At 43.9% G+C, this 70,284-nt stretch overlaps 20 non-coding genes and 2 pseudogenes across 20 annotated transcripts; 2 read left to right on the plus strand and 20 right to left on the minus strand.

Annotated features, from left to right (window-relative positions):
• Positions 1-19,817: 19,817 nt before the first annotated feature.
• On the minus strand, positions 19,818-19,996 carry LOC135049653 (U1 spliceosomal RNA; annotated as a pseudogene).
• Positions 19,997-23,493: 3,497 nt separating this feature from the next.
• Positions 23,494-23,657, plus strand: LOC135049325 (U1 spliceosomal RNA). The gene has a single exon (XR_010241086.1). It is a non-coding gene; the product is annotated as a U1 spliceosomal RNA (small nuclear RNA).
• A 152-nt stretch (positions 23,658-23,809) lies between these two features.
• Positions 23,810-23,972, plus strand: LOC135049415 (U1 spliceosomal RNA). The gene has a single exon (XR_010241170.1). It is a non-coding gene; the product is annotated as a U1 spliceosomal RNA (small nuclear RNA).
• An 824-nt stretch (positions 23,973-24,796) lies between these two features.
• LOC135049617 (U1 spliceosomal RNA) lies at positions 24,797-24,957 on the minus strand. Its single transcript, XR_010241345.1, has one exon. It is a non-coding gene; the product is annotated as a U1 spliceosomal RNA (small nuclear RNA).
• A 152-nt stretch (positions 24,958-25,109) lies between these two features.
• LOC135049263 (U1 spliceosomal RNA) lies at positions 25,110-25,273 on the minus strand. Its single transcript, XR_010241028.1, has one exon. It is a non-coding gene; the product is annotated as a U1 spliceosomal RNA (small nuclear RNA).
• Positions 25,274-25,947: 674 nt separating this feature from the next.
• On the minus strand, positions 25,948-26,110 carry LOC135049473 (U1 spliceosomal RNA). Its single transcript, XR_010241226.1, has one exon. It is a non-coding gene; the product is annotated as a U1 spliceosomal RNA (small nuclear RNA).
• A 152-nt stretch (positions 26,111-26,262) lies between these two features.
• On the minus strand, positions 26,263-26,426 carry LOC135049302 (U1 spliceosomal RNA). The gene has a single exon (XR_010241064.1). It is a non-coding gene; the product is annotated as a U1 spliceosomal RNA (small nuclear RNA).
• A 674-nt stretch (positions 26,427-27,100) lies between these two features.
• Positions 27,101-27,263, minus strand: LOC135049488 (U1 spliceosomal RNA). Its single transcript, XR_010241236.1, has one exon. It is a non-coding gene; the product is annotated as a U1 spliceosomal RNA (small nuclear RNA).
• Positions 27,264-27,415: 152 nt separating this feature from the next.
• LOC135049303 (U1 spliceosomal RNA) lies at positions 27,416-27,579 on the minus strand. Its single transcript, XR_010241065.1, has one exon. It is a non-coding gene; the product is annotated as a U1 spliceosomal RNA (small nuclear RNA).
• Positions 27,580-28,253: 674 nt separating this feature from the next.
• Positions 28,254-28,416, minus strand: LOC135049416 (U1 spliceosomal RNA). The gene has a single exon (XR_010241171.1). It is a non-coding gene; the product is annotated as a U1 spliceosomal RNA (small nuclear RNA).
• Positions 28,417-28,568: 152 nt separating this feature from the next.
• On the minus strand, positions 28,569-28,732 carry LOC135049196 (U1 spliceosomal RNA). Its single transcript, XR_010240963.1, has one exon. It is a non-coding gene; the product is annotated as a U1 spliceosomal RNA (small nuclear RNA).
• Positions 28,733-29,406: 674 nt separating this feature from the next.
• On the minus strand, positions 29,407-29,569 carry LOC135049436 (U1 spliceosomal RNA). Its single transcript, XR_010241190.1, has one exon. It is a non-coding gene; the product is annotated as a U1 spliceosomal RNA (small nuclear RNA).
• Positions 29,570-29,721: 152 nt separating this feature from the next.
• Positions 29,722-29,886, minus strand: LOC135049587 (U1 spliceosomal RNA). Its single transcript, XR_010241322.1, has one exon. It is a non-coding gene; the product is annotated as a U1 spliceosomal RNA (small nuclear RNA).
• A 671-nt stretch (positions 29,887-30,557) lies between these two features.
• On the minus strand, positions 30,558-30,720 carry LOC135049528 (U1 spliceosomal RNA). The gene has a single exon (XR_010241274.1). It is a non-coding gene; the product is annotated as a U1 spliceosomal RNA (small nuclear RNA).
• Positions 30,721-30,872: 152 nt separating this feature from the next.
• Positions 30,873-31,036, minus strand: LOC135049172 (U1 spliceosomal RNA). The gene has a single exon (XR_010240939.1). It is a non-coding gene; the product is annotated as a U1 spliceosomal RNA (small nuclear RNA).
• Positions 31,037-31,707: 671 nt separating this feature from the next.
• Positions 31,708-31,870, minus strand: LOC135049417 (U1 spliceosomal RNA). Its single transcript, XR_010241172.1, has one exon. It is a non-coding gene; the product is annotated as a U1 spliceosomal RNA (small nuclear RNA).
• A 152-nt stretch (positions 31,871-32,022) lies between these two features.
• Positions 32,023-32,188, minus strand: LOC135049411 (U1 spliceosomal RNA). The gene has a single exon (XR_010241168.1). It is a non-coding gene; the product is annotated as a U1 spliceosomal RNA (small nuclear RNA).
• Positions 32,189-33,160: 972 nt separating this feature from the next.
• Positions 33,161-33,324, minus strand: LOC135049173 (U1 spliceosomal RNA). The gene has a single exon (XR_010240940.1). It is a non-coding gene; the product is annotated as a U1 spliceosomal RNA (small nuclear RNA).
• A 674-nt stretch (positions 33,325-33,998) lies between these two features.
• On the minus strand, positions 33,999-34,161 carry LOC135049620 (U1 spliceosomal RNA). Its single transcript, XR_010241348.1, has one exon. It is a non-coding gene; the product is annotated as a U1 spliceosomal RNA (small nuclear RNA).
• A 152-nt stretch (positions 34,162-34,313) lies between these two features.
• Positions 34,314-34,477, minus strand: LOC135049211 (U1 spliceosomal RNA). The gene has a single exon (XR_010240978.1). It is a non-coding gene; the product is annotated as a U1 spliceosomal RNA (small nuclear RNA).
• A 692-nt stretch (positions 34,478-35,169) lies between these two features.
• Positions 35,170-35,311, minus strand: LOC135049380 (U1 spliceosomal RNA; annotated as a pseudogene).
• Positions 35,312-35,463: 152 nt separating this feature from the next.
• LOC135049241 (U1 spliceosomal RNA) lies at positions 35,464-35,627 on the minus strand. Its single transcript, XR_010241007.1, has one exon. It is a non-coding gene; the product is annotated as a U1 spliceosomal RNA (small nuclear RNA).
• Between the last annotated feature and the right edge of the window lie 34,657 nt (positions 35,628-70,284).

Here is a 70,284-nt window from a genome sequence, read left to right on the forward strand (position 1 = left end):
TGCATTGTACCTTTGCATTTTTCTCCCAAACGAAAGACACTAGAATGAAAATTGTAAAGCCTCCTGTTAGTGCTTCATCTACACGTTATAGCCCTGAATTTTCCAATGCCTATCTCTTTGCAAAAGAGAGATATCGGCAAGGAAAAGCTGTATTGTACCTTTGCATTTTTCTCCCAAACGAAAGACACTAGAATGAAAATTGTAAAGCCTCCTGTTAGTGCTTCATCTACACGTTATAGCCCTGAATTTTCCAATGCCTATCTCTTTGCAAAAGAGAGATATCGGCAAGGAAAAACTGTATTGTACCTTTGCATTTTTCTCCCAAACGAAAGACACTAGAATGAAAATTTTAAAGCCTCCTGTTAGTGCTTCATCTACACGTTATAGCCCTGAATTTTCCAATGCCTAGCTCTTTGCAAAAGAGAGATATTGGCAAGGAAAAGCTGTATTGTACCTTTGCATTTTTCTCCCAAACGAAGGACACTAGATTGAAAATTTTAAAGCCTCCTATTAGTGCTTCATCTACACGTTATAGCCCTGAATTTTCCAATGCCTATCTCTTTGCAAAAGAGAGATATCGGCACGGAAAAGCTGTATTGTACCTTTGCATTTTTCTCCCAAACGAAGGACACTAGAATGAAAATTTTAAAGCCTCCTGTTAGTGCTTCATCTACACGTTATAGCCCTGAATTTTCCAATGCCTATCTCTTTGCAAAAGAGAGATATCGGCAAGGAAAAGCTGTATTGTACCTTTGCATTTTTCTCCCAAACGAAAGACACTAGAATGAAAATTTTAAAGCCTCCTGTTAGTGCTTCATCTACACGTTATAGCCCTGCATTTTCCAATGGCTATCTCTTTGCAAAAGAGAGATATCGGCAAGGAAAAGCTGCATTGTACCTTTGCATTTTTCTCCCAAACGAAAGACACTAGAATGAAAATTGTAAAGCCTCCTGTTAGTGCTTCATCTACACGTTATAGCCCTGAATTTTCCAATGCCTATCTCTTTGCAAAAGAGAGATATCGGCAAGGATAAGCTGCATTGTACTTTTGCATTTTTCTCCCAAACGAAAGACACTAGAATGAAAATTTTAAAGCCTCCTTTTAGTGCTTCATCTACACGTAATAGTCCTGAATTTTCCAATGCCTATCTCTTTGCAAAAGAGAGATATCGGCAAGGAAATGCTGTATTGTACCTTTGCATTTTTCTCCCAAACGAAAGACACTAGAATGAAAATTTTAAAGCCTCCTGTTAGTGCTTCATCTACACGTTATAGCCCTGCATTTTCCAATGCCTATCTCTTTGCAAAAGAGAGATATCGGCAAGGAAAAGCTGTATTGTACCTTTGCATTTTTCTCCCAAACGAAGGACACTAGAATGAAAATTTTAAAGCCTCCTGTTAGTGCTTCATCTACACGTTATAGCCCTGCATTTTCCAATGCCTATCTCTTTGCAAAAGAGAGATATTGGCAAGGAAAAGCTGTATTGTACCTTTGCATTTTTCTCCCAAACGAAAGACACTAGAATGAAAATTTTAAAGCCTACTGTTAGTGCTTCATCTACACGTTATAGCTCTGAATTTTCCAATGCCTAGCTCTTTGCAAAAGAGAGATATCGGCAAGGAAAAGCTGTATTGTACCTTTGCATTTTTCTCCCAAACGAAAGACACTAGAATGAAAATTTTAAAGCCTCCTGTTAGTGCTTCGTCTACACGTTATAGCCCTGAATTTTCCAATGCCTATCTCTTTGCAAAAGAGAGATATCGGCAAGGAAAAGCTGTATTCTACCTTTGCATTTTTCTCCCAAACGAAGGACACTAGAATGAAAATTTTAAAGCCTCCTGTTAGTGCTTCATCTACACGTAATAGCCCTGAATTTTCCAATGCCTATCTCTTTGCAAAAGAGAGATATCGGCAAGGAAATGCTGTATTGTACCTTTGCATTTTTCTCCCAAACGAAAGACACTAGAATGAAAATTTTAAAGCCTCCTGTTAGTGCTTCATCTACACGTTATAGCCCTGCATTTTCCAATGCCTATCTCTTTGCAAAAGAGAGATATCGGCAAGGAAAAGCTGCATTGTACTTTTGCATTTTTCTCCCAAAAGAAAGACACTAGAATGAAAATTTTAAAGCATCCTGTTAGTGCTTCATCTACACGTTATAGCCCTGAATTTTCCAATTCCTATCTCTTTGCAAAAGAGAGATATCGGCAAGGAAAAGCTGTATTGTACCTTTGCATTTTTCTCCCAAACGAAGGACACTAGAATGAAAATTTTAAAGCCTCCTATTAGTGCTTCATCTACACGTTATAGCCCTGAATTTTCCAATGCCTATCTCTTTGCAAAAGAGAGATATCGGCAAGGAAAAGCTGTATTGTACCTTTGCATTTTTCTCCCAAACGAAGGACACTAGAATGAAAATTTTAAAGCCTCCTATTAGTGCTTCAACTACACGTTATAGCCCTGAATTTTCCAATGCCTACTATCTCTTTGCAAAAGAGAGATATCGGCAAGGAAAAGCTGTATTGCACCTTTGCATTTTTCTCCCAAACGAAGGACACTAGAATGAAAATTTTAAAGCCTCCTGTTAGTGCTTAATCTACACGTTATAGCCCTGAATTTTCCAATGCCTATCTCTTTGCAAAAGAGAGATATCGGCAAGGAAATGCTGTATTGTACCTTTGCATTTTTCTCCCAAACGAAAGACACTAGAATGAAAATTTTAAAGCCTCCTGTTAGTGCTTCATCTACACGTTATAGCCCTGCATTTTCCAATGCCTATCTCTTTGCAAAAGAGAGATATCGGCAAGGAAAAGCTGCATTGTACTTTTGCATTTTTCTCCCAAACGAAAGACACTAGAATGAAAATTTTAAAGCCTCCTGTTAGTGCTTCATCTACACGTAATAGCCCTGAATTTTCCAATGCCTATCTCTTTGCAAAAGAGAGATATCGGCAAGGAAATGCTGTATTGTACCTTTGCATTTTTCTCCCAAACGAAAGACACTAGAATGAAAATTTTAAAGCCTCCTGTTAGTGCTTCATCTACACGTTATAGCCCTGCATTTTCCAATGCCTATCTCTTTGCAAAAGAGAGATATCGGCAAGGAAAAGCTGCATTGTACTTTTGCATTTTTCTCCCAAACGAAAGACACTAGAATGAAAATTTTAAAGCCTCCTGTTAGTGCTTCATCTACACGTTATAGCCCTGAATTTTCCAATGCCTATCTCTTTGCAAAAGAGAGATATCGGCAAGGAAAAGCTGTATTGTACCTTTGCATTTTTCTCCCAAACGAAGGACACTAGAATAAAAATTTTAAAGCCTCCTGTTAGTGCTTCATCTACACGTTATAGCCCTGAATTTTCCAATGCCTATCTCTTTGCAAAAGAGAGATATCGGCAAGGAAAAGCTGTATTGTACCTTTGCATTTTTCTCCCAAACGAAGGACACTAGAATGAAAATTTTAAAGCCTCCTGTTAATGCTTCATCTACACGTTATAGCCCTGAATTTTCCAATGCCTATCTCTTTGCAAAAGAGAGATATCGGCAAGGAAAAGCTGTATTGTACCTTTGCATTTTTCTCCCAAACGAAAGACACTAGAATGAAAATTTTAAAGCCTCCTGTTAGTGCTTCATCTACTTGTTATAGCCCTGAATTTTCCAATGCCTATCTCTTTGTTATCATGCTGTTAACTGGGTTCAGATCACAAGTTGTACGGTGTGATTGGTGTGGCTGGTATGAGTCTTACCCGGGATTCAAAATCCTTCCTTATTGTGTACGCTCGTCCGGGCACAGTATCCTAACTGAGGCTTGGAGGAGGGTCATAGGGGGAGGAGCCAGTGCACACCAGCTAGTCCTAAAGCTTTTACTTTGTGCCCAGTCTCCTGCGGAGCCGCTATTCCCCATGGTCCTTTCGGAGTCCCCAGCATCCACTACGGACTATGAGAAATAGAATTATCGGTAAGTAAATTCTTATTTTCTGGACTGTGTCCAGGATCATCCTTAGGAATAGAAGACGTGTCGTCGGGATCAGCTGCGATTTTGGAATATTAAGAATCCAACCGTGCTGCCGCAACACTACCTGAGATAGTGCTACCCCGACTACCAACTGTTCCCTGGATCTTGCCCTTATCCGGAGATCGTCCAAGTAAGGGATAATTAAAACTCCCTTCCTTCGAAGGAGTATCATCATTTCGGCCATTACTTTGGTAAAGACCCGGGGTGCCGTGGACAAACCAAACGGCAGCGTCTGAAACTGATAGTGACAGTTCTGTACCACAAACCTGAGGTACCCTTGGTGAGAAGGGTAATTTGGGACATGGAGATAAGCATCCTTGATGTCCAGAGACACCATATAATCCCCTTCTTCCCGGTTTGCCATCACCGCTCTGAGTAACTCCATCTTGAATTTGAACCTTTGTATGTAAGTGTTCAAGGATTTCAGATTTAAATTAGGTCTCACCGAGCCGTCCGGCTTCGGTACCACAAACAGCGTGGAATAATACCCCTTTCCCTGTTGTAGGAGGGGTACCTTGATTATCACCTGCTGGGAATACAGCTTGTGAATGGCTTCCCATACCGCCTCCCTGTCGGAGGGAGACGTCGGTAAAGCAGACTTTAGGAAAACGGCGAAGGGGAGACGTCTCGAATTCCAATTTGTACCCCTGAGATACCACCTGAAGGATCCAGGGGTCCACCTGTGAGTGAGCCCACTGCACGCTGAAATTTATGAGACGGGCCCACACCGTTTCTGTTCCTGGGAACTGGCTGTTTGCTGCAGCCTTTTTCCTCTCCCTCTGCCACGGGGCAGAAATGAGGAGCCTTTTGCCTGCTTGCCCTTATGGGGCCCAAAGGACTGCGCCTGATAATACGGCGTCTTCTTATGTTGAGAGGCTACCTGGGGTAAAAATGTGGATTTCCCAGCCGTTGCCGTGGCCACCAGGTCTGTTAGACCTACCCCAAATAACTCCTCCCTTTTATAAGGCGATACTTCCATATGCCTTTTGGAATCAGCATCACCTGACCACTGTCTTGTCCATAACCCTCTTCTGGCAGAAATGGACAGCGCACTTACTCTTGATGCCAGTCGGCAAATATCCCTCTGTGCATCACGCATATATAGAAAGCATATTTTAAATGCTCTATAGTCAGTAATATACTGTCCCTATCTAGGGTATCAATATTGTCAGTCAGGGAATCCGACCAAGCCACCCCAGCACTGCACATCTAGACTGAGGCGATTGCTGGTCGCAGTATCACACCCGTGTGAGTGTATATACATTTTAGGATATTTTACTGCTTTCTGTCAGCAGGTTCCTTAAGGGCGGCCGTATCCGGGGACGGTAGTGCCACCTGTTTAGACAAGCGTGTGAGCGCTTTATTCACCCTAGGGGGTGTTTCCCAATGTGCCCTATCCTCTGGCGGGAAGGGGTATGATGCTAATAACTTTTTAGGAATTAACAGTTTTTATCGGGGGAAACCCACGCATCATCACACACTTCATTTAATTCCTCAGATGCAGGAAAAACTACAGGCAGTTTTTTCTCACCCAACATAATACCCTTTTTAGTGGTACTGGTATTATCAGAAATGTGTAAAAACATTTTCCATAGCCTCAATCATGTAACGTGTGGCCCTACTGGAAGTCACATTCGTCTCTTAATCGTCGACACCGGAATCAGTATCCGTGTCGGCGTCTGTATCTGCCATCTGCGGTAACGGGCGTTTTAGAGCCCCTGATGGCTTTTGAGACACCTGGACAGGCACAGGCTGAGTAGCCGGCTGTCTCATGTCATCAATCTTTTGTAAAGAGCTGACACTGTCACGTAATTCCTTCCATAAGCTCAGCCACTCAGGTGTTGACTCCCTAGGGGGTGACAACTCCATTACAGGCAATTGCTCCGCCTCCACACCATTTTCCTCCTCATACATGTCGACACAATCGTACCGACACACAGCACACACACAGGGAATGCTCTGATAGAGGACAGGACCCCACTAGCCCTTTGGGGAGACAGAGGGAGAGTATGCCAGCACACACCAGAGCGCTAATAATATATATACAGGGATAACCTTATATAAGTGTTTTTCCCCTTATAGCTGCTGTATTGTTATACTACGCCTAATTAGTGCCCCCCTCTCTTTTTTAACCCCTTTCTGTAGTGTAGTAACTGCAGGGGAGAGCCAGGGAGCTTCCCTCCAACGGAGCTGTGAGAGAAAATGGCGCCAGTGTGCTGAGGAGATAGGCTCCGCCCCCTTCTCGGCGGCCTTTTCTCCCGTTTTTCTGTGGAATCTGGCAGGGGTTAAAATTCATCCATATAGCCCTGGGGGCTATATGTGATGTATTTTCGCCAGCCAAGGTGTTTCTATTGCTGCTCAGGGCGCCCCCCCCTAGCGCCCTGCACCCTCAGTGACCGAAGTGTGAAGTGTGCTGAGGAGCAATGGCGCACAGCTGCAGTGCTGTGCGCTACCTTGGTGAAGACAGGATGTCTTCTGCCGCCGATTTTCCGGACCTCTTCTTGCTTCTGGCTCTGTAAGGGGGCCGGCGGCGCGGCTCTGGGACCGAGCTCCGAGGCTGGGCCTGTGTTCGGTCCCTCTGGAGCTAATGGTGTCCAGTAGCCTAAGAAGCCCAATCCACTCTGCACGCAGGTGAGTTCGCTTCTTCTCCCCTTAGTCCCTCGATGCAGTGAGCCTGTTGCCAGCAGGTCTCACTGAAAATAAAAAACCTAAAACTAAACTTTCACTAAGAAGCTCAGGAGAGCCCCTAGTGTGCACCCTTCTCGGCCGGGCACAAAAATCTAACTGAGGCTTGGAGGATTGTCATAGGGGGAGGAGCCAGTGCACACCAGGTAGTCCTAAAGCTTTACTTTTGTGCCCAGTCTCCAGCGGAGCCGCTAATCCCCATGGTCCTTATGGAGTTCCCAGCATCCACTAGGACGTCAGAGAAACACTGATAGAGTACATTATATTTATGAATTAATTGCTTCCAGATTCTGCAGCAGCATCATCAGCACCACCAGTGTTACTCACAGTCACTTCACACTGACTGCTGCACAACACATCACTTAATTTCCGGGCCGCCCGCCACCTGGTGAAGAGACATGGGAGATGAAGGACCAGCAGTGCCACGTTGAGCGGAAGTATTGTGAATTAGTTACCCACACACTCCTTGTGACACCTGCTCCCCGTCTGCCCTCCCACCCGCCGCCTGCCGTCCGGAACCCGCACTGACAAGTAAGTCTCAGCAGAATGTGTCTGCCAGCAGCTCCCAGTCCCTCCTAGAGGAACACTGCCAGTGGTGTGGCGGCCGCGGCACACTAGGACTGAGAGACCGCAGCAGGAGGAAAGCACAGGTGGGCGGGAGGAGAGCATGGGCGGACATCACCATGTCACATTGCAAGGTGACGCCAGTCCCCCCAGTGAGGCCGCCGACGAATGCACTCAGCATAGTATTAGCAGCAGGCAGAGGGGGGTCGGGTGCAGCGGTGGTGGGAGGTACGGAAATGAGCTGCAGGCTAGGCTCCACCGATCACACACTCAGCGATCACTGTGCTACAGCAAGCGTGGCGTGCAGCGGTGCTGGACATTAGGGAGTGCCTGTGCGCACCAGGCACCCCCTGTACGCACGCCTATGCGCTACCACCACCCATATGCCACACTACATCACTATGCTACAGCCCTCCCATATGCTGCACTTCATAATTACACTATACCCCCCATACAACATACTACATCACCACACTACACTACTCACAATAAAATTAAAACATCCCAGTTCCTCATTCTTAATGAGCTCACGTGAGTTCTCTCCCCAACGGAGCTCCAGACCAAGTAACAATGAAGACACCAGCAGCGTGTAGGGGGCAGGCCTGGTCCACTTGTCAGGAGAGAGCAGTCACAGGAGGGTAAGAAGGGGGCGGGGCCTAGTCCTACAGACGGGAGAGAGCACAGACAGGAGAGAGCAAGGTACAGGGGTAGAAGGGGACGGAGCCTATTCTTACACGCTTTCAAAATTCGACTTTAAAATTCGACATTTGACAAATTCGACTTTTCTGCAATGGTACAAATGCGGCAATTCGACAAAAGTATATTCAATTGAAGTTTGTAAATTCGACAACAGTGCTTTTAAACAGTAAATTCGTCATTTTCAATCCGCCACACTTTGCTGGCGGAATCTAATAAAAAAAATTTAAAAACATGTTTTTTTTTTGCAGTTTTTTTTTTTTTGGTAATAGCATATCTATTTATATTAGAAGGGATTAGGTACTTGGTTTGTCTTTTTTGGAGGCACAAGTATTATTTATATATTTTTTAAAATATTATTTATTTTTTAAATGGAATGTGAAAAACCCGAAAAAAAATTGCGTGGGTCCCCCCTCCAAAGCATAACGAGCCTCGGGCTCTTCGAGCCGGTCCTGGTTCTAAAAATCTGGGGGAAAAACGGACAGGGGATCCCCCGTATTTTTAAAACCAGCACCGGGCTCTGCGCCTGGTGCTGGTGCAAAAAATACGGGGAACAAAAAGAGTAGGGGTCCCCCGTATTTTTTACACCAGCATCGGGCTCCACTAGCTGGACAGATAATGCCACAGCCGGGGGTCACTTTTATACAGTGCCCTGCGGCCGTGGCATTAAATATCCAACTAGTCACCCCTGGCCGGGGTACCCTTGGGGAGTGGGGACCCCTTCAATCAAGGGGTCCCCCCCAGCCACCTAAGGGCCAGGGGTGAAGCCCGAGGCTGTCCCCCCATCCAAGGGCTGCGGATGGGAGGCTGATAGCCTTGAGAAAATTTAAATAATATTGTTTTTTCTAGTAGTACTACAAGTCCCAGCAAGCCTCCCCCGCAAGCTGGTACTTGGAGAACCACAAGTACCAGCATGCAGGAGAAAAACGGGCCCGCTGGTACCTGTAGTTCTACTGGGGAAAAAATACCCAAATAAAAACAGGACACAGACACCGTAAAAATTTAACTTTATTTCCCACCTGCCGACACACCCATACTTACCTATGTTGACATGAAGCAGTCGGTCCTCTTCTCCAAGTAGAATCCACGGGTACCTGAAAATAAAAGATAATTATACTCACCTGATCCAGGTTCCAGATTAAATCCACGTACTTGGCAAAACAACAAACCGAACACCCGGACCAGACGGACTGAAAGGGGTCCCATGTTTACACATGGGATCCCTTTCCACGAATGCAGACATCCGAATCTCGCGAGAATCCGACAGCGGGATGATGACGTTCGTGCGCGCTCGGGCTAGCCGAGCAAGGCGGGAAGGTTCGAACCTGCCTCAGACCCGTGTAAAATGGGTGAAGTTCGGGGGGTTCGGATTCCGACGAACCGAACCCACTCATCACTAGTATGTACGTGAGTGTCAGGTGCCGTGCGCGTACATACGTGTCAGTGCCGTGCGTGTACGTACGTGTGTGTCAAGTGTCGTGCGTGTACGTGTGTGTGTGTGTGTCAGGTGGCGCGTACCTACATGTGTGTATGTCAGGTGCTGTGCATGTGTGTACGTACAGGCGTGTGTCAGGTGCCGCGCGTGTACGTACGTGTGTGTGTGTGCCAGGAGCCGCGCGTGTACATGCGTGTGGGTGTCAGGAGCCGTGCGTATACGTACATACGTGTAGGTGTCAGGTGCCGTGCGTATACGTATATACGTGTGTGTGTCAGGAGCCGCGCGTGTTCGTACATGTGTGTGTGTGTCAGGAGCCACGCGTGTGTGTGTGTCAGGAGCCGCGCGTGTTCGTACATGTGTGTCAGGTGCCGCACGTGTATGTGTGTGTGTGTGTGTTAAATTCCGCGTGTGTACGTACGTATGTGTGTGCCTGGAGCCGCGCGTGTACATACATGTGTGTGTGTGTCAGGTGCTGTACGTGTATGTGTGTGTCTCAGGTGCTGCACGTGTATATGTGTGTATCTCAGGTGCTGCATTTGTATGCGTCAGCTGCCACGTGGGTGTCAGGTGTTGAGCGTGTATGTGTTTGTGTCGCATCTGTATGTGTGTGACTGTCAGGTGCTGCACGTGTATGTGTGTGTCAGGTGCTGCATGTATATATGTGTGTGTTAGGTGCTGTTCATGTATGTGGGAGTGGCAGGTGCTACATGTGTATATATGTGTGAGTGGCAGGTGCTGCGTGTGTATACGAGTGTGTGTGAGGTGCTGCGAGTGTATGTGTGTGTTAGGTGCTCTGAGTGTATATGATTGTGTGTCAGGTGCTGTGCGTGTGTGCGTTAAATGCCACATGTATGTATGTATGTGTGTCAGGTGCTGCGTGTGTGTGTGGGTGTGTCAGGTGCTGCATGTCTGTGTGTGTGGGTGTGTCAGGTGCAGCATGTGTGTGTGTGTGTGTGTCTGTCAGGTGCTGCATGTGTGTGTCAGGTGCTGCATGTCTGCGTGTGTGTCAGGCGCTGCATGTCTGTGTCAGGTGCTGCGTGTGTGTGTGTGTGTCAGGTGCTGTGTGTGTGTGTGTGTGTGTGTGTGTCAGGTGCTGCGTGTCTGCGTGTGTGTGTCAGGTGCTGCGTGTCTGCGTGTGTGTGTCAGGTGCTGCGTGTGTGTGTGTGTGTGTGTGTGTGTGTCAGGTGCTGCGTGTCTGCGTGTGTGTGTCAGGTGCTGCATGTCTGCGTGTGTGTGTCAGGCGCTGCATGTCTGTGTGTCAGGTGCTGCGTGTGTGTGTGTCAGGTGCTGTGTGTGTGTGTCAGGTGCTGCGTGCCGTGTGCGTGTGTCAGGTGCGTGAGTGTGCGTGTGTCAGGTGCGTGTGTGTGTGTGTGTCAGGTGCGTGAGTGTGTGTGTGTGTGTCAGGTGCGTGAGTGTGTGTGTCAGGTGCGTGAGTGTGTGTGTGTCAGGCGCTGCGTGTCTGTGTGTGTCAGGCGCTGCGTGTCTGTGTGTGTAAGGCGCTGCGTGTGAGTGTGTGCGTGTGTGTCAGGTCCGTGTGAGTGTCAGGTGCTGCGTCTGTGTGTGTGTGTCAGGTGCTGCGTGTGTGCGTGTGTGTCAGGCGCTGCGTGTGCGTGTGTCAGGCGCTGCAGGGAGGGCGGGAAGGACGGACAGCAGGGAGGGCGGGGGGGGGACGGACACACAGCAGGGAGGGCGGGGGGAGAACGGACACACAGCAGAGAGGAGGAGGGGGGGTGGCCGGACACAGCGGGAGGAGGGGGGGTGGCCGGACACAGCGGGAGGAGGGGGGTGGCCGGACACAGCGGGAGGAGGGGGGGTGGCCGGACACAGCGGGAGGAGAGGGGGTGGCCGGACACAGCGGGAGGGGGGGGTGGCCGGACACAGCGGGAGGGGGGGGTGGCCGGACACAGCGGGAGGGGGGGGTGGACGGACACAGCGGGAGGGGGGGTGGCCGGACACAGCGGGAGGGGGGGGTGGCCGGACACAGCGGGAGGAGGGGAGGGTGGCCGGACACAGCGGGAGGGGGGGGTGGCCAGACACAGCGGGAGGGGGGGGTGGCCGGACACAGCGGGAGGGGGGGGTGGCCGGACACAGCGGGAGGGGGGGTGGACGGACACAGCGAGAGGGGGGGGTGGCCGGACACAGCGGGAGGGGGGGGTGGCCGGACACAGCGGGAGGAGGGGAGGGTGGCCGGACACAGCGGGAGGAGGGGAGGGTGGCCGGACACACAGCAGGGAGGGCGCGGTGGGGAACACACTGCAGGGAGGAGGGGGGGGGACACACAGCAGGGAGGGCAAGGGGGGGGCGACGGACACACAGCAGGGGGGGGGAGGGAGACGGACACACAGCAGGGAGGGCGAGAGGGGGAGGGGGGGGGTGACTGGTGACCATAGAGACCTTGATAAATACCGCATACTGCACGGAGGGAGGGCCGGACACAGCGGGAGGAGGAGGAGGGAGGAGTGGCCGGACACAGCTGCCCGAGGCGCCTCCTACTGCCAGCCGCACTACAGACGCGGGGAGGAGACGCAGGCAGCCACCAGGGAAGGTCCGGCGGGCGGCCGGGCACACAGCGGGCGAGCGGGCGGGCGGGCGGGCGGGCGGGAGGGGAGGGTGGCCGGGCGGGCGGGAGGGGAGGGTGGCCGGACACGCGGGGGAGAAGTGGAAGCTGGGTACACAGCGGTGGGCTGCCTGACAGAACTCACCCAGTGCTACGCAGCTCCGGCGATCTCCTCCCGCTTCATGGACCTCAATGAACTCACACGCCGGGAACCGCTGGCTGTCCTCCTGCAGCTCCACGTGACTCCTTCCCGCTCTGTCTCCTCGTGCCCAACTGCCAGAGCTACTCTCTGTACACCCCCTGCTGGCGGTCACTGCGCAGGCGCAACAAATTGAAATGCCCTATCTCTATAATGGGGCATATTTCTCTTAATTAAAAAAACCCTATAACTTTCTGAAAAACCACAACCCCAAAAGGCACTACACTGGGGCATACTCTATCTAGTAAAACAAACCCCAAGTCTTAATTCGTCCTCTATCCTGACTTATGCCTTCCCAAAAAAATCTTCATTCACTCTATGGGAAAACGTTGTCAAAAAGCCACAGAGGGAGTGGCAGAAAAAAACTGACAGTTGGAAATTTAGCTTACTCCCAATTCCTCATTTTTTATTATTTTGCCCTGAAATTTGTCCTGCAGCAGCGGGTGACGATTCTACGCGTCCATACCAAATTTCAGCTCAGTACGTCCAATCAGTTTTGAGGTGTAGCCCCTCAAACACCATGCCCCCATCTCAGAAGTTCCCTATGGGAGAATTCCGTTTGTTCGATTCAGCCTTAATATAAGGGCACGACCGTGCCCTTATAATTGACTGTATTGTTTTCTTTCAAAAATCCACTTAATTTTCTTTACCCGATTATTAAAATGGTAATTGACAAAAACAAACTACATTGTCACCAGAAGAGCAATACAAAATGTACAAGTGATATATTAAAATCATCTTTCCAGCTTGAATTTCAATCATGCATTGGGGCAACGATTTTGTGAGAAACATCTTCACCCTTAAATAAAGATTTTCTTAATTCCTTACCTGTGTGCTAATTAGATATCACCTTGTTTTCACATTAAACAGACTTCCACATGAGAAAACAGCAAAGATGCAGTGGCGTTAATGTTTCCTGGTGTCAACCTGTATTATTTCCGTAGATATTGAAATGAGGATGCATCTTGCTGCCTTTCCAATGAAGCAAGTTTAATTTAGTAATAGGTGAAAAACCATCCCTACAAAGATGTTAATCAGATACTTGGCTTTGTGGACACTTTTCAGAGAACAAATTTGTTATCATAAAAATAAAGCCAGAAAATGAAGAGCTGTTTAATCACTCAATTGGATTTTTCTGCCAGCATTTTTCTTTTTCTCTGCAACCCACTGCTAAATTGTGCTTCCTAGCTGTTTTTTTATAAAATCACTTAATCAAATCTAACTCTGATTACATCAGAGAAGGCCAGGTACCCTACACCATAAGAGGGGGTTTGCAATTTTGACTTGTCTACTTAAATATCACCAAAATCTGATCACAAGGTCAATTACGTCCCTGGGTGGGATTGAACCACCAACCTTTTGATTAATAGCTGAACACACTAACCGATTGCGCCACAGAGACACTTTGCAAAAACTATATAAAGACAAAGACTAATAAGCATTCATCTAGAACGTTTCCTAGAAAAACTTTAAAAAGTCAATAATCTGGAGAGTTTTTGTAAGATGTTTCTTCCAGCAACCAATGAAGAAACACATTGGTACTTTCGCATGATGAGTGAGTGCTTCAGGATCTCTTGCACTTACATGTGCAGCAGAGTACTGCAATGGAAGCATGCTGGGCCCATAACCCAGAGGTAGGCAGATTGAAACTATCCTTTGCTATATGCATTTTTTTTTGTTCATTAAAGTAATCCAAAACTGGGATTGATATTTTAGCTTTTATTTTTACTTAAAGTACAATAACTTTTACCATTTTAATTTGTTTTAATAGTATATTGACAGTATTGTTTTCTTTCAAAAATCCACTTAATTTTCTTTACCCTATTATTAAAATGGTAATTGACAAAAACAAACTACATTGTCACCAGAAGAGCAATACAAAATGTACAAGTGATATATTAAAATCATCTTTCCAGCTTGAATTTCAATGATGCATTGGGGCAACGATTTTGTGAGAAACATCTTCACCCTTAAATAAAGATTTTCTTAATTCCTTACCTGTGTGCTAATTAGATATCACCTTGTTTTCACATTAAACAGACTTCCACATGAGAAAGCAGCAAGGATGCAGTGGCGTTAATGTTTCCTGGTGTCAACCTGTATTATTTCAGTAGATATTGAAATGAGGATGCATCTTGCTGCCTTTCCAATGAAGCAAGTTTAATTTAGTAATAGGTGAAAAACCATCCCTACAAATATGTTAATCAGATACTTGGCTTTGTGGACACTTTTCAGAGAACAAATTAGTTAGCATAAAAATAAAGCCAGAAAATGAAGAGCTGTTTAATCACTCAATTGGATTTTTCTGCCAGCATATTTCTTTTTCTCTGCAACCCACTGCTAAATTGTGCTTCCTAGCTGTTTTTATAAAATCACTGAATCAAATCTAACTCTGATTACATCAGAGAAGGCCAGGTACCCTACACCATAACAGGGGGTTTGAAATTTTGACTTGTCTACTTAAAGATCACCAAAATCTGATAACAAGGTCAATTAAGTCCCTGGGTGGAATTGAACCACCAACCTTTTGGTTAATAGCCTTACACACTAACTGATTGCGCCACAGCAACACTTTGCAAAAGTATATACTGACAAAGGCTAATAAGCATTCATCTAGAACGATTCCTAGAAACATTTTAAAAAGTCAATAATGTGGAGAGTTTTTGTAAGATGTTTCTTCCATCAACCAATGAAGAAACACATTGGTACTTTCCCATGATGAGTGAGTGCTTCAGGATCTCTTGCACTTACATGTGCAGCAGAGTACTGTAATGGAAGCATGCTGGGTCCATAACCCAGAGGTAGGCAGATTGAAACTATCCTCTGCTATATGCATTTTTTTTTGTTAATTAAAGTAATCCAAAACTGGGATTGAAATTTTTGCTCTTTTATTTTTACTTAAAGTACAATAACTTTTACCATTTTAATTTGTTTTAATAGTATATTGACAGTATTGTTTTCTTTCAAAAATCCAATTAATTTTCTTTACCCGATTATTAAAATGGTAATTGACAAAAGCAAACTACATTGTCACCAGAAGAGCAATACAAAATGTACAAGTGATATATTAAAATCATCTTTCCAGCTTGAATTTCAATGATGCATTGGGGCAACGATTTTGTGAGAAACATCTTCACCCTTAAATAAAGATTTTCTTAATTCCTTACCTGTGTGCTAATTAGATATCTCCTTGTTTTCACATTAAACAGACTTCCACATGAGAAAGCAGCAAGGATGCAGTGGCGTTGATGTTTCCTGGTGTCAACCTGTATTATTTCAGTAGATATTGAAATGAGGATGCATCTTGCTGCCTTTCCAATGAAGCAAGTTTAATTTAGTAATAGGTGAAAAACCATCCCTACAAAGATGTTAATCAGATACTTGGCTTTGTGGACACTTTTCAGAGAACAAATTTGTTAGCATAAAAATAAAGCCAGAAAATGAAGAGCTGTTTAATCACTCAATTGGATTTTTTTGCAAGCATATTTCTTTTTCTCTGCAACCCACTGCTAAATTGTGCTTCCTAGCTGTTTTTATAAAATCACTGAATCAAATCTAATTCTGATTCCATCAGAGAAGGCCAGGTACCCTACACCATAACAGGGGTATTCGAAATTTTGACTTGTCTACTTAAAGATCAACAAAATCTGATAACAAGGTCAATTACGTCCCTGGGTGGGATTGAACCACCAACCTTTTGGTTAATTGCCGTACACACTAACTGATTGCGCCACAGCGATACTTTTCAAAAGTACATACTGACAAAGGCTAATAAGCATTCATCTAGAACGTTTCCTATAAAAACTTTAAATAGTCAATAATCTGGAGAGTTTTTGTAAGATGTTTCTTCCATCAACCAATGAAGAAACACATTGGTACTTTCCCATGATGAGTGAGTGCTTCAGGATCTCTTGCACTTACATGTGCAGCAGAGTACTGTAATGGAAGCATGCTGGGTCCATAACCCAGAGGTAGGCAGATTGAAACTATCCTCTGCTATATGCATTTTTTTTTGTTAATTAAAGTAATCCAAAACTGGGATTGACATTTTTGCTCTTTTATTTTTACTTAAAGTACAATAACTTTTACCATTTTAATTTGTTTTAATAGTATATTGACAGTATTGTTTTCTTTCAAAAATCCAATTAATTTTCTTTACCCGATTATTAAAATGGTAATTGACAAAAACAAACTACATTGTCACCAGAAGAGCAATACAAAATGTACAAGTGATATATTAAAATCATCTTTCCAGCTTGAATTTCAATGATGCATTGGGGCAACGATTTTGTGAGAAACATCTTCACCCTTAAATAAAGATTTTCTTAATTCCTTACCTGTGTGCTAATTAGATATCACCTTGTTTTCACATTAAACAGACTTCCACATGAGAAAACAGCAAAGATGCAGTGGCGTTAATGTTTCCTGGTGTCAACCTGTATTATTTCCGTAGATATTGAAATGAGGATGCATCTTGCTGCCTTTCCAATGAAGCATGTTTAATTTAGTAATAGGTGAAAAACCATCCCTACAAAGATGTTAATCAGATACTTGGCTTTGTGGACACTTTTCAGAGAACAAATTTGTTATAAAAATAAAGCCAGAAAATGAAGAGCTGTTTAATCACTCAATTGGATTTTTCTGCCAGCATTTTTCTTTTTCTCTGCAACCCACTGCTAAATTGTGCTTCCTAGCTGTTTTTTTATAAAATCACTTAATCAAATCTAACTCTGATTACATCAGAGAAGGCCAGGTACCCTACACCATAAGAGGGGGTTTGCAATTTTGACTTGTCTACTTAAATATCACCAAAATCTGATCACAAGGTCAATTACGTCCCTGGGTGGGATTGAACCACCAACCTTTTGATTAATAGCTGAACACACTAACCGATTGCGCCACAGAGACACTTTGCAAAAAGTACATACTGACAAAGACTAATAAGCATTCATCTAGAACGTTTCCTAGAAAAACTTTAAAAAGTCAATAATCTGGAGAGTTTTTGTAAGATGTTTCTTCCAGCAACCAATGAAGAAACACATTGGTACTTTCGCATGATGAGTGAGTGCTTCAGGATCTCTTGCACTTACATGTGTAGCAGAGTACTGCACTGGAAGCATGCTGGGCCCATAACCCAGAGGTAGGCAGATTGAAACTATCCTTTGCTATATGCATTTTTTTTTGTTCATTAAAGTAATCCAAAACTGGGATTGATATTTTAGCTTTTATTTTTACTTAAAGTACAATAACTTTTACCATTTTAATTTGTTTTAATAGTATATTGACAGTATTGTTTTCTTTCAAAAATCCAATTAATTTTCTTTACCCGATTATTAAAATGGTAATTGACAAAAACAAACTACATTGTCACCAGAAGAGCAATACAAAATGTACAAGTGATATATTAAAATCATCTTTCCAGCTTGAATTTCAATGATGCATTGGGGCAACGATTTTGTGAGAAACATCTTCACCCTTAAATAAAGATTTTCTTAATTCCTTACCTGTGTGCTAATTAGATATCACCTTGTTTTCACATTAAACAGACTTCCATATGAGAAAACAGCAAAGATGCAGTGGCTTGGATTTTTGAAAGAAAACAATACTGTCAATATACTATTAAAACAAATTAAAATGGTAAAAGTTATTGTACTTTAAGTAAAAATAAAAGCTAAAATATCAATCCCAGTTATGAATTACTTTAATGTACAAAAAAATAATGCATATAGCAAAGGATAGTTTCAATCTGCCTACCTCTGGGTTATGGGCCCAGCATGCTTCCATTGCAGTACTCTGCTGCACATGTAAGTGCAAGAGATCCTGAAGCACTCACTCATCATGCGAAAGTACCAATGTGTTTCTTCATTGGTTGCTGGAAGAAACATCTTACAAAAACTCTCCAGATTATTGACTTTTTAAAGTTTTTCTAGGAAACGTTCTAGATGAATGCTTATTAGTCTTTGCCAGTATGTATTTTCTGCAAAGTGTCTCTGTGGCGCAATCGGTTAGTGTGTTCAGCTATTTATCAAAAGGTTGGTGGTTCAATCCCACCCAGGGACGTAATTGACCTAGTGATCAGATTTTGGTGATATTTAAGTAGACAAGTCAAAATTGCAAACCCCCTCTTATGGTGTAGGGTACCTGGCCTTCTCTGATGTAATCAGAGTTAGATTTGATTAAGTGATTTTATAAAAAAAAACAGCTAGGAAGCACAATTTAGCAGTGGGTTGCAGAGAAAAAGAAAAATGCTGGCAGAAAAATCCAATTGAGTGATTAAACAGCTCTTCATTTTCTGGCTTTATTTTTATGATAACAAATTTGTTCTCAGAAAAGTGTCCACAAAGCCAAGTATCTGATTAACATCTTTGTAGGGATGGTTTTTCACCTATTACTAAATTAAACTTGCTTCATTGGAAAGGCAGCAAGATGCATCCTCATTTCAATATCTACGGAAATAATACAGGTTGACACCAGGAAACATTAACGCCACTGCATCTTTGCTGTTTTCTCATGTGGAAGTCTGTTTAATATGAAAACAAGGTGATATCTAATTAGCACACAGGTAAGGAATTAAGAAAATCTTTATTTAAGGGTGAAGATGTTTCTCACAAAATCATTGCCCCAATGCATCATTGAAATTCAAGCTGGAAAGATGATTTTAATATATCACTTGTACATTTTGTATTGCTCTTCTGGTGACAATGTAGTTTGTTTTTGTCAATTACCATTTTAATAATCGGGTAAAGAAAATTAATTGGATTTTTGAAAGAAAACAATACTGTCAATATACTATTAAAACAAATTAAAATGGTAAAAGTTATTGTACTTTAAGTAAAAATAAAAGAGCAAAAATATCAATCCCAGTTTTGGATTACTTTAATTAACAAAAAAAAATGCATATAGCAGAGGATAGTTTCAATCTGCCTACCTCTGGGTTATGGACCCAGCACTTCCATTACAGTACTCTGCTGCACATGTAAGTGCAAAAGATCCTGAAGCACTCACTCATCATGGGAAAGTACCAATGTGTTTCTTCATTGGTTGATGGAAGAAACATCTTACAAAAACTCTCCACATTATTGACTTTTTAAAATGTTTCTAGGAATCGTTCTAGATGAATGCTTATTAGCCTTTGTCAGTATGGACTTTTGCAAAGTGTTGCTGTGGCGCAATCAGTTAGTGTGTAAGGCTATTAACCAAAAGGTTGGTGGTTCAATCCCACCCAGAGACTTAATTGACCTTGTTATCAGATTTTGGTGATCTTTAAGTAGACAAGTCAAAATTTCAAACCCCCTGTTATGGTGTAGGGTACCTGGCCTTCTCTGATGTAATCAGAGTTAGATTTGATTCAGTGATTTTATAAAAACAGCTAGGAAGCACAATTTAGCAGTGGGTTGCAGAGAAAAAGAAATATGCTGGCAGAAAAATCCAATTGAGTGATTAAACAGCTCTTCATTTTCTGGCTTTATTTTATGCTAACAAATTTGTGCTCTGAAAAGTGTCCACAAAGCCAAGTATCTGATTAACACCTTTGTAGGGATGGTTTTTCACCTATTATTAAATTAAACTTGCTTCATTGGAAAGGCAGCAAGTGATGTCATCCAAGCAGTGGGTCAAAGTTGGCTTCAAACCTCGTCTGCTTATGAAAAGAGAAAAGGGGTATGCAGGGCATGGCGGCCTTTTGCGGTGCTTGGATGACCCCTAGTTCGCATTAAATAATGCAGTCGAGTTTCCCACATTTGGGGAAATCACAGGGGTCAGCATACCCAGAATGCAATGAATGAACCGCTCCCTGGGAGAACAGTCTTCATGACCATGGTATCTCCTATGCAAAATAAGTATGATTTGGGATAGGGCTGGGGAGGGCCGCTGCTCAGGCACATCTCTGTCAAGTAAAGGAGATTCAACTGAGGCAGCACAAGGGAACTCTCATCTGGGGACAACAACTGCAGGGAGAACACATATTTTCAGATGAACATGGGAGGGCAGAAGGCTGCCTAATACTGAAGCACCCCCAAACAACAAACCAAATGCAACAACTAGTGCAAGCATTCCTGGGGGAAGGCCTGCAGCAGATGGATTTGCATATGGCGATGTCATCCAAGCAGTGGGTCAAAGTTGGCTTCAACCCTCGTCTGCATATGAAAAGAGACAAGGGGCGTGCAGGGCATGGCGGCCTTTTGCGGCACTTGGATGACACCTAGTTCACATTTCTTGCAGCAGCTGGGCACTGTAACAGCTCCAGAGCTGCTCTGTAAGGCAAGTAAAAGGGTGTGGGCCCTGCAGCACTACCTGTAGTTCGCATTGTGCGAGACCCCTAGTTCGCATTAAACACCCCCACCCTCCTTCGGTGTGGGGCTCATGTTGGCCATGCCCCAGCCCCTGAAGCATTCACGCTGATTTCTTGCAGCAGCTGGGCACTGTAACAGCTCAAGAGCTGCTCTGTAAGGCAAGTAAAAGGGTGTGGGCCCTGCAGCACTACCTGTAGTTTGCATTGTGCTTTGGAAGGCACAAAGTAAGCAGACGGGAAGAGAAGTCAGGATAGTGCACAAGGGTATAGACGGGAGGGGCTCAAGAAAAAAGAAGTGGAAACAGACAGCAAACTAGGCTTCCAATGCACAATGCAAACTACAGGTAGTGCTGCAGGGCCCACACCCTTTTACTTGCCTTACAGAGCAGCTCTGGAGCTGTTTAATCACTCAATTGGATTTTTCTGCCAGCATAATTTTTCTCTTACGTCCTAGAGGATGCTGGGGACTCCGTAAGGACCATGGGGGATAGACGGGCTCCGCAGGAGACATGGGCACTTTAAGAAAGACTTTAGATCTGGGTGTGCACTGGCTCCTCCCTCTATGCCCCTCCTCCAGACCTCAGTTTACTACTGTGCCCAGAGGAGACTGGGTGCTTTTCAGGGAGCTCTCCTGAGTTTCCTGACAGAAAGTATATTTGTTAGATTTTTTTATTTTCAGGGAGCCTGCTGGCAACAGACTCCCTGCATCGAGGGGCGGAGGGGAGAGATGCACACCTACTTCTGTGAGTTGATAGGCTCTGCTTCTTAGGCTACTGTACAGCATTAGCTCCAGAGGGATCGGTACGCAGGTCTCACCCTCGCCGTCCGTCCCAGCGCCGCGCCGCCGTCCCCCTCGCAGAGCCGGAAGATAGAAGCCGGGTGAGTATGAGAAGAAAAGAAGACTTCAGAGGCGGCGGAAGACTTCATGATCTTCACTGAGGTAACGCACAGCAGTAAAGCTGTGCTCCATTGCTCCCATACACCTCTCACACGGCAGTCAGTGTAAGGGTGAAGGGCGCAGGGGGGACGCCCTGGGCAGCAATATAGACCTCTCTTTGGCAAAATAAATATATATGCAGCTAGGCACTGTATATATATATAAGAGCCCCCGCCTTTTTTTTACTATATTTGAGCGGGACAGAAGCCCGTCGCTGAGGGGGTGGGGCTTCTCCCTCAGCACTCACCAGCGCCATTTTCTCCACAGCACCGCTGAGGGGAAGCTCCACGGACTCTCCCCTGCTTATACCACGGTAGAAAGAGGGTCTTAAAGAAGAGGGGGGCACATAATTAGGCGCATATATATATGGAAATACAGCGCTACTGGGTAAACATAAAATTATTGTGTTTTTTTCCTGGGTCATATAGCGCTGGGGTGTGTGCTGGCATACTCTCTCTCTCTGTCTCTCCAAAGGGCCTTGTTGGGGAACTGTCCTCAGATAAGAGGATTCCCTGAGTGTATGGTGTGTCGGTACACGTGTGTCGACATGTCTGAGGTAGAAGGCTCTCCTAGAGAGGAGCAGGAGCAAATTAATGTGGTGTCTCCATCGACAACGCCGACACCTGACTGGATGGATATGTGGAATGTTTTAAGTGCTAATGTAAACTTATTACACAAGAGATTAGACAAAGCTGAAGCTAGGGAACAGTCAGGGAGTCAACCCATGCCTGTCCCTATGTCGCAGGGACCTTCGGGGTCTCAAAAGCGCCCACTATCCCAAATAGTTGACACAGATACCGACACGGATTCTGACTCCAGTGTCGACTACGATGATGCAAAGTTACAGCCAAAATTGGCTAAATGTATTCGATATATGATTATTGCACTAAAAGATGTTTTGCACATCACAGAGTCCCCTGTCCCTGACACGAGGGTACACATGTATAAGGGAAAGAAACCTGAGATAACCTTTCCCCCCTCACATGAGTTGAACGAATTATGTGAAAAAGCTTGGGAATCTCCAGACAAAAAGCTGCAGATTCCCAAAAGGATTCTTATGGCGTATCCTTTCCCGCCAATGGACAGGATACGGTGGGAATCCTCCCCTAGGGTGGATAAAGCATTGACACGCTTATCCAAAAAGGTAGCGCTGCCATCCCAGGATACGGCTACCATCAGGGACCCTGCTGACCGCAAGCAGGAGGTTACCCTAAAGTCCATTTACACACATTCTGGTACCTTACTCAGACCGGCAATTGCGTCGGCCGGGGTTGTAGCGCGGTGGCAGCGGAATTGCAGACCCGTCCTCAATTCCTGCTAAAAGTGGAATCATCCTTTCATATGAACCAACCTATTGTGATGCCTGTGGCTACGCGTGACTTGGAGGATTCCGAGTCCCTTGATGTGGTCAGGGCTTTGAAAATTTACGTGGCCAGAACGGCTAGAGTCAGAAAAACAGAAGCACTGTTTGTCCTGTATGCAGCCAACAAGATTGGCACCCCTGCTTCAAAGCAGACTATTGCTCTCTGGATCTGTAACACGATTCAGCAGGCGCATTCTATGGCAGCAAATCCATCTGCGAACTACAGGTAGTGCTGCAGGGCCCACACCCTTTTACTTGCCTTACAGAGCAGCTCTGGAGCTGTTACAGTGCCCAGCTGCTGCAAGAATTCAGCTTGAATGCTTCAGGGGCTGGGGCATAGCCAACATGAGCCCCACACCAAAGGAGGGTGGAGGTGTTTAATGCAAACTAGGGGTCAGCCAAGCGCCGCAAAAGGCCACCATGCCCTGCACGCCCCTTTTCTCTTTTCATATGCAGACGAGGGTTGAAGCCAACTTTGACCAACTGCTTGGATGACATCACCATATGCAAATCCATCTGCGGCAGGCCTTCCCCCAGGAATGCTTGCACTAGTTGTTGCATTTGGTTTGTTGTTTGGGGGTGCTTCAGTATTAGGCAGCCTTCTGCCCTCCCATGTTCATCTGAAAATATATGTTCTCCCTGCAGTTGTTGTCCCAAGATGAGAGTTCCCTTGTGCTGCCTCAGTTGAATCTCCTTTACTTGACAGAGATGTGCATGAGCAGCGGCCCTCCCCAGCCCTATTCCAAATCATACTTATTTTGCATAGGAGATACCATGGTCATGAAGATTTTTCTCCCAGGGTGAGGTTCATTCATTGCATTTTGGGTATGCTGACCCCTGTGATTTCCCCAAATGTGGGAAACTCGACTGCATTATTTGTGGTAGTGGGAGGCTGTGTTTGTGATTTCTTCTGGTCAGCTCTGGTAAAAGTCAGATTTCTTTGTTTCAGATTTTCCTTTAGCCTTGTTCTTCTTTCGAGAGTTCCCTTGTGCTGCCTCAGTTGGATCTCCTTCACTTAACAGGGGGGTGCCCGAGCAGCGACCCTCCCCAGCTCTAGCCCAACTCCTACTTACCTGCCAGGTGAGATACTATGATCATGAAGGTGCTTCTCCCAGGGCAAGGCTCACCCATTGCACTCTGGGTGTGCTGCCCCTGCGATTTCCCCAAATGTGGGAAACTTGACTGCATAATTTGTGTTTCCCCTGGTCGGCTCTCGTATAATTCAGATCTCTTTGTCTCAGATCTCTCTCCAGCCTAGTTTGCTGTCTGTTTCCACTTCTCTTTTCTTCAGCCGCTCCCTTCTATACCCTTGTGCACTATCCTGACTTCTCCTCCCGTCTGCTTACTTTGTGCCTTCCAATGCACAATGCAAACTACAGGTAGTGCTGCAGGGCCCACACCCTTTTACTTGCCTTACAGAGCGTCTCTGGAGCTGTTACAGTGCCCAGCTGCTGCAAGAAATCTGCTTGAATGCTTCAGGGGATGGGACATGGCCAACATGAGCCCCACACCAAAGGAGGGTGGAGCAGAAGGCTGCCTAATACTGAAGCACCCCCAAACAACAAACCAAATGCAACAACTAGTGCAAGCATTCCTGGGGGAAGGCCTGCCGCAGATGGATTTGTGGTGATGTCATCCAAGCAGTTGGTCAAAGGTGGCTTCAACCCTCGTCTGCATATGAAAACAGAAAAGGGGCGTGCAGGGCATGGTGGCCTTTTGCGGCGCTTGACTGACCCCTAGTTTGCATTAAACACCTCCACCCTCCTTCGGTGTGGGGCTCATGTTGGCTATGCCCCAGCCCCTGAAGCATTCAAGCTGATTTCTTGCAGCAGCTGGCCACTGTAACAGCTCCAGAGCTGCTCTGTAAGGCAAGTAAAAGGGTGTGGGCCCTGCAGCACTACCTGTAGTTTGCATTGTGCATTGGAAGGCACAAAGTAAGCAGACGGGAGGAGAAGTCAGGATAGTGCACAAGGGTATAGAAGGGAGCGGCTGAAGAAAAGAGAAGTGGAAACAGACAGCAAACTAGGCTGGAGAGAGACCTGAGACAAAGAGATCTGAATTATACGAGAGCCGACCAGGGGAAACACAAATTATGCAGTCAAGTTTCCCACATTTGGGGAAATCGCAGGAGCAGCACACCCAGAGCAATGGGTGAGCCTTGCCCTGGGAGAAGCACCTTCATGATCATAGTATCTCACCTGGCAGGTAAGTAGGAGTTGGGCTAGAGCTGGGGAGGGTCGCTGCTCGGGTACCCCCCTGTAAAGTGAAGGAGATCCAACTGAGGCAGCACAAGGGAACTCTCGAAAGAAGAACAAGGCTAGAGGAAAATCTGAGACAAAGAAATCTGACTTTTACCAGAGCTGACCAGAGGAAAGCACAAACACAGTCCCCCACTACCACAAATAATGCAGTCAAGTTTCCCACATTTGGGGAAATCACAGGGGTCAGCATACCCAAAATGCAATGAATGAACCTCACCCTGGGAGAAAAATCTTCATGACCATGGTATCTCCTATGCAAAATAAGCATGATTTGGAATAGGGCTGGGGAGGGCCGCTGCTCATGCACATCTCTGTCAAGTAAAGGAGATTCAACTGAGGCAGCACAAGGGAACTCTCATCTTGGGTCAACAACTGCAGGGAGAACACATATTTTCAGATGAACATGGGAGGGCAGAAGGCTGCCTAATACTGAAGCACCCTCAAACAACAAACCAAATGCAACAACTAGTGCAAGCATTCCTGGGGGAAGTTCTGCAGAAGACGGATTTGCATACGGTGATGTCATCCAAGCAGTGGGTCAAAGTTGGCTTCAACCCTCATCTGCATATGAAAAGAGAAAAGGGGCGTGCAGGGCATGGCGGCCTTTTGCGGTGCTTGGATGACCCGTAGTTCGCATTAAACACCTCCACCCTCCTTTGGTGTGGGGCTCATGTTGGCCATGCCCCATCCCCTGAAGCATTCAAGCTGATTTCTTGCAGCAGCTGGGCACTGTAACAGCTCCAGAGCTGCTCTGTAAGGCAAGTAAAAGGGTGTGGGCCCTGCAGCACTACCTGTAGTTTGCATTGTGCATTGGAAGGCACAAAGTAAGCAGACGGGAGGAGAAGTTAGGATAGTGCACAAGGGTATAGAAGGGAGCGGCTGAAGAAAAGAGAAGTGGAAACAGACAGCAAACTAGGCTGGAGAGAGACCTGAGACAAAGAGATCTGAATTATACGAGAGCCGACCAGGGGAAACACAAATTATGCAGTCAAGTTTCCCACATTTGGGGAAATTGCAGGAGCAGCACACCCAGAGTACAATGGGTGAGCCTTGCCCTGGGAGAAGCACCTTCATGATCATAGTATCTCACCTGGCAGGTAAGTAGGAGTTGGGCTAGAGCTGGGGAGGGTCGCTGCTCGGGTACCCCCCTGTAAAGTGAAGGAGATCCAACTGAGGCAGCACAAGGGAACTCTCGAAAGAAGAACAAGGCTAAAGGAAAATCTGAGACAAAGAAATCTGACTTTTACCAGAGCTGACCAGAGGAAAGCACAAACACAGTCTCCCACTACCACAAATAATGCAGTCAAGTTTCCCACATTTGGGGAAATCACAGGGGTCAGCATACCCAAAATGCAATGAATGAACCTCACCCTGGGAGAAAAATCTTCATGACCATGGTATCTCCTATGCAAAATAAGTATGATTTGGAATAGGGCTGGGGAGGGCCGCTGCTCATGCACATCTCTGTCAAGTAAAGCAGATTCAACTGAGGCAGCACAAGGGAACTCTCATCTTGGGACAACAACTGCAGGGAGAACACATATTTTCAGATGAACATGGGAGGGCAGAAGGCTGCCTAATACTGAAGCACCCCCAAACAACAAACCAAATGCAACAACTAGTGCAAGCATTCCTGGGGGAAGTTCTGCAGAAGACGGATTTGCATACGGTGATGTCATCCAAGCAGTGGGTCAAAGTTGGCTTCAACCCTCATCTGCATATGAAAAGAGAAAAGGGGCGTGCAGGGCATGGCGGCCTTTTGCGGTGCTTGGATGACCCCTAGTTCGCATTAAACACCTCAACCCTCCTTTGGTGTGGGGCTCATGTTGGCCATGCCCCATCCCCTGAAGCATTCAAGCTGATTTCTTGCAGCAGCTGGGCACTGTAACAGCTCCAGAGCTGCTCTGTAAGGCAAGTAAAAGGGTGTGGGCCCTGCAGCACTACCTGTAGTTTGCATTGTGCATTGGAAGGCACAAAGTAAGCAGACGGGAGGAGAAGTCAGGATAGTGCACAAGGGTATAGAAGGGAGCGGCTGAAGAAAAGAGAAGTGGAAACAGACAGCAAACTAGGCTGGAGAGAGACCTGTGACAAAGAGATCTGAATTATACGAGAGCCGACCAGGGGAAACACAAATTATGCAGTCAAGTTTCCCACATTTGGGGAAATCGCAGGAGCAGCACACCCAGAGTACAATGGGTGAGCCTTGCCCTGGGAGAAGCACCTTCATGATCATAGTATCTCACCTGGCAGGTAAGTAGGAGTTGGGCTAGAGCTGGGGAGGGTCGCTGCTCGGGTACCCCCCTGTAAAGTGAAGGAGATCCAACTGAGGCAGCACAAGGGAACTCTCGAAAGAAGAACAAGGCTAAAGGAAAATCTGAGACAAAGAAATCTGACTTTTACCAGAGCTGACCAGAGGAAAGCACAAACACAGTCTCCCACTACCACAAATAATGCAGTCAAGTTTCCCACATTTGGGGAAATCACAGGGGTCAGCATACCCAAAATGCAATGAATGAACCTCACCCTGGGAGAAAAATCTTCATGACCATGGTATCTCCTATGCAAAATAAGTATGATTTGGAATAGGGCTGGGGAGGGCCGCTGCTCATGCACATCTCTGTCAAGTAAAGGAGATTCAACTGAGGCAGCACAAGGGAACTTTCATCTGGGGACAACAACTGCAGGGAGAACACATATTTTCAGATGAACATGGGAGGGCAGAAGGCTGCCTAATACTGAAGCACCCCCAAACAACAAACCAAATGCAACAACTAGTCCAAGCATTCCTGGGGGAAGTTCTGCAGAAGACGGATTTGCATACGGTGATGTCATCCAAGCAGTGGGTCAAAGTTGGCTTCAACCCTCATCTGCATATGAAAAGAGAAAAGGGGCGTGCAGGGCATGGTGGCCTTTTGCGGTGCTTGGATGACCCCTAGTTCGCATTAAACACCTCCACCCTCCTTTGGTGTGGGGCTCATGTTGGCCATGCCCCATCCCCTGAAGCATTCAAGCTGATTTCTTGCAGCAGCTGGGCACTGTAACAGCTCCAGAGCTGCTCTGTAAGGCAAGTAAAAGGGTGTGGGCCCTGCAGCACTACCTGTAGTTTGCATTGTGCATTGGAAGGCACAAAGTAAGCAGATGGGAGGAGAAGTCAGGATAGTGCACAAGGGTATAGAAGGGAGCGGCTGAAGAAAAGAGAAGTGGAAACAGACAGCAAACTAGGCTGGAGAGAGACCTGAGACAAAGAGATCTGAATTATACGAGAGCCGACCAGGGGAAACACAAATTATGCAGTCAAGTTTCCCACATTTGGGGAAATCGCAGGGGCAGCACACCCAGAGTGCAATGGGTGAGCCTTGCCCTGGGAGAAGCACCTTCATGATCATAGTATCTCACCTGGCAGGTAAGTAGGAGTTGGGCTAGAGCTGGGGAAAGTCGCTGTTCGGGCACCCCCCTGTCAAGTGAAAGAGATCCAACTGAGGCAGCACAAGGGAACTCTCGAAAGAAGAACAAGGCTAGAGGAAGATCTGAAACAAAGAAATCTGACTTTTTCCAGAGCTGACCAGAGGAAAGCACAAACACAGTCCCCCACTACCACAAATAATGCAGTCGAGTTTCCCACATTTGGGGAAATCACAGGGGTCAGCATACCCAAAATGCAATGAATGAACCTCACCCTGGGAGAACAATCTTCATGACCATGGTATCTCCTATGCAAAATAAGTATGATTTGGGATAGGGCTGGGGAGGGCCGCTGCTCATGCACATCTCTGTCAAGTAAAGGAGATTCAACTGAGGCAGCACAAGGAAACTCTCATCTGGGGACAACAACTGCAGGGAGAACACATATTTTCAGATGAACATGGGAGGGCAGAAGGCTGCCTAATACTGAAGCACCCCCAAACAACAAACCAAATGCAACAACTAGTACAAGCATTCCTGGGGGAAGTTCTGCAGAAGACGGAATTGCATACGGTGATGTCATCCAAGCAGTGGGCCAAAGTTGGCTGGAACCCTCATCTGCATATGAAAAGAGAAAAGGGGTATGCAGGGCATGGCGGCCTTTTGCGGCGCTTGGATGACCCTTAGTTCGCATTAAACACCCCCACCCTCCTTCGGTGTGGGGCTCATGTTGGCCATGCCCCATCCCCTGAAGCATTCAAGCTGATTTCTTGCAGCAGCTTGGCACTGTAACAGCTCCAGAGCTGTTCTGTTAGGCAAGTAAAAGGGTGTGGGCCCTGCAGCACTACCTGTAGTTTGCATTGCGCATTGGAAGGCACAAAGTAAGCAGACAGGAGGAGAAGTCAGGATAGTGCACAAGGGTATAAAAGGGAGCGGCTCAAGAAAAGAGAAGTTGAAACAGACAGCAAACTAGGCTGGAGAGAGACCTGAGACAAAGAGATCTGAATTATACGAGACCTGACCAGGGGAAACACAAATTATGCAGTCAAGTTTCCCACATTTGGGGAAATCGCAGGGGCAGCACACCCAGAGTGCAATGGGTGAGCCTTGCCCTGGGAGAAGCACCTTCATGATCATAGTATCTCACCTGGCAGGTAAGTAGGAGTTGGGCTAGAGCTGGGGAGGGTCGCTGCTCGGGCACCCCCCTGTCAAGTGAAGGAGATCCAACTGAGGCAGCACAAGGAAACTCTCGAAAGAAGAACAAGGCTAGAGGAAGATCTGAGACAAAGAAATTTGACTTTTACCAGAGCTGACCAGAGGAAAACACAAACACAGTCCCCCACTACCAACAAATAAAGCAGTCGCGTTACCCACATTTGGGGAAATCACAGGGGTCAGCATACCCAGAATGCAATGAATGAACCTCACCCTGGAAGAGTAATCTTCATGACCATGGTATCTCCTATGCAAAATAAGTATGATTTGGGATAGGGCTGGGGAGGGCCGCTGCTCATGCACATCTCTGTCAAGTAAAGGAGATTCAACTGAGGCAGCACAAGGGAACTCTCATCTGGGGACAACAACTGCAGGGAGAACACATATTTTCAGATGAACATGGGAGGGCAGAAGGCTGCCTAATACTGAAGCACCCCCAAACAACAAACCAAATGCAACAACTAGTGCAAGCATTCCTGGGGTAAGTTCTGCAGAAGACGGATTTGCATACGGTGATGTCATCCAAGCAGTGGGTCAAAGTTGGCTTCAACCCTCATCTGCATATGAAAAGAGAAAAGGGGCGTGCAGGGCATGGCGGCCTTTTGCGATGCTTGGATGACCCCTAGTTCGCATTAAACACCCCCACCCTCCTTTGGTGTGGGGCTCATGTTGGCCATGCCCCATCCCCTGAAGCATTCAAGCTGATTTATTGCAGCAGCTGGGCACTGTAACAGCTCCAGAGCTGCTCTGAACGGCAAGTAAAAGGGTGTGGGCCCTGCAGCACTACCTGTAGTTTGCATTGTGCATTGGAAGGCACAAAGTAAGCAGACGTGAGAAGTCAGGATAGTGCGCAAGGGCATAGAAGGGAGCGGCTCAAGAAAAGAGAAGTTGAAACAGACAGCAAACTAGGCTGGAGAGAGACCTGAGACAAAGAGATCTGAATTATACGAGAGCCGACCAGGGGAAACACAAATTATGCAGTCAAGTTTCCCACATTTGGGGAAATCGCAGGAGCAGCACACCCAGAGTGCAATGGGTGAGCCTTGCCCTGGGAGAAGCACCTTCCTGATTATAGTATCTCACCTGGCAGGTAAGTAGGAGTTGGGCTAGAGCTTGGGAGGGTCGCTGCTCGGGCACCCCCCTGTCAAGTGAAGGAGATCCAACTGAGGCAGCACAAGGAAACTCTCGAAAGAAGAACAAGGCTAGAGGAAGATCTGAGACAAAGAAATCTGACTTTTACCAGAGCTGACCAGAGGAAAGCACAAACACAGTCCCCCACTACCACAAATAATGCAGTCGAGTTTCCCACATTTGGGGAAATCACAGGGGTCAGCATACCCAGAATACAATGAATGAACCTCACCCTGGGAGAACAATCTTCATGACCATGGTATCTCCTATGCAAAATAAGTATGATTTGGGATAGGGCTGGGGAGGGCCGCTGCTCAGGCACATCTCTGTCAAGTAAAGGAGATTCAACTGAGGCAGCACAAGGGAACTCTCATCTGGGGACAACAACTGCAGGGAGAACACATATTTTCAGATGAACATGGGAGGACAGAAGGCTGCCTAATACTGAAGCACCCCCAAACAACAAACCAAATGCAACAACTAGTAAAAGCATTCCTGGGTGAAGGTCTGCAGAAGACGGATTTGCATACGGTGATGTCATCCAAGCAGTGGGCCAAAGTTGGCTGGAACCCTCATCTGCATATGAAAAGAGAAAAGGGTTATGCAGGGCATGGTGGCCTTTTGCGGCGCTTGGATGACCCCTAGTTCGCATTAAACACCTCCACCCTCCTTCGGTGTGGGGCTCATGTTGGCTATGCCCCAGCCCCTGAAGCATTCAAGCTGATTTCTTGCAGCAGCTGGGCACTGTAACAGCTCCAGAGCTGCTCTGTAAGGCAACTAAAAGGGTGTGGGCCCTGCAGCACTACCTGTAGTTCGCATTGTGCGTAGGAAGGCACAAAGTAAGCAGACGGGAGAAGTCAGGATAGTGCGCAAGGGCATAGAAGGGAGCGGCTCAAGAAAAGAGAAGTGGAAACAGACAGCAAACTAGGCTGGAGAGAGACCTGAGACAAAGAGATCTGAATTATACGAGAGCCGACCAGGGGAAACACAAATTATGCAGTCAAGTTTCCCACATTTGGGGAAATCGCAGGGGCAGCACACCCAGAGTGCAATGGGTGAGCCTTGCCCTGGGAGAAGCACCTTCATGATCATAGTATCTCACCTGGCAGGTAAGTAGGAGTTGGGCAAGAGCTGGGGAGGGTCGCTGCTCGGGCACCCCCCTGTCAAGTGAAGGAGATCCAACTGAGGCAGCACAAAGGAACTCTCAAAAGAAGAACAAGGCTAGAGGAAGATCTGAGACAAAGAAATCTGACTTTTACCAGAGCTGACCAGAAGAAAGCACAAACACAGTCCCCCCACTACCAACAAATAAAGCAGTCGCGTTTCCCACATTTGGGGAAATCACAGGGGTCAGCATACCCAGAATGCAATGAATGAACCTCACCCTGGGAGAGTAATCTTCATGACCATGGTATCTCCTATGCAAAATAAGTATGATTTGGGATAGGGCTGGGGAGGGCCGCTGCTCATGCACATCTCTGTCAAGTAAAGGAGATTCAACTGAGGCAGCACAAGGGAACTCTCATCTGGGGACAACAACTGCAGGGAGAACACATATTTTCAGATGAACATGGGAGGGCAGAAGGCTGCCTAATACTGAAGCACCCCCAAACAACAAACCAAATGCAACAACTAGTGCAAGCATTCCTGGGGGAAGGCCTGCAGCAGATGGATTTGCATACGGTGATGTCATCCAAGCAGTGGGTCAAAGTTGGCTTCAACCCTCGTCTGCATATGAAAAGAGAAAAGGGGCGTGCAGGGCATGGCGGCCTTTTGCGACGCTTGGATGACCCCTAGTTCGCATTAAACACCTCCACCCTCCTTCGGTGTGGGGCTCATGTTGGCTATGCCCCAGCCCCTGAAGCATTCAAGCTGATTTCTTGCAGCAGCTGGGCACTGTAACAGCTCCAGAGCTGCTCTGTACGGCAAGTAAAAGGGTGTGGGCCCTGCAGCACTACCTGTAGTTTGCATTGTGCATTGGAAGGCACAAAGAAAGCAGACAGGAGGAGAAGTCAGGATAGTGCACAAGGGTATAAAAGGGAGGGGCTCATGAAAAAAGAAGTGGAAACAGACAGCAAATTAGGCTGGAGAGAGACCTGAGACAAAGAGATCTGAATTATACGAGAGCCGACCAGGGGAAACACAAATTATGCAGTCAAGCTTCCCACATTTGGGGAAATCAGAGTGCAATGGGTGAGCCTTGCCCTGGGAGAAGCACCTTCATGATCATAGTATCTCACCTGGCAGGTAAGTAGGAGTTGGGCTAGAGCTGGGGAGGGTCGCTGCTCGGGCACCCCCCTGTCAAGTGAAAGAGATCCAACTGAGGCAGCACAAGGGAACGCTCGAAAGAAGAACAAGGCTAGAGGAAGATCTGAGACAAAGAAATCTGACTTTTACCAGAGCTGACCAGAGGAAAGCACAAACACAGTCCCCCACTACCACAAATAATGCAGTCGAGTTTCCCACATTTGGGGAAATCACAGGGGTCAGCATACCCAGAATACAATGAATGAACCTCACCCTGGGAGAACAATCTTCATGACCATGGTATCTCCTATGCAAAATAAGTATGATTTGGGATAGGGCTGGGGAGGGCCGCTGCTCAGGCACATCTCTGTCAAGTAAAGGAGATTCAACTGAGGCAGCACAAGGGAACTCTCATCTGGGGACAACAACTGCAGGGAGAACACATATTTTCAGATGAACATGGGAGGGCAGAAGGCTGCTTAATACTGAAGCACCCCCAAACAACAAACCAAATGCAACAACTAGTGCAAGCATTCCTGGGGGAAGGCCTGCAGCAGATGGATTTGCATACGGTGATGTCATCCAAGCAGTGGGTCAAAGTTGGCTTCAACCCTCGTCTGCATATGAAAAGAGAAAAGGGGCGTGCAGGGCATGGCGGCCTTTTGCGGCGCTTGGATGACCCCTAGTTCACATTAAACACCTCCACCCTCCTTCGGTGTGGGGCTCATGTTGGCTATGCCCCAGCCCCTGAAGCATTCAAGCTGATTTCTTGCAGCAGCTGGGCACTGTAACAGCTCCAGAGCTGCTCTGTACGGCAAGTAAAAGGGTGTGGGCCCTGCAGCACTACCTGTAGTTTGCATTGTGCATTGGAAGGCACAAAGTAAGCAGACAGGAGGAGAAGTCAGGATAGTGCACAAGGGTATAAAAGGGAGGGGCTCATGAAAAAAGAAGTGGAAACAGACAGCAAACTAGGCTGGAGAGAGACCTGAGACAAAGAGATCTGAATTATACGAGAGCTGACCAGGGGAAACACAAATTATGCAGTCAAGCTTCCCACATTTGGGGAAATCGCAGGGGCACCACACCCAGAGTGCAATGGGTGAGCCTTGCCCTGGGAGAAGCACCTTCATGATCAAAGTATCTCACCTGGCAGGTAAGTAGGAGTTGGGCTAGAGCTGAGGAGGGTCGCTGTTCGGGCACCCCCCTGTCAAGTGAAAGAGATCCAACTGAGGCAGCACAAGGGAACTCTCGAAAGAAGAACAAGGCTAGAGGAAGATCTGAGACAAATAAATCTGACTTTTACCAGAGCTGTGCAGAGGAAAGCACAAACACAGTCCCCCACTACCACAAATAATGCAGTCGAGTTTCCCACATTTGGGGAAATCACAGGGGTCAGCATACCCAGAATGCAATGAATGAACCTCACCCTGGGAGAACAATCTTCATGACCATGGTATCGCCTATGCAAAATAAGTATGATTTTGGATAGGGCTGGGGAGGGCCGCTGCTCAGGCACATCTCTGTCAAGTAAAGGAGATTCAACTGAGGCAGCACAAGGGAACTCTCATCTGGGGACAACAACTGCAGGGAGAACACATATTTCCAGATAAACATGGGAGGGCAGAAGGCTGCCTAATACTGAAGCACCCCCAAACAACAAACCAAATGCAACAACTAGTACAAGCATTCCTGGGGGAAGGCCTGCAGCAGATGGATTTGCATATGGTGATGTCATCCAAGCAGTGGGTCAAAGTTGGCTTCAACCCTCGTCTGCATATGAAAAGAGAAAAGGGGCGTGCAGGGCATGGCGGCCTTTTGCGGCGCTTGGATGACCCCTAGTTCGCATTAAACACCTCCACCCTCCTTCGGTGTGGGGCTCATGTTGGCTATGCCCCAGCCCCTGAAGCATTCAAGCTGATTTCTTGCAGCAGCTGGGCACTGTAACAGCTCCAGAGCTGCTCTGAACGGCAAGTAAAAGGGTGTGGGCCCTGCAGCACTACCTGTAGTTTGCATTGTGCATTGGAAGGCACAAAGTAAGCAGACGGGAGAAGTCAGGATAGTGCGCAAGGGCATAGAAGGGAGCGGCTCAAGAAAAGAGAAGTTGAAACAGACAGCAAACTAGGCTGGAGAGAGACCTGAGACAAAGAGATCTGAATTATATGAGAGCCGACCAGGGGAAACACAAATTATGCAGTCAAGTTTCCCACATTTGGGGAAATCGCAGGAGCAGCACACCCAGAGTGCAATGGGTGAGCCTTGCCCTGGGAGAAGCACCTACATGATCATAGTATCTCACCTGCCAGGTAAGTAGAAGTTGGGCTAGAGCTGGGGAGGGTCGCTGCTCGGGTACCCCCCTGTCAAGTGAAGGAGATCCAACTGAGGCAGCACAAGGGAACTCTCGAAAGAAGAACAAGGCTAGAGGAAGATCTGAGACAAATAAATCTGACTTTTACCAGAGCTGACCAGAGGAAAGCACAAACACAGTCCCCCACTACCACAAATAATGCAGTCGAGTTTCCCACATTTGGGGAAATCACAGGGGTCAGCATACCCAGAATGCAATGAATGAACCTCACCCTGGGAGAACAATCTTCATGACCATGGTATCTCCTATGCAAAATAAGTATGATTTGGGATAGGGCTGGGGAGGGCCGCTGCTCAGGCACATCTCTGTCAAGTAAAGGAGATTCAACTGAGGCAGCACAAGGGAACTCTCATCTGGGGACAACAACTGCAGGGAGAACACAAATTTTCAGATGAACATGGGAGGGCAGAAGGCTGCCTAATAATGAAGCACCCCCAAACAACAAACCAAATGCAACAACTAGTGCAAGCATTCCTGGGGGAAGGCCTGCAGCAGATGGATTTGCATACGGTGATGTCATCCAAGCAGTGGGTCAAACAACAAACCAAATGCAACAACTAGTGCAAGCATTCCTGGGGGAAGGCCTGCAGCAGATGGATTTGCATACGGTGATGTCATCCAAGCAGTGGGTCAAAGTTGGCTTCAACCCTCGTCTGCATATGAAAAGAGAAAAGGGGCGTGCAGGGCATGGCGGCCTTTTGCGGTGCTTGGATGACCCCTAGTTCGCATTAAACACCTCCACCCTCCTTCGGTGTGGGGCTCATGTTGGCTATGCCCCAGCCCCTGAAGCATTCAAGCTGATTTCTTGCAGCAGCTGGGCACTGTAACAGCTCCAGAGCTGCTCTGTACGGCAAGTAAAAGGGTGTGGGCCCTGCAGCACTACCAGTAGTTTGCATTGTGCATTGGAAGGCACAAAGTAAGCAGGCAAGGTCCAGAGAACAGTTAGAGGTCGGAGTAGCACTATCTCAAGTAGTACTACGACAGCACGGATGGATTCTAAATATTCCAAAATCGCAGCTGATTCCGACGACACGTCTGCTGTTCCTAGGGATGATTCTGGACACAGTACAGAAAAAGGTGTTTCTCCCGGAGGAGAAAGCCAAGGAGTTATCCGACATAGTCAGGAACCTCCTAAGACCAGGCCAAGTGTCAGTACAATGCACAATGGTCCTGGGAAAGATGGTGGCTTCTTACGAAGCGATTCCATTCGGCAGATTCCATGCAAGAACTTTTCAGTGGGATCTGCTGGACAAATGGTCCGGATCGCATCTTCAAATGCATCAGCGGATAACCCTGTCTCCAAGGACAAGGATGTCTCTCCTGTGGTGGTTACAGAGTGCTCATCTCCTAGAGGGCCGCAGATTCGGCATTCAGGATTGGGTCCTGGTGACCACGGATGCCAGCCTGAGAGGCTGGGGAGCAGTCACACAGGGAAGAAATTTCCTGGGCTTGTGGTCAAGCATGGAAACGTCACTTCACATAAATATCCTGGAACTAAGGGCCATTTACAATGCCCTAAGTCAGGCAAGACCTCTGCTTCAGGGTCAGCCGGTGTTGATCCAGTCGGACAACATCACGGCAGTCGCCCACGTAAACAGACAGGGCGGCACAAGAAGCAGGAGGGCAATGATGGAAGTGGCAAGGATTCTTCGCTGGGCGGAGAATCATGTGATAGCACTGTCAGCAGTGTTCATTCCGGGAGTGGACAACTGGGAAGCAGACTTCCTCAGCAGACACGATCTTCACCCGGGGGAGTGGGGACTTCACCCAGAAGTCTTCCACATGATTGTGAACCGTTGGGAAAAACCAAAGGGTGGACATGATGGCGTCCCGCCTCAACAAAAAGCTGGACAGATATTGCGCCAGGTCAAGGGACCCTCAGGCAATAGCTGTGGACTCTCTGGTAACACCGTGGGTGTACCAGTCAGTGTATGTGTTCCCTCCTCTTCCTCTCATACCAAAAGTACTGAGAATCATAAGAAGGAGAGGAGTAAAGACTATACTCGTGGCTCCGGATTGGCCAAGAAGGACTTGGTACCCGGAAATTCAAGAGATGCTCACGGAAGACCCGTGGCCTCTACCTCTAAGAAAGGACCTGCTCCAGCAGGGACCATGTCTGTTCCAAGACTTACCGCGGCTGCGTTTGACGGCATGGCGGTTGAACGCCGGATCCTGAAGGAAAAAGGCATTCCGGATGAAGTCATCCCTACCCTGATCAAAGCCAGGAAGGATGTAACCATACAACATTATCACCGTATTTGGCGTAAATATGTTGCGTGGTGCGAGGCCAGGAAGGCCCCTACAGAGGAATTTCAACTGGGTCGTTTCCTGCATTTCCTGCAAACAGGACTGTCTATGGGCCTCAAATTAGGGTCCATTAAGGTTCAAATTTCGGCCCTGTCAATATTCTTCCAAAAAGAACTGGCTTCTGTTCCTGAAGTTCAGACGTTTGTCAAGGGAGTACTGCATATACAGCCTCCTTTTGTGCCTCCAGTGGCACCTTGGGATCTCAATATAGTTTTGGGATTCCTAAAATCACATTGGTTTGAACCACTCACCACTGTGGACTTAAAATATCTCACATGGAAAGTGGTAATGCTGTTAGCCCTGGCTTCAGCCAGGCGTGTCTCAGAATTGACCAAAACAAAAAACTGCAACAAACGAGCGCCTAATCATCAAAATAAAAAGTGAAAACCAATACGTGTTTCATAGAATTAAATAATCACAATTTTATGTTCCTGATAGTCTGCGCTTGCCGGAATACTATGTGTAGTATTGTGGTGATAGCATAGAAAAAGAACAAACGGCTGCGCTGAATATCAGGAACGAAACATGATGTACAGAGAGCCAACGTAAAAAATAACAATGTTTATTAATAAAACATATAAAAAGATTAATTGTCAAATAACCGGTGAAAAATATATACAAATATATATAAGAACAGTCACTAGACGTGAACTAGTGGTATATTGTAATGACTCAGCTTATTGGGGTGAAAAGTTCAGTGATTCACTTGTTAGATAGTTGATAAATACCAGGTGTGTTGGTAGGATCCTAATGAATAAAAAAGTCCCTCAGTTGAAATTGATATTCAATACCTTTCCAAAATGGGCTGGTAAGAGCCGAGCGTCCTCGGCTTCAATGTCCTGCAATGCCCATATACGCTGTGCAGCGGAAAGGAATGGACCGTCTCTCTCACAACCCGGTCGTGGCGGCGTGTGCGCTGAAGCCGCTGATGTCGGATGCTGTAGAAGGAGGGTGCAGCGGGGACCAAGGAACACCTGGAAGATTTCACCTGAGCTGAGTGTGGATAGGGGCGGGTCCTGACGCGTTTCGTCACGTTCACGTGACTTTCTCAAAGGTAGAATGTTCTTATATATATTTATATATATTTTTCACCGGTTATTTGACAATTAATCTTTTTATATGTTTTATTAATAAACATTGTTATTTTTTACGTTGGCTCTCTGTACATCGTGTCTCAGAATTGGCGGCTTTATCCTATAAAAGCCCTTACCTAATTTTTCATATGTGGTGCCTGCGGCTACTAGGGACTTGGAGGATTCCAAGTTGCTGGACGTAGTCAGGGCCCTGAAAATATATGTTTCCAGGACGGCTGGAGTCAGAAAATCTGATTCGCTGTTTATCCTGTATGCACCCAGCAAGCTGGGTGCTCCTGCTTCTAAGCAGACGATTGCTCGTTGGATTTGTAGTACAATTCAGCTTGCACATTCTGTGGCAGGCCTGCCACAGCCAAAATCTGTAAAAGCCCATTCCACACGAAAGTGGGCTCATCTTGGGCGGCTGCCCGAGGGGTCTCGGCTTTACAACTTTGCCGAGCAGCTACTTGGTCAGGGGAAAACATGTTTGCTAAATTCTACAAATTTGATACCCTGGCTGAGGAGGACCTGGAGTTCTCTCATTCGGTGCTGCAGAGTCATCCGCACTCTCCCACCCGGTTGGGAGCTTTGGTATAATCCCCATGGTCCTTTCGGAGTCCCCAGCATCCACTAGGACGTTAGAGAAAATAAGAATTTACTTACCGATAATTCTATTTCTCATAGTCCATAGTGGATGCTGGGCGCCCATCCCAAGTGCGGATTGTCTGCATTACTTGTACATAGTTATTGTTACAAAAATCGGGTTATTGTTGTTGTGAGCCATCTTTTCAGAGGCTCCTTCTGTTATCATGCTGTTAACTGGGTTCAGATCACAAGTTGTACGGTGTGATTGGTGTGGCTGGTATGAGTCTTACCCGGGATTCAAAATCCTTCCTTATTGTGTACGCTCGTCCGGGCACAGTATCCTAACTGAGGCTTGGAGGAGGGTCATAGGGGGAGGAGCCAGTGCACACCAGCTAGTCCTAAAGCTTTTACTTTGTGCCCAGTCTCCTGCGGAGCCGCTATTCCCCATGGTCCTTTCGGAGTCCCCAGCATCCACTACGGGACTATGAGAAATAGAATTATCGGTAAGTAAATTCTTATTTTCTGGACTGTGTCCAGGATCATCCTTAGGAATAGAAGACGTGTCGTCGGGATCAGCTGCGATTTTGGAATATTAAGAATCCAACCGTGCTGCCGCAACACTACCTGAGATAGTGCTACCCCGACTACCAACTGTTCCCTGGATCTTGCCCTTATCCGGAGATCGTCCAAGTAAGGGATAATTAAAACTCCCTTCCTTCGAAGGAGTATCATCATTTCGGCCATTACTTTGGTAAAGACCCGGGGTGCCGTGGACAAACCAAACGGGCAGCGTCTGAAACTGATAGTGACAGTTCTGTACCACAAACCTGAGGTACCCTTGGTGAGAAGGGTAATTTGGGACATGGAGATAAGCATCCTTGATGTCCAGAGACACCATATAATCCCCTTCTTCCCGTTTGCCATCACCGCTCTGAGTAACTCCATCTTGAATTTGAACCTTTGTATGTAAGTGTTCAAGGATTTCAGATTTAAATTAGGTCTCACCGAGCCGTCCGGCTTCGGTACCACAAACAGCGTGGAATAATACCCCTTTCCCTGTTGTAGGAGGGGTACCTTGATTATCACCTGCTGGGAATACAGCTTGTGAATGGCTTCCCATACCGCCTCCCTGTCGGAGGGAGACGTCGGTAAAGCAGACTTTAGGAAAACGGCGAAGGGGAGACGTCTCGAATTCCAATTTGTACCCCTGAGATACCACCTGAAGGATCCAGGGGTCCACCTGTGAGTGAGCCCACTGCACGCTGAAATTTATGAGACGGGCCCACACCGTTTCTGTTCCTGGGAACTGGCTGTTTGCTGCAGCCTTTTTCCTCTCCCTCTGCCACGGGGCAGAAATGAGGAGCCTTTTGCCTGCTTGCCCTTATGGGGCCCAAAGGACTGCGCCTGATAATACGGCGTCTTCTTATGTTGAGAGGCTACCTGGGGTAAAAATGTGGATTTCCCAGCCGTTGCCGTGGCCACCAGGTCTGTTAGACCCTACCCCAAATAACTCCTCCCTTTTATAAGGCGATACTTCCATATGCCTTTTGGAATCAGCATCACCTGACCACTGTCTTGTCCATAACCCTCTTCTGGCAGAAATGGACAGCGCACTTACTCTTGATGCCAGTCGGCAAATATCCCTCTGTGCATCACGCATATATAGAAAGCATATTTTAAATGCTCTATAGTCAGTAATATACTGTCCCTATCTAGGGTATCAATATTGTCAGTCAGGGAATCCGACCAAGCCACCCCAGCACTGCACATCTAGACTGAGGCGATTGCTGGTCGCAGTATCACACCCGTGTGAGTGTATATACATTTTAGGATATTTTACTGCTTTCTGTCAGCAGGTTCCTTAAGGGCGGCCGTATCCGGGGACGGTAGTGCCACCTGTTTAGACAAGCGTGTGAGCGCTTTATTCACCTAGGGGGTGTTTCCCAATGTGCTCCTATCCTCTGGCGGGAAGGGGTATGATGCTAATAACTTTTTAGGAATTAACAGTTTTTATCGGGGGGAAACCCCCGCATCATCACACACTTCATTTAATTCCTCAGATGCAGGAAAAACTACAGGCAGTTTTTTCTCACCCAACATAATACCCTTTTTAGTGGTACTGGTATTATCAGAAATGTGTAAAAACATTTTCCCATAGCCTCAATCATGTAACGTGTGGCCCTACTGGAAGTCACATTCGTCTCTTAATCGTCGACACCGGAATCAGTATCCGTGTCGGCGTCTGTATCTGCCATCTGCGGTAACGGGCGTTTTAGAGCCCCTGATGGCTTTTGAGACACCTGGACAGGCACAGGCTGAGTAGCCGGCTGTCTCATGTCATCAATCTTTTGTAAAGAGCTGACACTGTCACGTAATTCCTTCCATAAGCTCAGCCACTCAGGTGTTGACTCCCTAGGGGGTGACAACTCCATTACAGGCAATTGCTCCGCCTCCACACCATTTTCCTCCTCATACATGTCGACACAATCGTACCGACACACACACACACAGGGAATGCTCTGATAGAGGACAGGACCCCACTAGCCCTTTGGGGAGACAGAGGGAGAGTATGCCAGCACACACCAGAGCGCTATATATATATATATATATATATACAGGGATAACCTTATATAAGTGTTTTTCCCCTTATAGCTGCTGTATTGTTATACTACGCCTAATTAGTGCCCCCTCTCTTTTTTAACCCCTTTCTGTAGTGTAGTAACTGCAGGGGAGAGCCAGGGAGTTTCCCTCCAACGGAGCTGTGAGAGAAAATGGCGCCAGTGTGCTGAGGAGATAGGCTCCGCCCCCTTCTCGGCGGCCTTTTCTCCCGTTTTTCTGTGGAATCTGCCAGGGGTTAAAATTCATCCATATAGCCCTGGGGGCTATATATGATGTATTTTCGCCAGCCAAGGTGTTTCTATTGCTGCTCAGGGTGCCCCCCCCTAGCGCCCTGCACCCTCAGTGACCGAAGTGTGAAGTGTGCTGAGGCGGCAATGGCGCACAGCTGCAGTGCTGTGCGCTACCTTGGGTGAAGACAGGATGTCTTCTGCCGCCGATTTTCCGGACCTCTTCTTGCTTCTGGCTCTGTAAGGGGGCCGGCGGCGCGGCTCTGGGACCGAGCTCCGAGGCTGGCCTGTGTTCGGTCCCTCTGGAGCTAATGGTGTCCAGTAGCCTAAGAAGCCCAATCCACTCTGCACGCAGGTGAGTTCGCTTCTTCTCCCCTTAGTCCCTCGATGCAGTGAGCCTGTTGCCAGCAGGTCTCACTGAAAATAAAAAACCTAAAACTAAACTTTCACTAAGAAGCTCAGGAGAGCCCCTAGTGTGCACCCTTCTCGGCCGGGGCACAAAAATCTAACTGAGGCTTGGAGGATTGTCATAGGGGGAGGAGCCAGTGCACACCAGGTAGTCCTAAAGCTTTACTTTTGTGCCCAGTATCCTGCGGAGCCGCTAATCCCCATGGTCCTTACGGAGTTCCCAGCATCCACTAGGACGTCAGAGAAACACTGATAGAGTACATTATATTTATGAATTAATTGCCTTCCAGATTCTGCAGCAGCATCATCAGCACCACCAGTGTTACTCACAGTCACTTCACACTGACTGCTGCACAACACATCACTTAATTTCCGGCCGCCCGCCACTGGTGAAGAGACATGGGAGAATGAAGGACCAGCAGTGCCACGTTGAGCGGAAGTATTGTGAATTAGTTACCCACACACTCCTTGTGACACCTGCTCCCCGTCTGCCCTCCCACCCGCCGCCTGCCGTCCGGAACCCGCACTGACAAGTAAGTCTCAGCAGAATGTGTCTGCCAGCAGCTCCCAGTCCCTCCTAGAGGAACACTGCCAGCTGGTGTGGCGGCCGCGGCACACTAGGACTGAGAGACCGCAGCAGGAGGAAAGCACAGGTGGGCGGGAGGAGAGCATGGGCGGACATCACCACGTCACATTGCAAGGTGACGCCAGTCCCCCCAGTGAGGCCGCCGACGAATGCACTCAGCATAGTATTAGCAGCAGGCAGAGGGGGGGTCGGGTGCAGCGGTGGTGGGAGGTACGGAAATGAGCTGCAGGCTAGGCTCCACCGATCACACAGTCAGCGATCACTGTGCTACAGCAAGCGTGGCGTGCAGCGGTGCTGAACATTAGGGAGTGCCTGTGCGCACCAGGCACCCCCTGTACGCACGCCTATGCGCTACCACCCCCCATATGCCACACTACATCACTATGCTACAGCCCTCCCATATGCTGCACTTCATAATTACACTATACCCCCCATACAACATACTACATCACACACACTACACTACTCACAATAAATTAAAACATCCCAGTTCCTCATTCTTAATGAGCTCACGTGAGTTCTCTCCCCAACGGAGCTCCAGACCAAGTAACAATGAAGACACCAGCAGCGTGTAGGGGGCAGGCCTGGTCCACTGTCAGGAGAGAGCAGTCACAGGAGGGTAAGAAGGGGGCGGGGCCTAGTCCTACAGACGGAGAGAGCACAGACAGGAGAGAGCAAGGTACAGGGGTAGAAGGGACGGAGCCTATTCTTACAGGCTTTCAAAATTCGACTTTAAAATTCGACATTTGACAAATTCGACTTTTCTGCAATGGTACAAATGCGGCAATTCGACAAAAGTATATTCAATTGAAGTTTGTAAATTCGACAACAGTGCTTTTAAACAGTAAATTCGTCATTTCAATCCAACACACTTTGCTGGCGGAATCTAATAAAAAAAATTTAAAAACATGTTTTTTTTTTGCAGTTTTTTTTTTTGGTAATAGCATATCTATTTATATTAGAAGGGATTAGGTACTTGGTTTGTCTTTTTTGGAGGCACAAGTATTATTATATATTTTTTAAAATATTATTTATTTTTTAAATGGAATGTGAAAAACCCGAAAAAAAAATTGCGTGGGTCCCCCCTCCAAAGCATAACCAGCCTCGGGGCTCTTCGAGCCGGTCCTGGTTCTAAAAATCCGGGGGAAAAACGGACAGGGGATCCCCCGTAATTTTAAAACCAGCACCGGGGCTCTGCGCCTGGTGCTGGTGCAAAAAAATACTGGGGGACAAAAAGAGTAGGGGTCCCCCGTATTTTTTACACCAGCATCGGGCTCCACTAGCTGGACAGATAATGCCACAGCCGGGGGTCACTTTTATACAGTGCCCTGCGGCCGTGGCATTAAATATCCAACTAGTCACCCCTGGCCGGGGTACCCTGGGGGAGTGGGGGACCCCTTCAATCAAGGGGTCCCCCCCAGCCACCTAAGGGCCAGGGGGTGAAGCCCGAGGCTGTCCCCCCCATCCAAGGGCTGCGGATGGGAGGCTGATAGCCTTGAGAAAATTTAAAGAATATTGTTTTTTCTAGTAGTACTACAAGTCCCAGCAAGCCTCCCCCGCAAGCTGGTACTTGGAGAACCACAAGTACCAGCATGCAGGAGAAAAACGGGGCCCGCTGGTACCTGTAGTTCTACTGGGGAAAAAATACCCAAATAAAAACAGGACACAGACACCGTGAAAGTATAACTTTATTTCCCACCTGCCGACACACACATACTTACCTATGTTGACATGAAGCAGTCGGTCCTCTTCTCCAAGTAGAATCCACGGGTACCTGAAAATAAAAGATAATTATACTCACCTGATCCAGGTTCCAGATTAAATCCACGTACTTGGCAAAACAACAAACCGAACACCCGGACCAGACGGACTGAAAGGGGTCCCATGTTTACACATGGGATCCCTTTCCACGAATGCAGACATCCGAATCTCGCGAGAATCCGACAGCGGGATGATGACGTTCGTGCGCGCTCAGGCTAGCCGAGCAAGGCGGGAAGGTTCGAACCTGCCTCGGACCCGTGTAAAATGGGTGAAGTTCGGGGGGTTCGGATTCCGACGAACCGAACCCACTCATCACTAGTATGTACGTGAGTGTCAGGTGCCGTAGCGCGTACATACGTGTCAGTGCCGTGCGTGTACGTACGTGTGTGTCAAGTGTCGTACGTGTACGTGTGTGTGTGTGTGTGTCAGGTGGCGCGTACCTACATGTGTGTATGTCAGGTGCTGTGCATGTGTGTACGTACAGGCGTGTGTGTCAGGTGCCGCGCGTGTACGTACGTGTGTGTGTGTGTGTGTGCCAGGAGCCGCGCGTGTACATGCGTGTGGGGTGTCAGGAGCCGTGCGTATACGTACATACGTGTAGGTGTCAGGTGCCGTGCGTATACGTATATACGTGTGTGTGTCAGGAGCCGCGCGTGTTCGTACATGGTGTGTGTGTGTGTGTCAGGAGCCACGCGTGTGTGTGTGTCAGGAGCCACGCGTGTTCGTACATGTGTGTCAGGTGCCGCACGTGTATGTGTGTGTGTGTGTTAAATTCCGCGTGTGTACGTACGTATGTGTGTGCCTGGAGCCGCGCGTGTACATACATGTGTGTGTGTGTCAGGTGCTGTACGTGTATGTGTGTGTCCTCAGGTGCTGCACGTGTATATGTGTGTATCTCAGGTGCTGCATTTGTATGCGTCAGCTGCCACGTGGGTGTCAGGTGTTGAGCGTGTATGTGTTTGTGTCGCATCTGTATGTGTGTGACTGTCAGGTGCTGCACGTGTATGTGTGTGTCAGGTGCTGCATGTATATATGTGTGTGTTAGGTGCTGTTCATGTATGTGGGAGTGGCAGGGTGCTACATGTGTATATATGTGTGAGTGGCAGGTGCTGCGTGTGTATACGAGTGTGTGTGAGTGCTGCGAGTGTATGTGTGTGTTAGGTGCTCTGAGTGTATATGATTGTGTGTCAGGTGCTGTGCGTGTGTGCGTTAAATGCCACATGTATGTATGTGTGTCAGGTGCTGCGTGTGTGTGTGGGTGTGTCAGGTGCTGCATGTCTGTGTGTGTGGGTGTGTCAGGTGCTGCATGTGTGTGTGTGTGTGTGTGTGTGTGTGTCTGTCAGGTGCTGCATGTGTGTGTCAGGTGCTGCATGTCTGCGTGTGTGTGTCAGGCGCTGCATGTCTGTGTCAGGTGCTGCGTGTGTATGTGTCAGGTGCTGTGTGTGTGTGTGTGTCAGGTGCTGCGTATGTGTGTGTGTGTCAGGTGCTGCGTGTCTGTGTCAGGTGCTGCGTGTCTGCGTGTGTGTGTCAGGTGCTGCGTGTCTGCGTGTGTGTGTCAGGTGCTGCATGTCTGCGTGTGTGTGTCAGGTGCTGCGTGTGTGTGTGTGTGGTCAGGTGCTGCGTGTCTGCGTGTGTGTGTCAGGTGCTGCGTGTCTGTGTGTGTGTGTCAGGCGCTGCATGTCTGTGTGTCAGGTGCTGCGTGTGTGTGTGTGTCAGGTGCTGTGTGTGTGTGTCAGGTGCTGCGTGCGTGTGCGTGTGTCAGGTGCGCGAGTGTGCGTGTGTCAGGTGCGTGAGTATGTGTGTGTCAGGTGCGTGAGTGTGTGTGTGTGTGTCAGGTGCGTGAGTGTGTGTGTCAGGTGCGTGAGTGTGTGTGTGTCAGGCGCTGCGTGTCTGTGTGTGTCAGGCGCTGCGTGTCTGTGTGTGTCAGGCGCTGCGTGTGAGTGTGTGCGTGTGTGTCAGGTCCGTGTGAGTGTCAGGTGCTGCGTCTGTGTGTGTGTGTCAGGTGCTGCGTGTGTGCGTGTGTGTCAGGCGCTGCATATGCGTGTGTCAGGCGCTGCAGGGAGGGCGGGGGGGGACGGACACACAGCAGGGAGGGCGGGGGGAGAACGGACACACAGCAGAGAGGAGGAGGGGGGGTGGACAGACACAGCAGGAGGAGGGGGGGTGGCCTGACACAGCGGGAGGAGGGGGGGTGGCCGGACACAGCGGGAGGAGGGGGGGGTGGCCGGACACAGCGGGAGGGGGAGGGTGGCCGGACACAGCGGGAGGGGGGGGTGGACGGACACAGCGGGAGGGGGGGTGGCCGGACACAGCGGGAGGGGGGGGTGGCCGGACACAGCGGGAGGAGGGGAGGGTGGCCGGACACAGCGGGAGGAGGGGAGGGTGGCCGGACACAGAGGGAGGGGGGGGGTGGCCAGACACAGCGGGAGTGGGGGGGGTGGCCGGTCACAGCGGGAGGGGGGGGTGGCCGGACACAGCGGGAGGGGGGGGGTGGACGGACACAGCGAGAGGGGGGGGGGTGGCCGGACACAGCGGGAGGGGGGGTGGCCGGACACAGCGGGAGGAGGGGAGGGTGGCCGGACACACAGCAGGGAGGGCACGGGGGGGAACACACTGCAGGGAGGAGGGGGGGACACACAGCAGGGAGGGCAAGGGGGGGGGCGACGGACACACAGCAGGGGGGGGGAGACGGACACACAGCAGGGAGGGCGAGAGGGGGAAGGGGGGGTGACTGGTGACCATAGAGACCTTGATAAATACCGCATACTGCAGGTAGGGAGGGCCGGACACAGCGGGAGGAGGAGGAGGGAGGAGTGGCCGGACACAGCTGCCCGAGACGCCTCCTACTGCCAGCCGCACCACAGACGCGGGGAGGAGACGCAGGCAGCCACCAGGGAAGGTCCGGCGGGCGGCCGGGCACACAGCGGGCAAGCGGGGCGGGCGAGCGGGCGGGCGGGCGGGCGGGAGGGGAGGGTGGCCGGGCGGGCGGGAAGGGAGGGTGGCCGGACACGCGGGGGAGAAGTGGAAGCTGGGTACACAGCGGTGGGCTGCCTGACAGAACTCACCCAGTGCTACGCAGCTCCGGCGATCTCCTCCCGCTTCATGGACCTCAATGAACTCACACGCCGGGAACCGCTGGCTGTCCTCCTGCAGCTCCACGTGACTCCTTCCCGCTCTGTCTCCTCGTGCCCAACTGCCAGAGCTACTCTCTGTACACCCCCTGCTGGCGGTCACTGCGCAGGCGCAACAAATTGAAATGCCCTATCTCTATAATGGGGCATATTTCTCTTAATTAAAAAACCCCTATAACTTTCTGAAAAACCACAACCCCAAAAGGCACTACACTGGGGCATACTCTATCTAGTAAAACAAACCCCAAGTCTTAATTCGTCCTCTATCCTGAGTTATGCCTTCCCAAAAAAATCTTCATTCACTCTATAGGAAAACGTTGTCAAAAAGCCACAGAGGGAGTGGCAGAAAAAAACTGACAGTTGGAATTTAGCTTACTCCCAATTCCTCATTTTTTATTATTTTGCCCTGAAATTTGGCCTGCAGCAGCGGGTGACGATTCTACGCGTCCATGCCAAATTTCAGCTCAGTACGTCCTATCAGTTTTGAGGTGTAGCCCCTCAAACACCATGCCCCCATCTCAGAAGTTCCCTATGGGAGAATTCCGTTTGTTCGATTCAGCCTTAATATAAGGGCACGACCGTGCCCTTATAATTGACAGTATTGTTTTCTTTCAAAAATCCACTTAATTTTCTTTACCCGATTATTAAAATGGTAATTGACAAAAACAAACTACATTGTCACCAGAAGAGCAATACAAAATGTACTAGTGATATATTAAAATCATCTTTCCAGCTTGAATTTCAATGATGCATTGGCGCAACGATTTTGTGAGAAACATCTTCACCCTTAAATAAAGATTTTCTTAATTCCTTACCTGTGTGCTAATTAGATATCACCTTGTTTTCACATTAAACAGACTTCCACATGAGAAAACAGCAAAGATGCAGTGGCGTTAATGTTTCCTGGTGTCAACCTGTATTATTTCCGTAGACATTGAAATGAGGATGCATCTTGCTGCCTTTCCAATGAAGCAAGTTTAATTTAGTAATAGGTGAAAAACCATCCCTACAAAGATGTTAATCAGATACTTGGCTTTGTGGACACTTTTCAGAGAACAAATTAGTTAGCATAAAAATAAAGCCAGAAAATGAAGAGCTGTTTAATCACTCAATTGGATTTTTCTGCCAGCATTTTTCTTTTTCTCTGCAACCCACTGCTAAATTGTGCTTCCTAGCTGTTTTTTTATAAAATCACTGAATCAAATCTAACTCTGATTACATCAGAGAAGGCCAGGTACCCTACACCATAAGAGGGGGTTTGCAATTTTGACTTGTCTACTTAAATATCACCAAAATCTGATCACAAGGTCAATTACGTCCCTGGGTGGGATTGAACCACCAACCTTTTGATTAATAGCTGAACACACTAACCGATTGCGCCACAGAGACACTTTGCAAAAAGTATATACTGACAAAGACTAATAAGCATTCATCTAGAACGTTTCCTAGAAAAACTTTAAAAAGTCAATAATCTGGAGAGTGTTTGTAAGATGTTTCTTCCAGCAACCAATGAAGAAACACATTGGTACTTTCGCATGATGAGTGAGTGCTTCAGGATCTCTTGCACTTACATGTGCAGCAGAGTACTGCAATGGAAGCATGCTGGGTCCATAACCCAGAGGTAGGCAGATTGAAACTATCCTTTGCTATATGCATTTTTTTGTTGTTCATTAAAGTAATCCAAAACTGGGATTGATATTTTAGCTTTTATTTTTACTTAAAGTACAATAACTTTTACCATTTTAATTTGTTTTAATAGTATATTGACAGTATTGTTTTCTTTCAAAAATCCACTTAATTTTCTTTACCCTATTATTAAAATGGTAATTGACAAAAACAAACTACATTGTCACCAGAAGGGCAATACAAAATGTACAAGTGATATATTAAAATCATCTTTCCAGCTTGAATTTCAATGATGCATTGGGGCAACGATTTTGTGAGAAACATCTTCACCCTTAAATAAAGATTTTCTTAATTCCTTACCTGTGTGCTAATTAGATATCACCTTGTTTTCACATTAAACAGACTTCCACATGAGAAAGCAGCAAGGATGCAGTGGCGTTAATGTTTCCTGGTGTCAACCTGTATTATTTCAGTAGATATTGAAATGAGGATGCATCTTGCTGCCTTTCCAATGAAGCAAGTTTAATTTAGTAATAGGTGAAAAACCATCCCTACAAATATGTTAATCAGATACTTGGCTTTGTGGACACTTTTCAGAGAACAAATTAGTTAGCATAAAAATAAAGCCAGAAAATGAAGAGCTGTTTAATCACTCAATTGGATTTTTCTGCCAGCATTTTTCTTTTTCTCTGCAACCCACTGCTAAATTGTGCTTCCTAGCTGTTTTTTTATAAAATCACTGAATCAAATCTAACTCTGATTACATCAGAGAAGGCCAGGTACCCTACACCATAAGAGGGGGTTTGCAATTTTGACTTGTCTACTTAAATATCACCAAAATCTGATCACAAGGTCAATTACGTCCCTGGGTGGGATTGAACCACCAACCTTTTGATTAATAGCTGAACACACTAACCGATTGCGCCACAGAGACACTTTGCAAAAAGTATATACTGACAAAGACTAATAAGCATTCATCTAGAACGTTTCCTAGAAAAACTTTAAAAAGTCAATAATCTGGAGAGTGTTTGTAAGATGTTTCTTCCAGCAACCAATGAAGAAACACATTGGTACTTTCGCATGATGAGTGAGTGCTTCAGGATCTCTTGCACTTACATGTGCAGCAGAGTACTGCAATGGAAGCATGCTGGGTCCATAACCCAGAGGTAGGCAGATTGAAACTATCCTTTGCTATATGCATTTTTTTGTTGTTCATTAAAGTAATCCAAAACTGGGATTGATATTTTAGCTTTTATTTTTACTTAAAGTACAATAACTTTTACCATTTTAATTTGTTTTAATAGTATATTGACAGTATTGTTTTCTTTCAAAAATCCACTTAATTTTCTTTACCCTATTATTAAAATGGTAATTGACAAAAACAAACTACATTGTCACCAGAAGGGCAATACAAAATGTACAAGTGATATATTAAAATCATCTTTCCAGCTTGAATTTCAATGATGCATTGGGGCAACGATTTTGTGAGAAACATCTTCACCCTTAAATAAAGATTTTCTTAATTCCTTACCTGTGTGCTAATTAGATATCACCTTGTTTTCACATTAAACAGACTTCCACATGAGAAAGCAGCAAGGATGCAGTGGCGTTAATGTTTCCTGGTGTCAACCTGTATTATTTCAGTAGATATTGAAATGAGGATGCATCTTGCTGCCTTTCCAATGAAGCAAGTTTAATTTAGTAATAGGTGAAAAACCATCCCTACAAATATGTTAATCAGATACTTGGCTTTGTGGACACTTTTCAGAGAACAAATTAGTTAGCATAAAAATAAAGCCAGAAAATGAAGAGCTGTTTAATCACTCAATTGGATTTTTCTGCCAGCATTTTTCTTTTTCTCTGCAACCCACTGCTAAATTGTGCTTCCTAGCTGTTTTTATAAAATCACTGAATCAAATCTAACTCTGATTACATCAGAGAAGGCCAGGTACCCTACACCATAACAGGGGGTTTGAAATTTTGACTTGTCTACTTAAAGATCACCAAAATCTGATAACAAGGTCAATTAAGTCCCTGGGTGGGATTGAACCACCAACCTTTTGGTTAATAGCCTTACACACTAACTGATTGCGCCACCGCGACACTTTGCAAAAGTACATACTGACAAAGGCTAATAAGCATTCATCTAGAACGATTCCTAGAAACATTTTAAAAAGTCAATAATGTGGAGAGTTTTTGTATGATGTTTCTTCCATCAACCAATGAAGAAACACATTGGTACTTTCCCATGATGAGTGAGTGCTTCAGGATCTCTTGCACTTACATGTGCAGCAGAGTACTGTAATGGAAGCATGCTGGGTCCATAACCCAGAGGTAGGCAGATTGAAACTATCCTCTGCTATATGCATTTTTTTTTTGTTAATTAAAGTAATCCAAAACTGGGATTGATATTTTTGCTCTTTTATTTTTACTTAAAGTACAATAACTTTTACCATTTTAATTTGTTTTAATAGTATATTGACAGTATTGTTTTCTTTCAAAAATCCAATTAATTTTCTTTACCCGATTATTAAAATGGTAATTGACAAAAGCAAACTACATTGTCACCAGAAGAGCAATACAAAATGTACAAGTGATATATTAAAATCATCTTTCCAGCTTGAATTTCAATGATGCATTGGGGCAACGATTTTGTGAGAAACATCTTCACCCTTAAATAAAGATTTTCTTAATTCCTTACCTGTGTGCTAATTAGATATCACCTTGTTTTCACATTAAACAGACTTCCACATGAGAAAGCAGCAAGGATGCAGTGGCGTTAATGTTTCCTGGTGTCAACCTGTATTATTTCAGTAGATATTGAAATGAGGATGCATCTTGCTGCCTTTCCAATGAAGCAAGTTTAATTTAGTAATAGGTGAAAAACCATCCCTACAAAGATGTTAATCAGATACTTGGCTTTGTGGACACTTTTCAGAGAACAAATTTGTTAGCATAAAAATAAAGCCAGAAAATGTAGAGCTGTTTAATCAGTCAATTGGATTTTTTTGCCAGCATATTTCTTTTTCTCTGCAACCCACTGCTAAATTGTGCTTCCTAGCTGTTTTTATAAAATCACTGAATCAAATCTAACTCTGATTACATCAGAGAAGGCCAGGTACCCTACACCATAACAGGGGTTTTCGAAATTTTGACTTGTCTACTTAAAGATCACCAAAATCTGATAACAAGGTCAATTAAGTCCCTGGGTGGGATTGAACCACCAACCTTTTGGTTAATAGCCTTACACACTAACTGATTGCGCCACCGCGACACTTTGCAAAAGTACATACTGACAAAGGCTAATAAGCATTCATCTAGAACGATTCCTAGAAACATTTTAAAAAGTCAATAATGTGGAGAGTTTTTGTATGATGTTTCTTCCATCAACCAATGAAGAAACACATTGGTACTTTCCCATGATAAGTGAGTGCTTCAGGATCTCTTGCACTTACATGTGCAGCAGAGTACTGTAATGGAAGCATGCTGGGTCCATAACCCAGAGGTAGGCAGATTGAAACTATCCTCTGCTATATGCATTTTTTTTTTTGTTAATTAAAGTAATCCAAAACTGGGATTGATATTTTTGCTCTTTTATTTTTACTTAAAGTACAATAACTTTTACCATTTTAATTTGTTTTAATAGTATATTGACAGTATTGTTTTCTTTCAAAAATCCAATTAATTTTCTTTACCCGATTATTAAAATGGTAATTGACAAAAGCAAACTACATTGTCACCAGAAGAGCAATACAAAATGTACAAGTGATATATTAAAATCATCTTTCCAGCTTGAATTTCAATGATGCATTGGGGCAACGATTTTGTGAGAAACATCTTCACCCTTAAATAAAGATTTTCTTAATTCCTTACCTGTGTGCTAATTAGATATCACCTTGTTTTCACATTAAACAGACTTCCACATGAGAAAGCAGCAAGGATGCAGTGGCGTTAATATTTCCTGGTGTCAACCTGTATTATTTCAGTAGATATTGAAATGAGGATGCATCTTGCTGCCTTTCCAATGAAGCAAGTTTAATTTAGTAATAGGTGAAAAACCATCCCTACAAAGATGTTAATCAGATACTTGGCTTTGTGGACACTTTTCAAAGAACAAATTTGTTAGCATAAAAATAAAGCCAGAAAATGAAGAGCTGTTTAATCAGTCATATGGATTTTTTTGCCAGCATATTTCTTTTTCTCTGCAACCCACTGCTAAATTGTGCTTCCTAGCTGTTTTTATAAAATCACTGAATCAAATCTAACTCTGATTACATCAGAGAAGGCCAGGTACCCTACACCATAACAGGTGTTTTCGAAATTTTGACTTGTCTACTTAAATATCACCAAAATCTGATCACAAGGTCAATTACATCCCTGGGTGGGATTGAACCACCAACCTTTTGATTAATAGCTGAACACACTAACCGATTGCGCCACAGAGACACTTTGCAAAAAGTACATACTGACAAAGACTAATAAGCATTCATCTAGAACGTTTCCTAGAAAAACTTTAAAAAGTCAATAATCTGGAGAGTTTTTGTAAGATGTTTCTTCCAGCAACCAATGAAGAAACACATTGGTACTTTCGCATGATGAGTGAGTGCTTCAGGATCTCTTGCACTTAAATGTGCAGCAGAGTACTGCACTGGAAGCATGCTGGGCCCATAACCCAGAGGTAGGCAGATTGAAACTATCCTTTGCTATATGCATTTTTTTTTTGTTCATTAAAGTAATCCAAAACTGGGATTGATATTTTAGCTTTTATTTTTACTTAAAGTACAATAACTTTTACCATTTTAATTTTTTTTAATAGTATATTGACAGTATTGTTTTCTTTCAAAAATCCAATTAATTTTCTTTACCCGATTATTAAAATGGTAATTGACAAAAGCAAACTACATTGTCACCAGAAGAGCAATACAAAATGTACAAGTGATATATTAAAATCATCTTTCCAGCTTGAATTTCAATGATGCATTGGGGCAACGATTTTGTGAGAAACATCTTCACCCTTAAATAAAGATTTTCTTAATTCCTTACCTGTGTGCTAATTAGATATCACCTTGTTTTCACATTAAACAGACTTCCACATGAGAAAGCAGCAAGGATGCAGTGGCGTTAATGTTTCCTGGTGTCAACCTGTATTATTTCAGTAGATATTGAAATGAGGATGCATCTTGCTGCCTTTCCAATGAAGCAAGTTTAATTTAGTAATAGGTGAAAAACCATCCCTACAAAGATGTTAATCAGATACTTGGCTTTGTGGACACTTTTCAGAGAACAAATTTGTTAGCATAAAAATAAAGCCAGAAAATGAAGAGCTGTTTAATCAGTCCATTGGATTTTTTTGCCAGCATATTTCTTTTTCTCTGCAACCCACTGCTAAATTGTGCTTCCTAGCTGTTTTTATAAAATCACTGAATCAAATCTAACTCTGATTACATCAGAGAAGGCCAGGTACCCTACACCATAACAGGGGTTTTCGAAATTTTGACTTGTCTACTTAAATATCACCAAAATCTGATCACAAGGTCAATTACGTCCCTGGGTGGGATTGAACCACCAACCTTTTGATTAATAGCTGAACACACTAACCGATTGCGCCACAGAGACACTTTGCAAAAAGTACATACTGACAAAGACTAATAAGCATTCATCTAGAACGTTTCCTAGAAAAACTTTAAAAAGTCAATAATCTGGAGAGTTTTTGTAAGATGTTTCTTCCAGCAACCAATGAAGAAACACATTGGTACTTTCGCATGATGAGTGAGTGCTTCAGGATCTCTTGCACTTACATGTGCAGCAGAGTACTGCACTGGAAGCATGCTGGGCCCATAACCCAGAGGTAGGCAGATTGAAACTATCCTTTGCTATATGCATTTTTTTTTTGTTCATTAAAGTAATCCAAAACTGGGATTGATATTTTAGCTTTTATTTTTACTTAAAGTACAATAACTTTTACCATTTTAATTTGTTTTAATAGTATATTGACAGTATTGTTTTCTTTCAAAAATCCAATTAATTTTCTTTACCCGAGTATTAAAATGGTAATTGACAAAAACAAACTACATTGTCACCAGAAGAGCAATACAAAATGTACAAGTGATATATTAAAATCATCTTTCCAGCTTGAATTTCAATGATGCATTGGGGCAACGATTTTGTGAGAAACATCTTCACCCTTAAATAAAGATTTTCTTAATTCCTTACCTGTGTGCTAATTAGATATCACCTTGTTTTCACATTAAACAGACTTCCACATGAGAAAGCAGCAAGGATGCAGTGGCGTTAATGTTTCCTGGTGTCAACCTGTATTATTTCAGTAGATATTGAAATGAGGATGCATCTTGCTGCCTTTCCAATGAAGCAAGTTTAATTTAGTAATAGGTGAAAAACCATCCCTACAAAGATGTTAATCAGATACTTGGCTTTGTGGACACTTTTCAGAGAACAAATTTGTTAGCATAAAAATAAAGCCAGAAAATGAAGAGCTGTTTAATCAGTCAATTGGATTTTTTTGCCAGCATATTTCTTTTTCTCTGCAACCCACTGCTAAATTGTGCTTCCTAGCTGTTTTTATAAAATCACTGAATCAAATCTAACTCTGATTACATCAGAGAAGGCCAGGTACCCTACACCATAACAGGGGTTTTCGAAATTTTGACTTGTCTACTTAAATATCACCAAAATCTGATCACAAGGTCAATTACGTCCCTGGGTGGGATTGAACCACCAACCTTTTGATTAATAGCTGAACACACTAACCGATTGCGCCACAGAGACACTTTGCAAAAAGTACATACTGACAAAGACTAATAAGCATTCATCTAGAACGTTTCCTAGAAAAACTTTAAAAAGTCAATAATCTGGAGAGTTTTTGTAAGATGTTTCTTCCAGCAACCAATGAAGAAACACATTGGTACTTTCGCATGATGAGTGAGTGCTTCAGGATCTCTTGCACTTACATGTGCAGCAGAGTACTGCACTGGAAGCATGCTGGGTCCATAACCCAGAGGTAGGCAGATTGAAACTATCCTTTGCTATATGCATTTTTTTTGTTCATTAAAGTAATCCAAAACTGGGATTGATATTTTAGCTTTTATTTTTACTTAAAGTACAATAACTTTTACCATTTTAATTTGTTTTAATAGTATATTGACAGTATTGTTTTCTTTCAAAAATCCAATTAATTTTCTTTACCCGATTATTAAAATGGTAATTGACAAAAACAAACTACATTGTCACCAGAAGAGCAATACAAAATGTACAAGTGATATATTAAAATCATCTTTCCAGCTTGAATTTCAATGATGCATTGGGGCAACGATTATGTGAGAAACATCTTCACCCTTAAATAAAGATTTTCTTAATTCCTTACCTGTGTGCTAATTAGATATCACCTTGTTTTCACATTAAACAGACTTCCACATGAGAAAGCAGCAAGGATGCAGTGGCGTTAATGTTTCCTGGTGTCAACCTGTATTATTTCAGTAGATATTGAAATGAGGATGCATCTTGCTGCCTTTCCAATGAAGCAAGTTTAATTTAGTAATAGGTGAAAAACCATCACTACAAATATGTTAATCAGATACTTGGCTTTGTGGACACTTTTCAGAGAACAAATTAGTTAGCATAAAAATAAAGCCAGAAAATGAAGAGCTGTTTAATCACTCAATTGGATTTTTCTGCCAGCATATTTCTTTTTCTCTGCAACCCACTGCTAAATTGTGCTTCCTAGCTGTTTTTATAAAATCACTGAATCAAATCTAACTCTGATTACATCAGAGAAGGCCAGGTACCCTACACCATAACAGGGGGTTTGAAATTTTGACTTGTCTACTTAAAGATCACCAAAATCTGATAACAAGGTCAATTAAGTCCCTGGGTGGGATTGAACCACCAACCTTTTGGTTAATAGCCTTACACACTAACTGATTACGCCACAGCGACACTTTGCAAAACTATATACTGACAAAGGCTAATAAGCATTCATCTAGAACGATTCCTAGAAACATTTTAAAAAGTCAATAATGTGGAGAGTTTTTGTAAGATGTTTCTTCCATCAACCAATGAAGAAACACATTGGTACTTTCCCATGATGAGTGAGTGCTTCAGGATCTCTTGCACTTACATGTGCAGCAGAGTACTGTAATGGAAGCATGCTGGGTCCATAACCCAGAGGTAGGCAGATTGAAACTATCCTCTGCTATATGCATTTTTTTTGTTAATTAAAGTAATCCAAAACTGGGATTGATATTTTTGCTCTTTTATTTTTACTTAAAGTACAATAACTTTTACCATTTTAATTTGTTTTAATAGTATATTGACAGTATTGTTTTCTTTCAAAAATCCAATTAATTTTCTTTACCCGATTATTAAAATGGTAATTGACAAAAACAAACTACATTGTCACCAGAAGAGCAATACAAAATGTACAAGTGATATATTAAAATCATCTTTCCAGCTTGAATTTCAATGATGCATTGGGGCAACGATTTTGTGAGAAACATCTTCACCCTTAAATAAAGATTTTCTTAATTCCTTACCTGTGTGCTAATTAGATATCACCTTGTTTTCACATTAAACAGACTTCCACATGAGAAAGCAGCAAGGATGCAGTGGCGTTAATGTTTCCTGGTGTCAACCTGTATTATTTCAGTAGATATTGAAATGAGGATGCATCTTGCTGCCTTTCCAATGAAGCAAGTTTAATTTAGTAATAGGTGAAAAACCATCCCTACAAAGATGTTAATCAGATACTTGGCTTTGTGGACACTTTTCAGAGAACAAATTTGTTAGCATAAAAATAAAGCCAGAAAATGAAGAGCTGTTTAATCAGTCAATTGGATTTTTTTGCCAGCATATTTCTTTTTCTCTGCAACCCACTGCTAAATTGTGCTTCCTAGCTGTTTTTATAAAATCACTGAATCAAATCTAACTCTGATTACATCAGAGAAGGCCAGGTACCCTACACCATAACAGGGGTTTTCGAAATTTTGACTTGTCTACTTAAATATCACCAAAATCTGATCACAAGGTCAATTACGTCCCTGAACACACTAACCGATTGCGCCACAGAGACACTTTGCAAAAAGTACATACTGACAAAGACTAATAAGCATTCATCTAGAACGTTTCCTAGAAAAACTTTAAAAAGTCAATAATCTGGAGAGTTTTTGTAAGATGTTTCTTCCAGCAACCAATGAAGAAACACATTGGTACTTTCGCATGATGAGTGAGTGCTTCAGGATCTCTTGCACTTACATGTGCAGCAGAGTACTGCACTGGAAGCATGCTGGGTCCATAACCCAGAGGTAGGCAGATTGAAACTATCCTTTGCTATATGCATTTTTTTTTGTTCATTAAAGTAATCCAAAACTGGGATTGATATTTTAGCTTTTATTTTTACTTAAAGTACAATAACTTTTACCATTTTAATTTGTTTTAATAGTATATTGACAGTATTGTTTTCTTTCAAAAATCCAATTAATTTTCTTTACCCGATTATTAAAATGGTAATTGACAAAAACAAACTACATTGTCACCAGAAGAGCAATACAAAATGTACAAGTGATATATTAAAATCATCTTTCCAGCTTGAATTTCAATGATGCATTGGGGCAACGATTATGTGAGAAACATCTTCACCCTTAAATAAAGATTTTCTTAATTCCTTACCTGTGTGCTAATTAGATATCACCTTGTTTTCACATTAAACAGACTTCCACATGAGAAAGCAGCAAGGATGCAGTGGCGTTAATGTTTCCTGGTGTCAACCTGTATTATTTCAGTAGATATTGAAATGAGGATGCATCTTGCTGCCTTTCCAATGAAGCAAGTTTAATTTAGTAATAGGTGAAAAACCATCACTACAAATATGTTAATCAGATACTTGGCTTTGTGGACACTTTTCAGAGAACAAATTAGTTAGCATAAAAATAAAGCCAGAAAATGAAGAGCTGTTTAATCACTCAATTGGATTTTTCTGCCAGCATAACTCTTTTTCTCTGCAACCCACTGCTAAATTGTGCTTCCTAGCTGTTTTTATAAAATCACTGAATCAAATCTAACTCTGATTACATCAGAGAAGGCCAGGTACCCTACACCATAACAGGGGGTTTGAAATTTTGACTTGTCTACTTAAAGATCACCAAAATCTGATAACAAGGTCAATTAAGTCCCTGGGTGGGATTGAACCACCAACCTTTTGGTTAATAGCCTTACACACTAACTGATTGCGCCACAGCGACACTTTGCAAAACTATATAGTGACAAAGGCTAATAAGCATTCATCTAGAACGATTCCTAGAAACATTTTAAAAAGTCAATAATGTGGAGAGTTTTTGTAAGATGTTTCTTCCATCAACCAATGAAGAAACACATTGGTACTTTCCCATGATGAGTGAGTGCTTCAGGATCTCTTGCACTTACATGTGCAGCAGAGTACTGTAATGGAAGCATGCTGGGTCCATAACCCAGAGGTAGGCAGATTGAAACTATCCTCTGCTATATGCATTTTTTTTGTTAATTAAAGTAATCCAAAACTGGGATTGATATTTTTGCTCTTTTATTTTTACTTAAAGTACAATAACTTTTACCATTTTAATTTGTTTTAATAGTATATTGACAGTATTGTTTTCTTTCAAAAATCCAATTAATTTTCTTTACCCGATTATTAAAATGGTAATTGACAAAAACAAACTACATTGTCACCAGAAGAGCAATACAAAATGTACAAGTGATATATTAAAATCATCTTTCCAGCTTGAATTTCAATGATGCATTGGGGCAACGATTTTGTGAGAAACATCTTCACCCTTAAATAAAGATTTTCTTAATTCCTTACCTGTGTGCTAATTAGATATCACCTTGTTTTCACATTAAACAGACTTCCACATGAGAAAGCAGCAAGGATGCAGTGGCGTTAATGTTTCCTGGTGTCAACCTGTATTATTTCAGTAGATATTGAAATGAGGATGCATCTTGCTGCCTTTCCAATGAAGCAAGTTTAATTTAGTAATAGGTGAAAAACCATCCCTACAAAGATGTTAATCAGATACTTGGCTTTGTGGACACTTTTCAGAGAACAAATTTGTTAGCATAAAAATAAAGCCAGAAAATGAAGAGCTGTTTAATCAGTCAATTGGATTTTTTTGCCAGCATATTTCTTTTTCTCTGCAACCCACTGCTAAATTGTGCTTCCTAGCTGTTTTTATAAAATCACTGAATCAAATCTAACTCTGATTACATCAGAGAAGGCCAGGTACCCTACACCATAACAGGGGTTTTCGAAATTTTGACTTGTCTACTTAAATATCACCAAAATCTGATCACAAGGTCAATTACGTCCCTGGGTGGGATTGAACCACCAACCTTTTGATTAATAGCTGAACGCACTAACCGATTGCGCCACAGAGACACTTTGCAAAAAGTCCATACTGACAAAGACTAATAAGCATTCATCTAGAACGTTTCCTAGAAAAACTTTAAAAAGTCAATAATCTGGAGAGTTTTTGTAAGATGTTTCTTCCAGCAACCAATGAAGAAACACATTGGTACTTTCGCATGATGAGTGAGTGCTTCAGTATCTCTTGCACTTACATGTGCAGCAGAGTACTGCACTGGAAGCATGCTGGGCCCATAACCCAGAGGTAGGCAGATTGAAACTATCCTTTGCTATATGCATTTTTTTTTTGTTCATTAAAGTAATCCAAAACTGGGATTGATATTTTAGCTTTTATTTTTACTTAAAGTACAATAACTTTTACCATTTTAATTTGTTTTAATAGTATATTGACAGTATTGTTTTCTTTCAAAAATCCAATTAATTTTCTTTACCCGAGTATTAAAATGGTAATTGACAAAAACAAACTACATTGTCACCAGAAGAGCAATACAAAATGTACAAGTGATATATTAAAATCATCTTTCCAGCTTGAATTTCAATGATGCATTGGGGCAACGATTATGTGAGAAACATCTTCACCCCTAAATAAAGATTTTCTTAATTCCTTACCTGTGTGCTAATTAGATATCACCTTGTTTTCACATTAAACAGACTTCCACATGAGAAAGCAGCAAGGATGCAGTGGCGTTAATGTTTCCTGGTGTCAACCTGTATTATTTCAGTAGATATTGAAATGAGGATGCATCTTGCTGCCTTTCCAATGAAGCAAGTTTAATTTAGTAATAGGTGAAAAACCATCACTACAAATATGTTAATCAGATACTTGGCTTTGTGGACACTTTTCAGAGAACAAATTAGTTAGCATAAAAATAAAGCCAGAAAATGAAGAGCTGTTTAATCACTCAATTGGATTTTTCTGCCAGCATATTTCTTTTTCTCTGCAACCCACTGCTAAATTGTGCTTCCTAGCTGTTTTTATAAAATCACTGAATCAAATCTAACTCTGATTACATCAGAGAAGGCCAGGTACCCTACTCCATAACAGGGGGTTTGAAATTTTGACTTGTCTACTTAAAGATCACCAAAATCTGATAACAAGGTCACTTAAGTCCCTGGGTGGGATTGAACCACCAACCTTTTGGTTAATAGCCTTACACACTAACTGATTACGCCACAGCGACACTTTGCAAAACTATATACTGACAAAGGCTAATAAGCATTCATCTAGAACGATTCCTAGAAACATTTTAAAAAGTCAATAATGTGGAGAGTTTTTGTAAGATGTTTCTTCCATCAACCAATGAAGAAACACATTGGTACTTTCCCATGATGAGTGAGTGCTTCAGGATCTCTTGCACTTACATGTGCAGCAGAGTACTGTAATGGAAGCATGCTGGGTCCATAACCCAGAGGTAGGCAGATTGAAACTATCCTCTGCTATATGCATTTTTTTTGTTAATTAAAGTAATCCAAAACTGGGATTGATATTTTTGCTCTTTTATTTTTACTTAAAGTACAATAACTTTTACCATTTTAATTTGTTTTAATAGTATATTGACAGTATTGTTTTCTTTCAAAAATCCAATTAATTTTCTTTACCCGATTATTAAAATGGTAATTGACAAAAACAAACTACATTGTCACCAGAAGAGCAATACAAAATGTACAAGTGATATATTAAAATCATCTTTCCAGCTTGAATTTCAATGATGCATTGGGGCAACGATTTTGTGAGAAACATCTTCACCCTTAAATAAAGATTTTCTTAATTCCTTACCTGTGTGCTAATTAGATATCACCTTGTTTTCACATTAAACAGACTTCCACATGAGAAAGCAGCAAGGATGCAGTGGCGTTAATGTTTCCTGGTGTCAACCTGTATTATTTCAGTAGATATTGAAATGAGGATGCATCTTGCTGCCTTTCCAATGAAGCAAGTTTAATTTAGTAATAGGTGAAAAACCATCCCTACAAAGATGTTAATCAGATACTTGGCTTTGTGGACACTTTTCAGAGAACAAATTTGTTAGCATAAAAATAAAGCCAGAAAATGAAGAGCTGTTTAATCAGTCAATTGGATTTTTTTGCCAGCATATTTCTTTTTCTCTGCAACCCACTGCTAAATTGTGCTTCCTAGCTGTTTTTATAAAATCACTGAATCAAATCTAACTCTGATTACATCAGAGAAGGCCAGGTACCCTACACCATAACAGGGGTTTTCGAAATTTTGACTTGTCTACTTAAATATCACCAAAATCTGATCACAAGGTCAATTACGTCCCTGAACACACTAACCGATTGCGCCACAGAGACACTTTGCAAAAAGTACATACTGACAAAGACTAATAAGCATTCATCTAGAACGTTTCCTAGAAAAACTTTAAAAAGTCAATAATCTGGAGAGTTTTTGTAAGATGTTTCTTCCAGCAACCAATGAAGAAACACATTGGTACTTTCGCATGATGAGTGAGTGCTTCAGGATCTCTTGCACTTACATGTGCAGCAGAGTACTGCACTGGAAGCATGCTGGGTCCATAACCCAGAGGTAGGCAGATTGAAACTATCCTTTGCTATATGCATTTTTTTTTGTTCATTAAAGTAATCCAAAACTGGGATTGATATTTTAGCTTTTATTTTTACTTAAAGTACAATAACTTTTACCATTTTAATTTGTTTTAATAGTATATTGACAGTATTGTTTTCTTTCAAAAATCCAATTAATTTTCTTTACCCGATTATTAAAATGGTAATTGACAAAAACAAACTACATTGTCACCAGAAGAGCAATACAAAATGTACAAGTGATATATTAAAATCATCTTTCCAGCTTGAATTTCAATGATGCATTGGGGCAACGATTATGTGAGAAACATCTTCACCCTTAAATAAAGATTTTCTTAATTCCTTACCTGTGTGCTAATTAGATATCACCTTGTTTTCACATTAAACAGACTTCCACATGAGAAAGCAGCAAGGATGCAGTGGCGTTAATGTTTCCTGGTGTCAACCTGTATTATTTCAGTAGATATTGAAATGAGGATGCATCTTGCTGCCTTTCCAATGAAGCAAGTTTAATTTAGTAATAGGTGAAAAACCATCACTACAAATATGTTAATCAGATACTTGGCTTTGTGGACACTTTTCAGAGAACAAATTAGTTAGCATAAAAATAAAGCCAGAAAATGAAGAGCTGTTTAATCACTCAATTGGATTTTTCTGCCAGCATATTTCTTTTTCTCTGCAACCCACTGCTAAATTGTGCTTCCTAGCTGTTTTTATAAAATCACTGAATCAAATCTAACTCTGATTACATCAGAGAAGGCCAGGTACCCTACACCATAACAGGGGGTTTGAAATTTTGACTTGTCTACTTAAAGATCACCAAAATCTGATAACAAGGTCAATTAAGTCCCTGGGTGGGATTGAACCACCAACCTTTTGGTTAATAGCCTTACACACTAACTGATTGCGCCACAGCGACACTTTGCAAAACTATATACTGACAAAGGCTAATAAGCATTCATCTAGAACGATTCCTAGAAACATTTTAAAAAGTCAATAATGTGGAGAGTTTTTGTAAGATGTTTCTTCCATCAACCAATGAAGAAACACATTGGTACTTTCCCATGATGAGTGAGTGCTTCAGGATCTCTTGCACTTACATGTGCAGCAGAGTACTGTAATGGAAGCATGCTGGGTCCATAACCCAGAGGTAGGCAGATTGAAACTATCCTCTGCTATATGCATTTTTTTTGTTAATTAAAGTAATCCAAAACTGGGATTGATATTTTTGCTCTTTTATTTTTACTTAAAGTACAATAACTTTTACCATTTTAATTTGTTTTAATAGTATATTGACAGTATTGTTTTCTTTCAAAAATCCAATTAATTTTCTTTACCCGATTATTAAAATGGTAATTGACAAAAACAAACTACATTGTCACCAGAAGAGCAATACAAAATGTACAAGTGATATATTAAAATCATCTTTCCAGCTTGAATTTCAATGATGCATTGGGGCAACGATTTTGTGAGAAACATCTTCACCCTTAAATAAAGATTTTCTTAATTCCTTACCTGTGTGCTAATTAGATATCACCTTGTTTTCACATTAAACAGACTTCCACATGAGAAAGCAGCAAGGATGCAGTGGCGTTAATGTTTCCTGGTGTCAACCTGTATTATTTCAGTAGATATTGAAATGAGGATGCATCTTGCTGCCTTTCCAATGAAGCAAGTTTAATTTAGTAATAGGTGAAAAACCATCCCTACAAAGATGTTAATCAGATACTTGGCTTTGTGGACACTTTTCAGAGAACAAATTTGTTAGCATAAAAATAAAGCCAGAAAATGAAGAGCTGTTTAATCAGTCAATTGGATTTTTTTGCCAGCATATTTCTTTTTCTCTGCAACCCACTGCTAAATTGTGCTTCCTAGCTGTTTTTATAAAATCACTGAATCAAATCTAACTCTGATTACATCAGAGAAGGCCAGGTACCCTACACCATAACAGGGGTTTTCGAAATTTTGACTTGTCTACTTAAATATCACCAAAATCTGATCACAAGGTCAATTACGTCCCTGGGTGGGATTGAACCACCAACCTTTTGATTAATAGCTGAACACACTAACCGATTGCGCCACAGAGACACTTTGCAAAAAGTACATACTGACAAAGACTAATAAGCATTCATCTAGAACGTTTCCTAGAAAAACTTTAAAAAGTCAATAATCTGGAGAGTTTTTGTAAGATGTTTCTTCCAGCAACCAATGAAGAAACACATTGGTACTTTCGCATGATGAGTGAGTGCTTCAGGATCTCTTGCACTTACATGTGCAGCAGAGTACTGCACTGGAAGCATGCTGGGTCCATAACCCAGAGGTAGGCAGATTGAAACTATCCTTTGCTATATGCATTTTTTTTTGTTCATTAAAGTAATCCAAAACTGGGATTGATATTTTAGCTTTTATTTTTACTTAAAGTACAATAACTTTTACCATTTTAATTTGTTTTAATAGTATATTGACAGTATTGTTTTCTTTCAAAAATCCAATTAATTTTCTTTACCCGATTATTAAAATGGTAATTGACAAAAACAAACTACATTGTCACCAGAAGAGCAATACAAAATGTACAAGTGATATATTAAAATCATCTTTCCAGCTTGAATTTCAATGATGCATTGGGGCAACGATTATGTGAGAAACATCTTCACCCTTAAATAAAGATTTTCTTAATTCCTTACCTGTGTGCTAATTAGATATCACCTTGTTTTCACATTAAACAGACTTCCACATGAGAAAGCAGCAAGGATGCAGTGGCGTTAATGTTTCCTGGTGTCAACCTGTATTATTTCAGTAGATATTGAAATGAGGATGCATCTTGCTGCCTTTCCAATGAAGCAAGTTTAATTTAGTAATAGGTGAAAAACCATCACTACAAATATGTTAATCAGATACTTGGCTTTGTGGACACTTTTCAGAGAACAAATTAGTTAGCATAAAAATAAAGCCAGAAAATGAAGAGCTGTTTAATCACTCAATTGGATTTTTCTGCCAGCATATTTCTTTTTCTCTGCAACCCACTGCTAAATTGTGCTTCCTAGCTGTTTTTATAAAATCACTGAATCAAATCTAACTCTGATTACATCAGAGAAGGCCAGGTACCCTACACCATAACAGGAGGTTTGAAATTTTGACTTGTCTACTTAAAGATCACCAAAATCTGATAACAAGGTCAATTAAGTCCCTGGGTGGGATTGAACCACCAACCTTTTGGTTAATAGCCTTACACACTAACTGATTGCGCCACAGCGACACTTTGCAAAACTATATACTGACAAAGGCTAATAAGCATTCATCTAGAACGATTCCTAGAAACATTTTAAAAAGTCAATAATGTGGAGAGTTTTTGTAAGATGTTTCTTCCATCAACCAATGAAGAAACACATTGGTACTTTCCCATGATGAGTGAGTGCTTCAGGATCTCTTGCACTTACATGTGCAGCAGAGTACTGTAATGGAAGCATGCTGGGTCCATAACCCAGAGGTAGGCAGATTGAAACTATCCTCTGCTATATGCATTTTTTTTGTTAATTAAAGTAATCCAAAACTGGGATTGATATTTTTGCTCTTTTATTTTTACTTAAAGTACAATAACTTTTACCATTTTAATTTGTTTTAATAGTATATTGACAGTATTGTTTTCTTTCAAAAATCCAATTAATTTTCTTTACCCGATTATTAAAATGGTAATTGACAAAAACAAACTACATTGTCACCAGAAGAGCAATACAAAATGTACAAGTGATATATTAAAATCATCTTTCCAGCTTGAATTTCAATGATGCATTGGGGCAACGATTTTGTGAGAAACATCTTCACCCTTAAATAAAGATTTTCTTAATTCCTTACCTGTGTGCTAATTAGATATCACCTTGTTTTCACATTAAACAGACTTCCACATGAGAAAGCAGCAAGGATGCAGTGGCGTTAATGTTTCCTGGTGTCAACCTGTATTATTTCAGTAGATATTGAAATGAGGATGCATCTTGCTGCCTTTCCAATGAAGCAAGTTTAATTTAGTAATAGGTGAAAAACCATCCCTACAAAGATGTTAATCAGATACTTGGCTTTGTGGACACTTTTCAGAGAACAAATTTGTTAGCATAAAAATAAAGCCAGAAAATGAAGAGCTGTTTAATCAGTCAATTGGATTTTTTTGCCAGCATATTTCTTTTTCTCTGCAACCCACTGCTAAATTGTGCTTCCTAGCTGTTTTTATAAAATCACTGAATCAAATCTAACTCTGATTACATCAGAGAAGGCCAGGTACCCTACACCATAACAGGGGTTTTCGAAATTTTGACTTGTCTACTTAAATATCACCAAAATCTGATCACAAGGTCAATTACGTCCCTGGGTGGGATTGAACCACCAACCTTTTGATTAATAGCTGAACGCACTAACCGATTGCGCCACAGAGACACTTTGCAAAAAGTACATACTGACAAAGACTAATAAGCATTCATCTAGAACGTTTCCTAGAAAAACTTTAAAAAGTCAATAATCTGGAGAGTTTTTGTAAGATGTTTCTTCCAGCAACCAATGAAGAAACACATTGGTACTTTCGCATGATGAGTGAGTGCTTCAGGATCTCTTGCACTTACATGTGCAGCAGAGTACTGCACTGGAAGCATGCTGGGCCCATAACCCAGAGGTAGGCAGATTGAAACTATCCTTTGCTATATGCATTTTTTTTTGTTCATTAAAGTAATCCAAAACTGGGATTGATATTTTAGCTTTTATTTTTACTTAAAGAACAATAACTTTTACCATTTTAATTTGTTTTAATAGTATATTGACAGTATTGTTTTCTTTCAAAAATCCAATTAATTTTCTTTACCCGAGTATTAAAATGGTAATTGACAAAAACAAACTACATTGTCACCAGAAGAGCAATACAAAATGTACAAGTGATATATTAAAATCATCTTTCCAGCTTGAATTTCAATGATGCATTGGGGCAACGATTTTGTGAGAAACATCTTCACCCTTAAATAAAGATTTTCTTAATTCCTTACCTGTGTGCTAATTAGATATCACCTTGTTTTCACATTAAACAGACTTCCACATGAGAAAGCAGCAAGGATGCAGTGGCGTTAATGTTTCCTGGTGTCAACCTGTATTATTTCAGTAGATATTGAAATGAGGATGCATCTTGCTGCCTTTCCAATGAAGCAAGTTTAATTTAGTAATAGGTGAAAAACCATCCCTACAAAGATGTTAATCAGATACTTGGCTTTGTGGACACTTTTCAGAGAACAAATTTGTTAGCATAAAAATAAAGCCAGAAAATGAAGAGCTGTTTAATCAGTCAATTGGATTTTTTTGCCAGCATATTTCTTTTTCTCTGCAACCCACTGCTAAATTGTGCTTCCTAGCTGTTTTTATAAAATCACTGAATCAAATCTAACTCTGATTACATCAGAGAAGGCCAGGTACCCTACACCATAACAGGGGTTTTCGAAATTTTGACTTGTCTACTTAAATATCACCAAAATCTGATCACAAGGTCAATTACGTCCCTGGGTGGGATTGAACCACCAACCTTTTGATTAATAGCTGAACACACTAACCGATTGCGCCACAGAGACACTTTGCAAAAAGTCCATACTGACAAAGACTAATAAGCATTCATCTAGAACGTTTCCTAGAAAAACTTTAAAAAGTCAATAATCTGGAGAGTTTTTGTAAGATGTTTCTTCCAGCAACCAATGAAGAAACACATTGGTACTTTCGCATGATGAGTGAGTGCTTCAGGATCTCTTACACTTACATGTGCAGCAGAGTACTGCACTGGAAGCATGCTGGGTCCATAACCCAGAGGTAGGCAGATTGAAACTATCCTTTGCTATATGCATTTTTTTTTGTTCATTAAAGTAATCCAAAACTGGGATTGATATTTTAGCTTTTATTTTTACTTAAAGTACAATAACTTTTACCATTTTAATTTGTTTTAATAGTATATTGACAGTATTGTTTTCTTTCAAAAATCCAATTAATTTTCTTTACCCGATTATTAAAATGGTAATTGACAAAAACAAACTACATTGTCACCAGAAGAGCAATACAAAATGTACAAGTGATATATTAAAATCATCTTTCCAGCTTGAATTTCAATGATGCATTGGGGCAACGATTATGTGAGAAACATCTTCACCCTTAAATAAAGATTTTCTTAATTCCTTACCTGTGTGCTAATTAGATATCACCTTGTTTTCACATTAAACAGACTTCCACATGAGAAAGCAGCAAGGATGCAGTGGCGTTAATGTTTCCTGGTGTCAACCTGTATTATTTCAGTAGATATTGAAATGAGGATGCATCTTGCTGCCTTTCCAATGAAGCAAGTTTAATTTAGTAATAGGTGAAAAACCATCACTACAAATATGTTAATCAGATACTTGGCTTTGTGGACACTTTTCAGAGAACAAATTAGTTAGCATAAAAATAAAGCCAGAAAATGAAGAGCTGTTTAATCACTCAATTGGATTTTTCTGCCAGCATATTTCTTTTTCTCTGCAACCCACTGCTAAATTGTGCTTCCTAGCTGTTTTTATAAAATCACTGAATCAAATCTAACTCTGATTACATCAGAGAAGGCCAGGTACCCTACACCATAAC

Source organism: Pseudophryne corroboree, unplaced genomic scaffold (assembly GCF_028390025.1).
Source record: "Pseudophryne corroboree isolate aPseCor3 unplaced genomic scaffold, aPseCor3.hap2 scaffold_99, whole genome shotgun sequence".
NCBI lineage: Eukaryota > Metazoa > Chordata > Amphibia > Anura > Myobatrachidae > Pseudophryne > Pseudophryne corroboree.